Genomic DNA, 72,089 nt, shown 5'->3' with positions numbered 1-72,089 from the left:
TAACAATAAAGACACATTATCTCATCATTTATTTTGCAACAGAGTAGGTACTTAGAAGTAAGAAAGCAAGAACAATTTATCTGTTACATAGGCATGCATGGGATCGAAAACATCATTTGTGTTGCGGATCGCCGGCCGGGGTGGCCGAGCGGTTCTAGGCGCTACAGTGTGGAACCGCGCGACCGCTACGGTCGCAGGTTCGAATCCTGCCTCGGGCATGGATGTGTGTGATGTCCTTAAGCTAGTTAGGTTTAATTAGTTCTAAGTTCTAGGGGACTGATGACCTCAGCAGTTAAGTCCCATAGTGCTCAGAGCCATTTGAACATTTTTTTTTGTTGCGGATCACCTGCTTACCTTAATGACTGGTGTCTTACCTGACGGAGATGTCGTCTCTCAGCATTATACACTGAAGAGCCAAAGAAACTGGTACATCTGCCTAATTTCGTGTAGCGCCTCCGCGAGCACGCAGAAGTGCCGCAATACGAAATGGTATGGACTCGACTAATGTCTGAAGTAGAGGTGGACGGAACTGACACCATGAATCCTGCAGGGCTGTCCATAAATCTGTAAGAGTACGAGGGAGTGGAGATTTCTGAACAGCACGTTGCAAGGAATCCCAGATATGCTCAATAAGATTTGTATCTGGGAAGTTACGTGACCAGCGGAAATGTTTAAACTCAGATGAGTGTTCCTGGAGCCACTCTGTAGCAATTCTCGACGTGTGGGGTGTCCTACTGGAATGCACAATGGATATGAATGGATGCAGGAGATCAGACAGGATGCTTACGTATGTGTGACATGTCAGAGTCGTATCTAGACGTATCAGGGGTCCCATATCATTCCAAATGCACACGCCCCACACAATTACAGAGCCTCCACCAACTTGGACAGTCCCCTGCTGACATGTAGAGTCCATGGATTCATGAGATTGTCTCCATATCCGTACACGTCCATTCGCTCGATACAATTTGAAACGAGACTCATCCGACTAGGGAACATGTTTCCTGTTGTCAGCAGTCTACTGTCGGTGTTGACGGGCCCACGCTTTGTGTCGCGCAGTCATCAATGGTACACGAGTGGTCCTTCGACAGCAGTTTGCGGAAGGGCTGCACTTCTGTCACGCTGAACGATTCTCTTCAGTCGTCGTTGCAGACGGAGATTTGATGTTTTAGTGGACTCGCGGTACACTCGTAATATGGTCGTACCTGGAGGTGCTGTGTCCCATCGCTCGTGCACGGACTATAACACCACGTTCAAACTCACTTAAATCTTGATAACCTGCCCCTGCAGCAGCAGTAACCGATCTAACAACTGTGCCAAACACTTGTCTTATTTAGGCGTTGGCGACCGCAGCGCCGTAGTCTCTCTTTTTACATATCTCTGTATTTGAATACATATGCCTATATCGGTTTCTTTGGCGCTTCGGTGTAGTTGTCCGTGTCTCGAAGCCAGAATTCTGTTACAGTGGTTTGGAGAGCATGATAGTGAAATCACGTTGACGTCTTGACCACCAAATTTGCCTGGTGTGAGTCCGATGGAACCCTTCTGTGTCGCTACCGGGCTCTGTGACCACGTACACAAATCAGCGGCCCGTTATTTACGAGAATTACATGACTTGTGCGTAGACATCTGATGTCACATATCTCCACAAACCCACCAATAAGTTGTAGAATCGATGGTACGTAGAATCGGTGCTGTATTGAGTTCCAGATATGGACCAATAAAATATTAATCAGGTGATCATAATGTACTTTTCCTTAGATGGAGTTCCAGATATGGACCAATAAAATATTAATCAGGTGATCATAATGTACTTTTCCTTAGATGGAGCAATTTTCTAATCATAAACTAAATTTCAAGGAACGTATACATATTTTTAAACTACCATTTTGGTGTTACAAAAGGATAAAATAAGTTATTTAAATTAATTTCAAATTTATAATCGAAGTTTCTGCAATTCGAAAATTTCTTTCGTAAAGAACAATTTTAAAAGAAATATTTTTTGATTAAAATTTACTCTTCCTTAACTAGATAACAAGATGTTCCCATTGAAGTATGAGACAATTATTGCAAATGACTTTCGTTTTTCGTAAAGATTTAATGCAATCTGTACTTTGTTTCCGTTGTGATTTTATGATATTTTCTTTGAACAACACATTTTCGACGACTCGTGGTTCAAATGGCTCTGAGCACTATGGGACTTAACTTCTGAGGTCATCAGTCCCCTAGAACTTAAAACTACTTAAACCTAACTAACCTAAGGACATCACACACGTCCATGCCCCAGGCAGGATTCGAACATGCGAACGTAGCGGTCACGCCGTTCCAAACTGAAGCGCTTAGAACCGCAAGGCCACACCGGCCGGCTCGACGACTCTGATTACATTCTTTCAGACAGCTAACAGATACATAAATTCTGAATAATAGGATTCACTGCAAATGATCTTTTATAAAATATTTATACCTTTGGAAATTTGTATGCACATCATTACGAATTCGGTTGGTAACGGTTGCGTCCGTCGCGCGGTGCACGTTTGAAACCGCCGTTCGCCATGTGACGGCGTTTGTGGAGACGGTCATCGACCTGGTGTAGCAAGAAACATGATTCATCCGAAGAGCTGACACGTTTCCATTGATCCTCTCTCAAATGCCGATGGTCCCATGCCCACTGCAGTGGTAATTGTCGATGTCGTTGGCTCAACGAGGGAGCACGTAGGAGTCGCCTGCTGCGGAGCTCCATCTTCAACAAAGTACGATGAACGGTGTGCTCCGAAACACTTGTGCGTGACCAGCATTGAGCTCTTTCGGCAGAGATACCTCGTCTACTTTAGAGAGCAGATAAGGCTCCGAGCCCTTCGTTCTGTGAAGAGTCCTGGACGTCTAACCGCTTCGCGCCTAGTGATAGTTTCACAGTCCTTCTACCTTTCTCCGTAGATGCTCACGACAGTAGCACGTGAGCATTCGGCCAGCTTCGACGTTTGCGGACAATACAATGGAAATCCAGCCACTAGGCAACGAGATGTGATCAACCAGCTAATGATATTCAAGAGAGCCAGGAAAGTTAAATAAAAAAAAAATCTCTGAATATTTGTGATTATTTCTTTCCTTTTATATCTGATGTAGTCCACTCCTTTGGCTGAGTGGTCAGCGCTTCCGACTGCCATGCAGTGACCCCGGGTTCGATTACCGACCGGGTTGGAGATTTTCTCCGCTCGGGGACAGGGTGTTGTGTTGTTCTCATCTTCATTTCATCATTATCAACACAACAAGTCACCCAGTGTGGCGTCAACTTAAAAGACTACTACTTGGCGGCCGAACGTACGCAGGTGAGGACTTCCGGCCATCAATTTCATACGATCATATTTTATGTGTTGCAGCATTAGTTTTAAGTTTCTCTAACAATGCGCTTACAATGATTATTGGTCAAAATCATGGTTATCAGAATGTGGGAAAGACACATTACAAATTTGTTTGCTCGCCTGGGGTTATTACATGTGTGTTGCTAACCTGATAGAAATATGTTACAAACTCCACTCCAGAATCTCATGGAAATTAAGTATAAGGAGCGATCAAAAAGTTTCCGTTTGAGGGTGTTACTCCAGCGTATGCGCAATGTAGCGCGACTCCGATGCTGGTATACAAGCATCGACATGCAGGCAAGGGATTTGTGTGGCACTCGTGTCTGCCTGACGTGCTTGCGGTAATTGCGAAAAACGTGAGCTATGGCGACGTTAGTACCAAATACGTCCAGACAGGACCAACGTGCTGTCTTTCTTTTCTTGGCTATCGAAACACAAACACCCGTAGACATCCACAGGAGAATGAAGAATGTGTGTGTGTGTGTGTGTGTGTGTGTGTGTGTGTGTTACGCCAGCTCAAATGAGAGACATTCGAGCACCCGCCCTAAAGTACTGATCCCTCCCCATGCGAATATCACTGCGATATACCTCTCGTTTTATTCCTAACCTAACATTAGGAATTAATAGTTTTCATCTTCGGAAACGGAGGTATTAGTTTAAAATCTTTGATCCCTATAAAATTTTACAGTACCATGTATTTATCTCGTTATTTGATAATGGCTGAACAGCAAAAAACCGATTTGTAAAAAAACATTGTAGGATATTACACTAGTGTCGTGTGCGTTTTCATTCATTATATATATATATATATATATATATATATATATATATATATATATATATTCTACCAAGAATCGACGGAAAAAAAATATATATATGCATGCTAGAAGCTAGCAAACTACGGTTACTAATGAGCGATGAGAAAACAAAGTATACGGTATTCTATCGTCGACAAAATGATATGGACGCCATTAGTACTCACAATTTTGAAAGGAGTGCGACCGGGTTTATTGTATGGTTGTGTGACATGGGCGAGTACACAGCCAATGGAAGAGCGCATCCGTCCATTAAAAAGAGAGATTTTAAGGAAAATTTATGGTCCAGTATACAACGCAGAAACTGGTAGATGGGAAAGGAGGCACAATGAAGATCCATATCGGCACTTTAAGAAGCTGACATTGGGAGTACGTTTGCAAGAACAGTCTACTTATATAATTGTTTATGGAACCCCCACAGCGAGAGTCCTACTCGCTCTCGGCCCTTACATATATAAGGGATGTGCTTGGTTTATAAGCTTTTGCAGTGACTGACTTTGTCCTCAAAAGCCATGCCAAGCTTGCAGGAAGGACAGAATTTACGTGCACCACAGGTATGTTCACTCAGAATTTTAACACTATGCCGTCCGGCGACACCACAGTGGCGTCGTGTGCGAAATAGTGGTCAACGACCGTCGACACCACAGTGGTGTCGTCTGCATAGTATCACTCAGTGGCCGGCGACACCACAGTGGGGTCTTCTGCATAGTATCGCTCAGTGGCCAGCGACACCACAGTGGTGTCGCGAGCATAGTATCGCGCAGTGGTGGGCGACAGCACGTTAGTATCTTTTGCATTCTGTTGGTGTTTAGGTAACAACAAGTTACACACGTCGACAAGTGTTTTATTTTTACAAGTACTTGTGCCCTTTCATCATGGCGGACGAAAGAGACAATAGGATTTTTCAGAATGAGATTTTCACTCTGCAGCGGAGTGTGCGCTGATATGAAACTTCCTGGCAGATTAAAACTGTGTGCCCGACCGAGACTCGAACTCGGGACCCTTGCCTTTCGCGGGCAAGTGCTCTACCATCTGAGCTACCGAAGCACGACTCACGCCCGGTACTCACAGCTTTACTTCTGCCAGTATCTCGTCTCCTACCTTCCAAACTTTACAGAAGGATTATTTACGATGAATGGGTGGACGTCTTGTCTGACGTTCCGGAAGACTTGGCCGATTGGAAAGAAGACATAGCAGGAAGACAGTGAAACGCTTCCAAGAAGAATTCGGCGAACGCTACTGTTGCAAACTGATTCGGCTGAATCAGACGAAGAAGACAGTGCACAGTGGTCAGACTTAGATTTACCGAGGACCAATCATAAATTTGAAGGATCCCTGGGTCCAAACATATTTCCCAAAGATACACGGAGCGTCAAGGATATCGTACAATTATATATTGGGAACGATCTATTGAATGTATTAGCAACGAAACCAACAAGTACTACAGTCAAAATTGCAATAGAAGGAAACTGGATTAAAACAATGCCAAATTTGTCGACGTTACGGGACCCGAAGTTAGAAAATGGTTTGGGCTCGCTGTCCTTATGGGAATTGTAAGAAAAGCAAGGATCAATGATTATTGGTCTACGAATCCGTTGATAGACACGCCGATATTTCGCCCAACGGTGTCCCGCAGCCGATTCAGACAAATATTATCATTTTTACATTTTTCCGACAGCAACAATGAAGTGGGTAATGCCGACCGACTTGTCAAAGTGCAATTCGTAATTGATTATTTTTCCAAAAAGTTTAAAGAAACCTTCAATCTAGGTCCCAACATCTCAGTTGATGAAGGAATGATACCGTGGCGTGGACGGTTAAATTTTAAAGTTTACAATCTGTCGAAAATTACGAAATACAGCATACTCATTCGGATGCTGTGTGATTCGAGTATGGGATACATTTCCTCAGTCAAGATACATTCCGGCGCTGGACAGCCTTTAGCGAAAACAGTGATGGAACTACTGACACTTTCTGGTGGAAAGTGGCATCACCTCTGCATGGATAATTATTATAACAGTGTAGAACTTGCAGAGAAGTTACTTGAAAAGAAAATTCGAATAGAGGATTTCTGGAAAATTAAAGCGCGCAAAAGTCAATGTGTTTGAAGCTTGTCATCAACGGAAAGGTGACAAGCGGCCGGCGATAAGCCAAGTAATCCGACTTAGCGCTGCCGGCGCCAAACGAAAAAAATTGTACGAGACATGCGGACGGCAAAGTTTTAACAGGGGTATAGTCCCTTGATAAAGTATCTTATACGATGATGGTAGAATGAGGGATACAATTTTCATGACTAAGTATTAATGAACATTACTGCAATGATTTCCTAGGAAGAAGACTTATCTATGCCGAATAACTGTGTTATTCTGTCTCCATTATGCCAATACAGTATTGGTTCCCATTTTCTATAACAGGCCCCAACCAGAAGATTTCCTTGTACGGATTTGGAAGCTATCAACTGGGACCAGAAGATTTCATGTTCAGCCACATCTCTCCGACTGACTACTTAAGGATGGGCAGCGACCCCGAAAGTAGTCGCTATTAACGGAAGACAAACAAATAAAATAAAAACAAAATGTAGCTGTGGAACGTAATTTCCAAAACAAATAAGACCTCATAGTTTTTGTTTCTACTATTCCCGCAAAAAAATACGTTTTCAGAGTTGTAACATAAGATATCCCAGCAGCCCTTGTGAGGTTACTCTGTTCGGTATTGTAGTCGTCTCGACCAGTTTCGGGTCCCCTTGCTCTTGTTAGGTCTGAAGATGATGGGTCCGTCTTTCCCTAGTCCCTTTACACCGGTGGCTGTCGAAGCCGACTACACTGTGTTAACGGCGAGTAAATTCCACATGGCGGCTAGTGTTTCCCGACACCTGTTCCATAAAAAGTTCTGAAAGTCCTGCCACAAAGCAGCACATTATAGCAGCTCTATTAGGGGGAGCAAGAAATGATAAGTGGAAATGCCTACATTCTCTCCTGATTGTGACTGGTGGAAGGCTTTACGTTAAATGATATAATGTAGTGATTTGAAACTCAGCGAAATAGACCCATCAGCCTTGTGGTTTCTGTAGTGTGTGTACTTCTAAAGCGGGAGTAGGTGGTCCTTCGTGACTAGCCAAGTTACTTATTGCAGTATGGAAGACCGAGAAAATAGGAAGTGCGTTCCCAGGCATGCACGTAGAACTCTCCTTGGGTAATTTCGTGTTGTGCTTGGCGAGGGTTACCGATTAATGAGGATGGACTCGTTCGGTAAAACGAGAGACCACAGAGCTGAGCGAGGAGTCACTAGCTATCTGGAAGTGGCGTTGGATGAAAGTAACGGGCTTAGACAGATTTAATTCATGCCAATAAATTTAATTTGTTTTCGAGTAAATTTGAAAGTGGTGTTTTTCTGTTATCGTTTCCCTATTGGCCTTGGATTGTGTTGTTGTTTTATTGTTGTGATTGCTATTGACCAGTTGGAGGCAATGTATGACATGTTAGAAGTCTACATATTTTAGGCCATTGATCGGATTTTGGAATCTTTCTAAAGTAGTTGTAGTGTTACAATGCTTTGATTCTTGATACTGAAATATTGAGAATCTCAGCACCATCTCGAGGGTCAAAGCGATGCTTCTGACCCTTATTTAGAATGATTTTACGTGTTTAGTAGTGCAGAGATGTAATCCAGGTTCGCCAATAAACGTTTCTGGTTAAATTTATGAAGCACTGCGTCGCGTAATTTGTCTCGCGCGCCCCGCTTTCCCAAAAGTCCTTGTACTGTGGCCACAGTCGGGAGTGTGATTTCGTGTGTCGCCACGGAAGCTCTGACCCACGGACAAAAGGAACATTTCAGTGTGATTCATTGATGTGACCTCTCTGGTTTTCTCGACATGATTGATTGATGACGTATTTATTCGTATTCAACCGAGTTGTTTCTCATTCCCGCTTTAGTCCTCATAGCCTCATGAAGTTCCGAAAGGCGTGGCACAATGTGTAGCCTTCAAAATTGCGTCTGTGACGGAGATGCGTTCCAAGTAGAGAGCTATCGTTGACTTTCTTTCGGTGGAGAACCAGAGCATCGCAGATACTCATAGGCACTTGCAGAATGTCTACGGAGAGCTGGCAGAGAACGAAAGCGCGATGAGTCGTTGGGCAGGGCATCTGCCATTATCGCAACAAGGTCGTGCAAACCTGTCCGACCTCCCGTCTGCTGGCCAGCCCCACAAAACTGTGACTACTTCAGTGTTGGAACGTGCGGACACTCTCATTCGAGATGTACTCCTCAGAATGCAGCACGTGAGTGATGGAGATGTTATTGATGCAGCAGAACTTCGGTTTCAACGTCGACCAGTAGGGTGATACCATTCGGCATATAGGCTCTGTCATTAATGTGGCGCAAGGCTGTGTCATTGAACAAAGATTGAAAAATATGATTTTGTAGTCAAAAGAGAGGGGAATATGTTGTACCGCAATTCTGAATAAAGCCAACCTGATTTTTCGCTTTTTTTTTTTTTTTTTTTTTAGACCAGTACGCAAGCTGGCTATACATTTAACTTAAAGGATAGTACTATGAGCACAAGCATTTTATGCTGTAGAATGATGCATAATCATGGAGAAAGATATGCAGTCCACTATCTATAGGAAGACAACAGACCTCTTTGGAACTTACATGGCAAGCCAATACTATACAAGAAGAGAAGGGTGGCTTGGTTGGTTTGTGGGATTGAAGGGACCAGACTATTAGGGCCTTTGGTCCCTTTTTCCATGAACTTGAAACACCCACAAGGAATAAAAACAAACAAGGGAGATGACAAGAGACGACACAGGACAAGAAAGAGACAGACAGAGACCAGACAAAAGGAATTAAAATCACATCGAGTGTGACAGTGGTTGGCCGACCATAGAAACAAAGGAAAAGCCAAACACCAAGAAACGCACTAAAAACCCCAACACAAAAAGTGGACAAACACTTGGATCAAGTGATAAAAACCCCCTACACGAATAAAACTCAAAATTAAATCTACCATCGCAACGTCATCTGATAAAAGTGCAGGAAGCGTATCAGGCAGCACAAACGTCTGCCTGAGCGGAGTTAAAAGCGGGCAGTCCAACAAGGTGTGCACCACAGTCAAAGATGACCCACAGCGACATAAAGGTGGGTCCTCACGGCGCAATAAATAGCTGTGCGTCATCCAGGTGTGGCCAATGCGCAGCCAGCAGAGGACAACAGAGTCCTTGCGAGAGACCCGCAAGGAGGAGTGCCACCGGTAGTCTCCATGGCCCAATGTTGTCGTTCATAATGATCTGCTAGAGTAAGAGCATAACCGACACAACCAGCAACCATCGAACCGTCAGTATAGATAACGTCAGAGCCTTGAAACGCGGCAAGGATGGAAAGAAAGCGGAAGCAGAGGGCCTCAGGAGGGACTGAGTCCTTCGAGCCCTGTGCCAAATCGAGCTGAAGGCATGGGTGGGGCACACACCATGGGGGTATACGCAGAGAGGCCCGGAAAAGAGGTGTAAGACCGAAAACCTTAAGCCCAGAGAGAAGAGCTCTGACGCGAACCGCGATCGTACACCAAGACTGGGGCTGCCGTTCCGGAAGATGGACGCCTGACTGAGGGAACAGGAGACGATAATTGAGATGCACGAGCAAGCTACAAACGTGTGTAGCATAAGCGGCCAGTAATAGTCGGCACTGGAACCGCAATGGAGGGACACCTGCCTCTACAAGTATGCTGTTGATAGGGCTTGTCCGGCCAACTCCAGTGGGGAGTCAGATCCCGCTGTGAAGGATGGGGTCCAGCAACCGCAATGCGCAAGGGGATGCCGAACCGTAGGCCAGACTCCCATAATCTAGATGGGACTGAATTAACGCCTGGTACAGCTGTAGAAGGGTAGACCGATTGGCACCCCAGCTGGTGTGACTCAAGCAACGAAAAACGTTAAGATGCTGCAAGCATGTTTGCTTAAGCTGCCGAATATGAGGCAGCCAACTCAACTGGGTATCGAAAACCAATCCCAAAAACCGTTGCGCCTCCACCACAGGAAGAGGTACGCCGTCAAGATAAAGCCATGGCTCAGGATGAGCAGTGCTGTTCAGCAGCTGCAATGCCAGTGGAGCTATAGTATAGGAAGAAGTCGCCAGCATACAAGGAAGCTGAGACAGACGTTCCCACCTGGCGACCAGATGCTGATGACAGGCAATGGCCGTACGAATGGTAGACTCCAGGCACACCAGATTATCGGCAGCAGAGCGGCCCTTACAGAACCCACCCTGAGACAGAGCCAGAAGGCCCCGAGACTCAAATAACCAACTCGACCTCTGGCTCACCATGCCTTTGAGCAACTTGCAAAGAACATCGGTGAGGCTAATGGGGCGGTAGCTGTCCACCTCCAGTGGGTTCTTGCCAGGTTTCAACATGGGGATTATGACGCTTTCCCGCCATTGCGACGGGAACTCACCCTCAACCCAGACACGGTTGAAAAGGTCTATGAGGTATCGCTGGCAGTCCACTGAGAGGTGTTTGAGCATCTGACAGTGGATGCGATCTGGCCCGGGAGCCATATCAGGGCAAGTGGCTAGGGCACTTTGGAATTCCCACTCACTGAATGGAGCATTGTACGATTCAGGGTGGCGCGTGTCTAATGAAAGTTCCAATCACTCTTTCAGGGAGTGGAAGACCAGTGGGTAATTTGCAGAAGCAGAACTCTGAGCTAAATTTTCTGCTAGGCAGTTTGCAATTGTACCGGAGTCACTACAGACTGCTCCATTCAGTGAAAGCGCAGGTACACTGACGGGGGTCCGATAGCCACAGAGTCAAATAATCTTGGCCCAAACCTGTGATGGAGAGGTATGGAGGCCAATGGTGGAGACCTACCTTTCCCAGCACTCCTGCTTGCATTGGCAAATGAGGCGGCAGGCTCACGCACAGAGCCGTTTGAAGGTGATGAGGTGTTCCAATGAGGAATGCCGCTTGTGACACTGGAATGCCTGCCTGCAATCTTTAATTGCCTCAGTGATCTCGGGCGACCACCAAGGCACAGTCCTCCGCCGAGGGAACCCATAAGAACAGGGAATGACGGATTCTGCGGCAGTAACGATGCTGGTGGTGACCGAGTGAACCACCACATCAATGGCATCATTGGAAAGAGGCTCAATAGCGGCAATGGAGGTGAACAAGTCCCAGTCAGCCTTATTCATAGCGCATCTGCAGGGGCGCCCAGAAGAGAGACGCTGTGGAAGTGCCAAAGATCGGAAAGTCGTCATGCACACTCCATTGGACAGATGGTAATAGGCAAGGGCTGCAGATCGAAAGGTCGATGGCTCAGTACGTGCCATGCGCCACACTGAAATGTGTGAAGGCACCATTATTTAAAAGAGAAAGGTCGAGCTCTGCCAATACTTGCTCAACGATGTTGCCTCGGCCTGTTGCCACTGATCCACCACACAGAAGTCACCCAGTAACAGAAAAGGTGGTGGAAATTGGGCTATCAGCGCAGCCAGGACATGCTGCAGGACATCACCATCCACACCCAAACAGCGATAGCTTCTAAAGGTGTTTGTAGAGGGACAGACTCGCTGTAAAGGGAGTGAAGGACATAGATGCAGACGCCACCAGAGACCCCTCATAAGCTGCCTGATTCTTATAATAACCCCGATAGCCACGGAGGGCGGGGGTTCGCATAGCTGGAAACCAAGTTTCATGAAGAGCAATGCAGAGGAAAGGGTGAAGGCTGAGAAGTTGTCGGAGCTCAGCAAGATGGTGGAAAAAACCGCTGCAATTCCACTGGAGGATGACATTGTCTATGGCCGAGAAAGGCATGACGGGACCGAGGAGGCAGATTACGCCGCTGGAACACCTGCTGCCACCGATTGAGTACCTGTGCGAGTGACATCCGTTGTGTCTGAGAGTCTGGCGAGATCTAGGTCCTCAGCAGATGCCAGAATCCCTACCTCACCCTCAGACGCAGAGCTTGTAGGTTGCGGTGGGGTGGGTGCCACCGCAAGTTCCTTCGTCTTAGAGGTCTTCTTTTTGGACTTTTCTCACTGCTCCTTGGGTTTCACTGGTTGGGAGGGCTTCACTGATTCAGTCTCCGGGACAGAGGAGAATCGCGTAGACCTACCACCAGCTGCTTGTGGGCACTTATGCCACTGCTGGGAGTCATCCTTCCCACTTGTGGAAACCTGGGAAGAGAGGGACCCAAGGGACCCCTTGCGAGTGTGAGGAGCCGAAGAAGTTGAACACTTCTCTGGCTTAGAAGCGGGGATCGATGTCCCCGATGGGTGGGGGGTGTTGCTCCTGAGATAGGTGGCGCAGGAGCAACAGGGTGGGTAGTGCCCCCCATGGGCATGGGGGCATGTGGAGTTGTACGGCTCGGTGAGCTGACTGGAATTCGCTGAACTGATGGGGCTGTCACGGTTGTTGTAGCGGCAGCATATGAAGAAGTCATTCGTACAGGATGGAGTCGTTCATATTTCCTCTTAGCCTCAATATAGGTCATTCGGTCCAGGGTCTTACATTCCATGATTTTCCACTCTGTCTGTAAGATCCTGCAGTCTGGCGAGCGTTGAATGATGCTCTCCACGGTTGACACAGATGGGGCACATGGAGTATTGGGATATGGTGGGCGTCCACAATCTCGACATGTGAGGCTGGAAGTACAGCGGGAAGACGTATGGCCGAACTTCCAGTACTGAAAGCACTGCATCGGGGGAGGGATATATGGCTTTACATCACAGTGGTAGGCCATCACCTTGACCTTCTCCGGTAATGTATCACCGACGAAGGCCAATATGAAGGCACCAGTAGCAATCTGATTATCCTTCGGACCCCGATGAACGTGCCAGACGAAATGAACACCTCGACACTCTAAACTGGCGCGCAGCTCGTCATCAGACTGCAAAAGAAGGTCCCTATAGAAAATAGTACCCTGGACCATATTAAACTCTTATGGGGGTGTGATGGTGACTGAAACATTTCCCAACTTGTCACAGGTAAGTTACCTTCGTTACTGGGCAGAGGATGCCGTTTTTATCAATACTGATCCAGAGCGCATTTTTGGACAAGCCCTCCACCTCCCCAAACTTGTCCTCTAAATGCTCTATGAATAATTGAGGCTTCGTTGGCATGAAAGAGTCCGATCAGCTCTCGCAGAAACTAGGAACTGGGGCAAATAAGTGTCATCGCCATCCTGAGCCTTACACTCCTCCCACGGTGTGGCCAGGGAGGAGAACGATTTGGGATCATATTTCTGAGCGTTGAACTGAGTCCGAGAACGCTTAGAGACTGCTGGCGCTGGCCAGATGATGTACCACACTTCATTGCAGGTCATCCGCTCTGATGCCACCCACTCTGACCAAGGGCCCTCCCCACTGACGTCACCCAGCCTCAGCAAGGCCCACCTGGCAGGATGGCCATTGCCGGGAGTCCCGATGCCCCAGGCATATAGGCATCTACTCCTTGGCATTCGTGGGGAGTTAATGGTACAGGCACCAGCAGGGCGATCCCTGTGTCGTCAGGGGGCTACAACCAACAGTGTACATGGCGGCCCCACCACAACGGACTGGCTACCGTGCTGGATATTAGGTGCAAGGAAGTCCATGGTCGTCGTCTTCGTAAAAAGCAACACTGCACAGTGCTTGGTGGAAATCGCACCCAGAAATGTATCCTCGCCCAAGAGATGGAGAACGAGCGGGACGGCAATGCGACGACGAGAAAGCTTGCTAAATGTCTCAATGCACGATGTAGACAATGCACCATGTAAGGTGCCCTTCCCCAATTGGCTCACTCTTCGGAAGAATTTGGAAATATGGAGGTCAGACCCGAGAGGGGACCATCACATATAGGCCGAAACGTTTGAGACTCCTTTTATTCGCCTCTTACGACAGGCAGGAATATCGCGGGCCTATTCTAACCCCCAAACCCGCAGGGAGAAAAGGCTGGCTGCTGGAAGGAATATTTACAAGGGATACACAAAGAAAATGATCTTGATGACTATATTATTGAAAGGGAAGATGAATCAGATGAAAATGACATTGGAAATATGATACTGTGAGAAGCATTTGACGAAGTATTGAAAGACCTACTGTAGGCACATAGACACAGGCAACAGAGCATGCACAATGTCGGCACTAGTACAGTGTATATCCACCTTTCGCAGCAATGCAGGCTGCTATTCTCCCATGGAGACGATCGTAGAGATGCTGGATGTAGTCCTGTGGAACGGCTTGCCATGCCATTTCCACCTGGCGCCTCAGTTGGACCAGCGTTCGTGCTGGACGTACAGACCGCGTGAGAAGACGCTTCATCCAGTCCCAAACATGCTCAATGGGGGACAGATCCGGAGATCTTGCTGGCCAGGGTAGTTGACTTACACCTTCTAGAGCACGTTGGGTGGCACGGGATACATGCGGACGTGCATTGTCCTGTTGGAACAGCAAGTTCCCTTGCCGGTCTAGGAATGGTAGAACGATGGGTTCGATGACGGTTTGGATGTACCGTGCACTGTTCAGTGTCCCCTCGACGATGACCAGTGGTGTACGGCCAGTGTAGGAGATCGCTCCCCACACCATGATGCCGGGTGTTGGCCCTGTGTGCCTCGGTCGTATGCAGTCCTGATTGTGGCGCTCACCTGCACGGCGCCAAACACGCATACGACCATCATTGGCACGAAGGCAGAAGCGACTCTCATCGCTGAAGACGACACGTCTCCATTCGTCCCTCCATTCACGCCTGTCGCGACACCACTGGAGGCGGGCTGCACGATGTTGGGGCGTGAGCGGAAGACGGCCTAACGGTGTGCGGGACCGTAGCCCAGCTTCATGGAGACGGTTGCGAATGGTCCTCGCCGATACCCCAGGAGCAACAGTGTCCCTAATTTGCTGGGAAGTGGCGGTGCGGTCCCCTACGGCACTGCGTAGGATCCTACGGTCTTGGCGTGCATCCGTGCGTCGCTGCGGTCCGGTCCCAGGTCGACGGGCACGTGCACCTTCCGCCGACCACTGGCGACAACATCGATGTACTGTGGAGACCTCACGCCCCACGTGTTGAGCAATTCGGCGGTACGTCCACCCGGCCTCCCGCATGCCCACTATACGCCCTCGCTCAAAGTCCGTCAACTGCACATACGGTTCACGTCCACGCTGTCGCGGCATGCTACCAGTGTTAAAGACTGCGATGGAGCTCCGTACGCCACGGCAAACTGGCTGACACTGACGGCGGCGGTGCACAAATGCTGCGCAGCTAGCGCCATTCGACGGCCAACACCGCGGTTCCTGGTGTGTCCGCTGTGCCGTGCGTGTGATCATTGCTTGTACAGCCCTCTCGCAGTGTCCGGAGCAAGTATGGTGGGTCTGACACACCAGTGTCAATGTGTTCTTTTTTCCATTTCCAGGAGTGTAGCTAGAATGAGGGTAGGCACTTGTTACAAAACACACAACAACTCCACTTAAAATTAACCAAGTAAAAATGTATTCGCTATGCTTAATGTTCGTAAATAACATGAGTGCTGCATACCTTACTTCTGCACTGGCAGAAATTGGAAGACTTTAGGTTGTTAATGCTTTGTGTCTGGCCACAGCCACCAATAATAACAATAATAATGTGTACTGCATTATAGTAGCCCTTATGTAGTTACTCCTGTGTCATGCTGTCACTTTCTCGAAGCGAGTAATGAAACAATTTCTGGAATACTGCAGTACTATCCACAACTTCAAGAAGACGTTTCCTTGATGTAGTTAGCATTTGTCACGTATGTGTCTTACTTTTATCATCAACGATGTACGGCACGGCGCGCAACATATGTGTGTACTGTATGGACTGTCTGAGGAATCTGTAACCTCTACCGCATTAATACTACCAATTGAGAAAAGTAATTACTGATAACTTATATAGTTAATATTAGTCTTACAAAATTGTGATAACAGTAATGACCTTTTGAAAATAACTTAGTTTTGTGACTGTAATAGAATCTAATCGTTTTGTTTTTACCCCTCAGAAAATTCCATTTCATCTCTGAGGGCTAATTACCCATTGGTTGGAAAGCACAGGTCTAGCTCATGATGCGTCATTGCTGTCTACCGGTGCCAGAGAACTTTAATTGAAAGTGATTTGTTATCGGTAACAGTACAATGCGTTTGCTAGTAGCTAGTTGCGTAATGGAAAAAAATAAAAGTTATTCATATGATGCAGGTTGTAAATTGAAAGTGACAGCACATGCAGAAGAACATGGAAACAGAGCAGCTGAGCGGCATTTCGGCCCCTCCGTCAGCGGGCTAGTAAAGAAGAACGAAAAAAATGAGGAAAACTAAATATGCAATCAACGGACTGAATGCAAAATTGCCAAAGCTAGAAGATGACATATTGAAAGGGATTCAAGGACACCGTTAGAATGGCACCGGGATCAATACAAAATCGATTCAAATACAAGCTCGTAAGCTAGCACTACAGTAGAACGTAAAAGACATTAAGTGTGGAGTTGGTTGGTGCTACAGGTTTATGAAGCGTCATGAACTTAGCATGCGAGCCGAAACCAAAATATCTCAGAAAATGCCACAAGTGTGTGAAGAGAAAATAACATCTTTCCATCGCTTTGTTATCCAACATCGAAAGAAAACCAGTGTGGAACTAAGCGAAAAAGCGAATTTGGTCGAAACTCCTCTGACATTTGATGTGCCGAGTAAGAGAATTGTTGCCATGAAAAGTCCTGATACTGTAACTATAAAGAAAAGTGACAATTAAAAAATGCACGACACTGTTGTCCTTTCATGTTGTGCTGACGGTACTTTTGTGCGCAAGACAATGTCAAAACCTTCTGAAATACCGCACATACCGTTGTTCACGTGCATACGAGGCTTGGATGGAAGAGGCTGGTATGAAACCGTGGATTAACAGAGTGCAGGAGAAAAGGAAAGGTGCTTTATTGAAGAAAAGTTCTCTTCTTGTGCTGGATCAGTTTAGAAGTCATTTGAAAAATTCTTTGAAATAGAAACTGAGACAGGGAAATACAGATCTTGCTGTTATTCCCCGCGAACTAATTTCATAATTGCGACCTCGTGATGTCTCGATAAATAAACCACTTAAAGTCTACCTGAGAGCGGAATAGAACACTCCGAAGAAGCGTTAAAACGACCTACAATCAAACAGGTGTGTCAGCAGATAAAATAGTCATGGTCTATAGTGAGAGAGGACATTATTGTTAAATCTTTCAAGAAGTTGCGCGCTCGATGGCAGTGAAGACCACCTTTTGTATGAAGAAGACAACGATGATGACGGAGAGGAGGAAGAACAAGAAGAATGTTCAGATGATGATTTTCAGGAATTTTAAAGGTAACTTCGGTATTATAAAATGAGAATTTCGTTTTTAGTCTGGCTTTGCAATCTAATAATAAAATCCGTAAAAATGTTTTTTAAATAGTAACTGCTTAAACATTAAGGTGCGTCCTATAGTCCGTAAGTGGAAGCGAGGCCCCAGGAATAGACAGCATTCCCACAGTAGCACTGAGGTCCTTGGGAGAGCCACCATGGCAGAACTATTATATCTGGTGCACAAGATACGAGGGATGGAACTTTAATAGTGGCAGCTATTTATTTACAGCTCGTAGAAAACAGATACGTGTTTCAAAGTTTTACTGGCCTTCAAAATAGTCACCAGCATTGTGTATAAACAGTTACCAGTGATGTGGAAGTCGTAGGATATTCTTACAAGGGAACCTCCCCAGTGGATAGGCCTTGAGAAACTGAACACAGATCAATCGAGAAAACAGGAAGAAGCTGTGTGGAACTATGAAAAAAATAAGCAAAATATACAAACTGAGTAGTCCATGCGTAAGATAGGCAACATCAAGTATATTATGGGGTTAGTAGCGCCGTGGTCCCGTGGTTAGCGTGAGCAGCTGCGGAATGGAAAGTTCTTGGTTCAAGTCTTCCGCCGAGTGAAAAGTTTAATTTTTTATTTTGAGACAATTATCAAAGTTCAGGTACTCACACATAATCAACTTCGCTCTCCAAAATTCCAGTTCATGTTCAGATTTGCTTGGACATATGCAGGATTTGACGGTCTACACACGGAAGAATTTGAAAACGTTAAAAACATATGTTTTGACAGAGTACAGGGAAAACTATGCGACTGTGAAATTGTTGCATTTATTTGTTGAAGTTTATGTGACATACTCTTAGGTTTTCATCACTTTTTGGGAGTGATTATGACATCCACAAGAAAACCTAAATCGGGCGAGGTAGAAGAATCTTTTCACCCATTCGCCAAGTGTACAAGTTAGGTGGGTCGACAACATATTCCTGTCATGTGACGCACATGCCGTCACCAGTGTCGTATAGAATATACCAGAGGTGTTTTCCTGTGGAAGAATCAGTTGACCTATGACCTTGCGATCAAATGTTTTCGGTTCCCATTGGAGACGCACGTCCTTTCGTCTACTAATCGCACGGTTTTGCGGTGCGGTCGCAAAAACACGGACACTAAACTTATTACAGTGAACAGAGACGTCAATGAACGAACGGACAGATCATAACTTTGCGAAAATAAAGAAGGTAAAATTCTCACTCATGGGAAGACTTGAACCGAGGACTTCTCGTTTCGCAGCTGCTCACGCTAACCACGGGACCACGGCGCAATTGAGCCCACGACCTACTTGATGTTGCCTATCTTGAGCATGGACTACTCAGTTTGTATATTTTGCTTATTTTTTTCATTGTTCCACACAACTTCTTCCTGTTTTCTCGATTGATCTGTGTTCAGTTTTTCAAGGCCTATCCACTGTGCCAACTTATAACTAAATCTCAGGGGGGTGCGATGGGGAGGTTCCCTTGTTAGCAGTGCCAGTTGTGTTGAAAGATCGAGCGGCGCGGTCTATTGCCCGACGAATTGTAACAGTTCTGAAGCGAATGCCGTGAAATGTTTCCTTCAGTTTAGATATCGAACTTACGAGGGCTTAAGTCAGGGGAGTGCAGTTGGTGGTGTAGCACTTAGCAGCCCCATCAGTCAAACAAATCAGTAACATCTTGCACTGTACGTGCTTGAGCATTGTCCTGCAAAATGATGGTTAAGTCCCGTAGAAAGTGTCGTACTTCTGTCTCTAAGCTGGTGGTAGGTTGTGTTCCAAAAATGAACAGCATAGAGACAGAAGTGATGACACTTCTGCAGGACCTGACCATCATTTTGCAGGACAATCTTAAGCACGTACACTGCAAGCTGTTTGGCTGTTTGATAAGTGTTAAGAAGTGTGTTCTGAATGTATCCGTATAAAGTACTACAGCCTTGAGCAGAAGGGGAAGGTGGGCGATAAAGATTACACCAGAAGAGATAGAAGCTTTTGAAATGTTTTCTGCAGAATAGTACCGAAGATAAGATGGTGTGCCAGCTGTAAGAGACTGTTCGTAATACTTCGTCTTACGGGATTGTTATTTGACTCCATTTATTGTCGCTTTAAAATAACAAAAATAATAAAATTTACTCTGATGTACTAATCAGATTTAAAATAACATTAGGTTGATCGTAGCTGCAGCAAATCGAAATAATGTACCCCAAATACAGGCGGTTAAGTTTAACAAATAAAGTTTATTCTTCGTAATGTCACCTAAAATTTCGTAGGTTGGTGGTAAGCTCTATGTAATTAAGTGAATTCAAATTTAGGTCGAACCCCAATATAGTGAGTGGCAAACACTCTGTATAAGTAAAATAAGTAAAATAGCTGGAAAACAGAGGCGGTGATCATAGCTAAAATTAATCGAAGTCCAACCCTAAACTAGCACAAATAAATGGTAGTCTTATCGATAAACGTTGTAATGATCTTTAGGGCCAATCAGTGACGATAACAACCAACGTCCCCACTGGCAAACTGAGCTAAAATCGGACTCGTTACTAATAACTTGTCTTCAGTCGCAAAAATACAAATTCTCCTGAACAACTGATAGAAATAAGAACTGACTACTGCAGACGTGAATTACAGTGTAAGACAAAAACACGAAGCACCCAGAAGGAATTATCCGAATGGGACGGAAGTCGATAGGTATGACGCACATGTACAGCGGGACAAATGATAACAATTTCAGAAAAATTGGATCATTCATTGAAGAGAAACAGCTTCACAAATTGAGCAACTCAATAACGCATTGGTGCACCTCTCATCCTTATGCAAACAGCTATACGGCTTGGCATTGACTGATAGAATTTTGTTGGATATCTTCCTGGGGGAAGTCGTGTCAAATTCTATCTAATTGGCGCGTTAGATCGTGAAAATCACAGGTTGGTTTGAGGGCTTTGTTCACAATGTTACAAACGTTTTAAACTAGGGAAAGATCCGGTGACCTTGCTGGCCAAGGTAGGGTTTGGCAAGCACGAAGACGAGCAGCAGAAACTATCGCCGTGTGTGAGCGGGCATTATCTTGTTGAAATGTAAGCCCAGGACAGCTTGAAAAGATGGGTAACAAAACCGGACGTACAATGTCGTCGACGTCGCTGTACAGTAAGGGTTCCCCAAATGACAACCAAAGGGATTCTGCTATGATATGAACTGGCACCCTAAACCATAACTCCTGAATGTCGGGCTGTATGGTGGACTATCTGGAGCGTCTCCAGACACGACTGGTCACCAGGGCCCATTTCGAAGTGGGACTCATCACCGAAGAAAATTCTACTCCAGACAATGAGATTCCAGGCCAAGAAGTGTCTGGACACGCCCTGGACAGCGGTGAGAACGAATCCGCGGATTAACGACGAGGGCTGGTGAGCTGCCCAGTCTGGCTGTAGTTTTTAAGTGGTTTATCACAACCCGCCAGATGAATACCGGACTAGTACTCAGGCCCCGCCTCAGATAGACGCTACGCAAACGTTCAGAAGATGTCCTCACATTTGAACACTGGTTTACTCTCTGCGCAGACAGATGGCATACACAATATTTCGTACTTGGTGGGGTGGGAGGGGGGGGGGGAGAAGTACCGTCAGGAAGGACATCCGGCCAGAACTGCTATTAACATTGCCAAAGCCCGTATAACAATGCCGAACGCACTGAAGAAAAGAGGAGGAGGAGGAGGAGAAGAAGAAGAAGAGGAGGAGGAAAGGCATCGTTCGTTGACACTTCATGGAGGGGATTTTGGTGGGAAAGGACTAATGTTACTGATCAACATCACCTGGCGGTGTGTGGCGGAGGATATTTTTGCTACCACCACTTTTCTCCCATTTCCTGTTCCATTCACGAATACCACGTGGGAAGGACGGTGTCAGTAAAGCTGTGGTGTCACATAGAACTTCTTTGGTATTATCGCCGTTAACGATATGTGAGATGCAATGGGAAGGAAGTAATATGTTGTCTGAATTTTCATTGAACGTACGCTCTCTCAGTTTCAACAGTAAATCTTACTGTGATACGCAATGCCCCTCTTATAGTGTCTGCCACTGGACATATCCGCAACGTTCTCGTGCCAAGTGGACGATCCCGTGGCGAACTTCTCTATCTCTTCTATTAATCGTACTTGTTAAGCGTGGCCGGCCGCGGTGGTCTAGCGGTTCTAATCCTGCCTCGGGCGTGGATGTGTGTGATGTCCTTAGGTTAGTTAGGTTTAAGTAGTTATAAGTTCTAGGGGACTGATGACCACAGATGTTAAGTCCCGTAGTGCTCAGAGCCATTTGAACCATTTTTTTAAGCGTGCCACGCTGATAAATAAAACTCAACAACCGATCGATCGCTTAGCAAGCAATTTCCTTCGTGGATAAATTACATTTCCTTAAGGCTTCTAATGAATCTCACTCACGGAGCCCGCACCGTTAACCATTACATCATTAACTGTGTAAACAGAAGCGCCGTTGTAGCACGCCCTCAGGGTAGTCCTGATATTACCTTTACATCTGTCAGTTTCGGTCCGTAGTGTGTGACGTTGTCAGTTGCAGAGAAGTCCTGTAATCAATCACAAATATCGGTAAGCTCGTCTTTTGTTCACTAAATGACAGGTTAATCGATATTACTTGTATATGACTAGTAATGCAATGGACATTATGGAAAAGAATTTACCATTGACGCTTGACTTTGGCCTTGGCATCGCCTGCCCCTTCCCTCTCCCCCTCCACATATACCATGCGTCCCTCCCTCCTCCACCCATTCTCTTTCGCCTACCGCCAATCCTAAGCCATGCCTTTTTCTCCTTCCCCTTATCTCGGAAAAAGGTCAATCAAATAATTTCTCAGGCAGTAGTGTTACATAAGCCGTCCCAGTCACATCTCGGTGTTTTACTGCTATATCAGCTCGTCCAATCTATCATCTTCTTAAGCCATGCACATTTCTTGGAAATAGATGAATCAGAGAGCTTCTAAGCCAACAAAGATGCTTAGCTCTCCCAATAACAGCTCAATATTTTGTTATTTTAAGAGAGGAATAGCCAACTGCATATTCAGCTTCTTCCTAAACAAGGCCGCTTTCTAGGAAATGGGTTGATCCGAGACCTTCCACCGAGTGCAGTGCCACTGTGGTTTGCATACTGGACTCTTATTCGGCAGAACGACTGACCATTCAGATTAGTGTTTTTCGTGATTTCCCTAAATCGCCACAGGGAACTTCTGGGATGGTACCTTTGAAAAGAGCACAGCCGACTTCTTTCCCCTTCTTTCGTAATACGAGCATGTGTTCCGTCTCTAATGAGCGCGCTGTCGACGAGATGTGAAAACTCTAGCCTTCCTCCCTTCTTTCAGTGAGCTTATAAGTCAACTGCGTTAGACATATTTTCCCAAAACACGTTACTGACGTACGTACACTGTCCATTCATATAAATGTGACCCTCTAACAAAAGCCCGAGTAACGAACGACCTCTGTAGTGTGTACCACTGCAAGACGTGCAGGAAGAGAGTTACTGAGGTTGTGGAAGACACCGATAGGGATGTGGAGCCATGTCGACTCCAGTGCCTTGGACAGCTGCAATAGGTTTCTAGGTTGATGATCCATGGCGTCAACAGTCCGATCAAGGTCATTCCACAAATTCTCAACTGCGTTTAAATCCGGGGAGTTTGGTGGCCAGGGAAGTGTAGTAAACTCATTCTGGCGCTCTTTGAGCCACGATCATATACTTCGAACTGAGTGACATGTTGCATTGCCTACCTGGTAGATGCCATCGTGCCGCGATAAAGAAACTTCATGCAAGTGTGTACTGTAGTGTAACGACGCAAGTTTGTATAAATGATTTTCTTTTGACATATGACCATGTACAGACTTCGTCACCTACGTCAGTTACAACACACTTCAAAATTATTTAAATTCTTTTTAAATTGTCTCTGAATGGTTCTTGAACGACACTGTAAAACATCATCATTTGAGTCGTATGCGCAGAATTACGTCACTCAGTCCAATTTGCTAGTGGAAACCTTTTTCCAATTTAGATGTCGTTTGTTTCTTCTCAGAAATTATATTAATGCAAGTTATCTGATTTAACAAATATTTCCAGATTCAAACTCGCGATGAACGTTGTCACAATTAATAATCCTCTCAAATAAATTAATAATTCATTCACATAATTCTTCATAAATAAATTCTCGGAACACGTATTTGAACTTTAGCAGTATCCACTAGTTTATTACCTTCTTACATATAGACGTGAACCTGAGCCTTGACAAGATAGGACTGACCATTTACAACATGATTAAACTTTCTATGACATCATTGTTGTAGAAACATTACAAATTCTTATTTTTCCAGTTCTTAGAAGCACGACGCAACAACCCGGTTTCAGGATCTTCTGTTGCTCTCTGGCTGTCGACCCGCGACGTATAGTGGCCAGCAATTTTCTCTCTGGCCCCGGCAGTGAAGATGCTGTCTCCGTTCGTTGCGCCGCCCTCTCCGTACATGAAACATAAAAAATTAAATACAAAACTTTAGACAATTCACAACTATTAAAAATATTACAAAAATACATAAACAAAAACACTAAAATTAACTTATATTCACCTGCAAACTGGGCTGACACTGGTGGATGGGTGACGCTTCAATTTCGCGTCCCACTACAGTACATGGCCTTCAATGGTATATGCATACTTGTGTTGATCCATTGTGCCTTCCAAAATGACTACATTACCCAGGGAATGCCCACGGAATGCCACGAAAACGTTCCCCTGACTGTAACACTGCCTCCTCCGGCCTGGATCCTTCTGGCGATTGTTGCAGGGTGTTTGCTGTCAGACGTTTCATGCTGCAGACGAAAAGGGCCATCTGGTCGATAGAGCATAATATAACTTTAGTCTTCTGAAAAGACAATCTGTCGTTACTCAGTGAACGTTGCGATACGAGGTGCCAATTCTAGCCTTCGCCGCAATGAACAGAAGTCAGCATGAGTACATGAGCCAGGTGCCTGCTGCGGAGGCCCGTACACGGCAAAGTTCGCTGAACGGTCGTTGAGGAGACGCTGTTGGTAGTCCCTTGGTTCATCTGGCTGGTCAGCTGCTTAACAGTTGCACATCTGTTCGCCCGTACACATCTCCACAGCCGTCGTTCACCCCTTTTACGTATAAATGGAATGTGTCTGCAGTTGCGAATACGAAAAACCACCAGTAGCATAATGGAATGATGACAATGAAAATTTGTGCAGGACTGGCAACTGAACCCGGATTTCCTGCTTTAAGCGAGCGGTCGCCATAACCGTCTTTTCTATATTATTATCGGAATAACTTGGTACTATCACGACACTTCAGTAGATCGTAGTCAAATAATCATGTAATGTAACAGAGGTTGAAAATACCGCTTCAGTTGTAAATTTCTTTGTTTTCACACGACCGGTTTCCGACTGTTATAAGCCCATCTTCAGGTTTCGTAGCTGTGCTATGGTCCCCGAACGCGCCGTGTACCGGGCGCGGTGTGCTGCCTGTGAGCGCAGAACAGGGAGGTACAACTGAAGCGGTATTTTCAATTTCCGCTACAATGCTCAGTTGCGGATGTTCTTCCAGCAGGATTGTTTCATGTAATATAATTTGCAAATGGGAGAAAAAATTAATTATGATAACAGAATAATAAATAAAAGGAGAAAGGAAAAAAAAACCGAGAACGTAGTTGACAAACCACCACCAAGCGCGCACATGATACGTATCAACAATTATTTTTATATGGTTTTTTAGTAATTTTTAGTAATTTTTTTATTATTTTGTGTTTTATATATTTTTATAGTTTGTAATAGAATCTAAAAGAAGAAGGAAAAACGAAACTATATTACACTCGAAATAGCAAAGTAATAAAAATTCCAATTTGATTGCAAGGATTGTATACGCTCATATGTATCTATACTTCATCTATACACATTTTACAATAGAACTAGAGCGATGCTCAGTCAAAACACACACACACACACACACACACACACACACACACACACAAAACAAAAACAAAAAAAACGAATAGGGAAACCAGGAGAGGACAAGCCGAAGCAATCTGATGGGAACATACATAACAAAGAAAAACACTTATCATCAGAAAAATTAAATTAACCAACACCTTGCCGACGGAAAACAAGATGCAACATGTTGGCGAAGAGGTCTCGATATCGAGGCATTCGCAAGAATGTCCAACAGGCAGTGGTGATGTACAGCATGAAGTTCACGTGGTCTTCCCCCTCGCTCTGTACAACATAATGACCGAGGTGTCCCAGCAACCACGTAACAGTATGGGTTTTCGCCAGTGGAAAGAAAGAAGAATCTGGATGCAATATGATGTCCGTAGTGTACGCAGTCTCAGAAGATCGAGTAAGGAAGGCCAATTGTGTCCTGATCTAACACCAGTCTGCCATATGACAAGTAAAGCGATGTCGTATCTTATCTGGAGACGTACAACGACTACATAAATCCGTGTCACTAAGTCCAATACGGAAAAGTCGCTCGTTCGTTGGAATCAAGTTATTTACTGCCTTACACCACGAGGACGCTACGCGCAGCGGCAAAGCCGGAAGACTGGTATTGAACCAAACTGTCGCCCAGGTTGTTTGTGGCGGTTCTCTTCCACCGAGGTTCGGACAAGTGACTGCTTCCCGACTAGTCTTTAGGAATTTCATGGTGAGGGCAGGTCTCCATAACATGTCAGCCCCCTAAATAGCTCACCGCAATATAGAAGTCACGAATGTGTTGTAATTTATGCGACCAACATCAATAGTAGGTTCAAGACTAGCAGGACGGACTTAGAGAAATAAATGAAACGTGAACGTATGAGTTTATTGAGTCGTCGTCAAAACACTAAGACTCACATTTAGCATCTGCACGTCTACAACTTCCTTTCGTATATCAGTGAGGTCCAGCCTCCCAAAGGAACGAGGCTTCGTGATCACCTCGTACCGCCAGTGAAATACATGTCTTTTCCTTAAGAAACGACCAGACAATTGTTGCGGTTTCTTCGCCATCATCGAGGGAAGCGGATAAACTTGGGCATAAGACATACGTATCCAGTATCTGGAGCAGAGTAAGAGAACGCCTTTCATGATCTAGTATCGCTCCCTGAATGTTTTCCGTAACAGTCTTCCAGTTAAGCGCCGACATTTTGAGTGGACAACGATCAGTGATGACACCGAGAGACGTATGGCGATCCACCGCAGTAGCCCAAGGAACAACCGCGTCATGAAAACCTCGCAAGGGAAGAAGCTTGCATTTACCTTCGTCAAGTTTTGCACCTGAACGCCGACAAAAATCATCGATTACACCCTTCAGTTGAGGTACTTCAACAGGATTGCGAAGTACAACCATCACGTCATCCGCGTATGCACGAACAGCTATAGTCCTCGGAAAGCGTCCAACCTGTCAGCTGGGATGCTAGCATCCGAAGTAGGGGCTTCAGAGACAACACAAAGTCATTCACAGTGGTCTTCCTTGAGGCACTCCCCAACGGATATTTAGTGGGGGCGCCACTTGGCCATTGACAACCACGGAATCCGAAATACTCGTAAACAGATTTGAGAGCACTCGCCGTGTGTCAACAGTGAAACCAACTGCCTCCAGAATCCGAAGGAGAAAGTCGTGATTAACACTATCAAATACCTTAACGAAGTCTAGAAAAGCAAGGGCACAAGGGACGGACGTTACATCAGCAACCGAAACCACACCATGACACTCGACTATAGGGATAAGACCAGGTACGCAGTATTTTGCAACAATCATCAGAGTCGACACCCTGCCCTCGCTACAGTCTTATAATCAAAGTTTAACAAAGTAGGCGAAAGCTATCAGGCGCAGCCGGTCCAGTGGGTTTCGGCATTAAAACAATTTTGCCCACTTTGAACGAAGTCGGCACTACTCTACTCTGTAACACTTCATTCAAAAGGGAGATTAAGGTAGCACCCAAGAACGGCCAAAAGCGCATGTAAAATTCCTTGGGAAGTCCATCTAGACTCGTGGACAATTGAGAAGGTGATCCCACAATAAGTTTGTAAACTTCCTCAGGCTGAAAGGGAGCCAAGAGCGTTACATTATGTTCAGGTGTAATTGTCGTATCCAAGATGCTGACAAGCGGGTCGTAAAAGGTTTCAGTGGACTCATCGATGTCTTAGATATCTACATAGTACTGGTGTAAGATACGCACTATATCAGCTTACGCCATTACGACACGTCCACCATTTGTCGTGAGAGAATGAACACAAGCGCGTCGGTGACGGATCTGATGCCGAAGCAAATGATGTAAGGAAGTCAGTTCTTCCGTCACCAATGAACGCAGCTTCGATCGGATTTTCAAACCTTTTTAGTCTCTTCAAGATCAAAAATTTTGCCTTTACACGCCTAACATCCGCAATTCGCAGAGGGGCGTGATACGAAGCAGCATAAAATTCACGCAGGATGGAGTAGTAATATTCGTAACTTCTCCAAAAGTCTCGCGCTTTGGCAGCACAGAAAAATATCAAAGTTTGCCTGAGCCTCGGTTTTACTAGCTGTGTCCAACAGTCAAGGGTGGAAGAGTATTTCCCAGTGGACTGTAGAGTACGCTCCCAAACGACTGCATCACGTCGTGGAGAGAGGGGTCAGCTAGTTGAGCGACGTTTAACATCCACGGAAGGCGAAACAACTTGACTGGTTGCCGTTCAAGATTGAGAGTTGTGGCCACAGCAAAGTGATCCGTAAAGGAAGCTGGGATGACTTCAACATTAAGAATACTATCACTTACGCAGTCTGATAAGTAAAACCTATCTAACCTGCTACTAGAAGTCGCAGTAAAGTGGGTAAATTTAACTAACGTCGGGTGTTTACATATCCAGACGTGTTTTAGGTGTAAGGAGCGGACCAATTCATGTAATTCACTAGAGGAATTAAAATTTGGAGACTGATCTGCAGGACGCAACACACAGTTAAAATCACCACTCAACAGAATACCTGGTGGGCTCTTACGCAACAGATAAACAATGTCATCTTTATAAAAACGCGAACGATTCACTGTGTGACCATTTACAGAAGGGGCATATAAAAGAACCAAGGTGAGATTAAAAAGTTGACAACCTATGCCCCTGCCAGAATCTAACATTTCCACCTCAGCAAAAGGAATGCCTTCGCGAGAGAATAAGGCGGTTCCCGTAGAATATTCGGGTGCTACATTAAAGATCATATGAAAACCAGGTAAGGAGAAAGTACTAAATAAAACCTCCTGTAAGAATACTATGTCCACAAATGAATCGTAAATGAATTGATGCAGCGAAACCAATCGCAATTCTGATTCCTCACGATTAACATTTAAGGAAAGGAACATGTAGGCTTGGGTCATTGATCACAGCTATACAGGGATGTACGGAAGGTATTGAGCCGAATTAGGTAGACAGCTGAGCGTCAAGGTCCATTGCGGAGTCCACAGATGAATGAGACATCGGGAGACCAGAACCCCCATCATAACAACCTTTTTTCTTAGATTTCTTACGCGCCACTGCACCGTCAGGTTCTATACGCCCTTGCTGTCGGCTACGTGGCATGGCGGCCTCCGCAGACGGAGGTGTGGGAGGGGCTATGTACTGCAGGTCCAGTCACTAAGGCGGAAGCATACTGTGGAACTACCAATACCACAGGTGATACTTGGTCGCTAATTTTATTCTCCTAAGGAGTTGTTGTAGGCGGTAAAATCGGGAAACCGTCGGCGTCAGACGATGGAGCAGGAGGACGTGGCGTTGTATCAGACTGTAACGGAGGACACAAAGACGAAGGAGGAGAGTCCGCTCCGTCTCCACGCACAGGCAGCTCAGGAGGAGCAACTTCGCGAAAAGGAGGGATGCTGGAGATAACTTCTTCGCCACTCACCGTTCCACGAATGGGAAGGATCGTAGCAATAGAGAGTAGCAGGGGACACAATGGATGCGGAGGAGGTTGGGGCAGAAGGCACAGCCAAATCCTCACTCTGACCATCTTGAGTCCGACGTCGCTTGTTTGTCACTGTTACGGGTTCTATTCTGGGGGCAATAGGATTCTGAACCTGTAGCGGAGGTAAAGGCGGAAATTCAGTTACACGATTATCAGAACTGACTTTTTGTTCATTATGATCTCAAGCAGAAGTAGGTCCGACGTCGGGAGTGGAAGGAGCAAGATCAGCAAACGTCAATTTGCGACGCTGCATTAATGACGGATTTAATACAAAAACCCTCCGCGGGCAATTAGACCGAACGCGTCCACTTTCATTGCATAGGAAGCAGGTTCCCTCTTGAGCAGTATACATGACACGAACGCGATAACCACACACTAGTAAATGTGATGGAATATCGCGTTTGACATGCATTTCCATGGAATGAATTCCACTATAGCACTGTAATTTGTGTTGAGTAGACCAACGTTCACGACGGACGTTTCTGACGTTACCATAAGGAGTCAGTATGACCTTTAGAAAGTTGTCATCAACCTCCGGCGGGAGGTTGAACACTGGAACATTGGTATAGTCAATTTCAGCATCTGCGAGTGACACCATACTAACAGAATTGTCGCGATGCTTGAACGGGATTTGAGAATCATGTCGCGATAATAATCTTTCAACGTGAAGGGGATCCATAACTTTCAAGTAAAACACATACTCGTCTGTGTCAAAATAAGCAGTGTGCATGTGGTGTAACCGCCAGACACCACACTTGCTAGGTGGTAGCTCTTAAATCGGCCGCGGTCCGCTAGTACACGTCGGACCCGCGTGTCGCCACTATCAGTGATTGCAGACCGAGCGCCGCCACACGGCAGGTCTAGGGAGACTTACTAGCACTCGCCCCAGTTGTACAGCCGACGTTGATACGAAAGGTTCACTGAGAATTACGCTCTCATTTGCCGAGACGATAGTTAGCATAGCCTTCAGCTAAGTCAATTGCTACGACCTAGCAAGGCGCCATTTATCCTTTGCTATGTATCTAATGAAGCATGTACAGTAACAAGACCAATGTTCACCAATTGTGGATTAAAGTTAAGTGTTCCAGAAGCTACGTACTTTTCTTTATAGCATTCATTACGTATCCTGTTTCAGACCTCACGCCAGCCTGCGTGAGTTTAAACGCGTGCCTTTCGGTTACCCGTCAGTGTGGACTGGCTGTCTTGTCAGTCCACAACATTTTTGGCGACGAGTAAAAACAGGGTCTTGTTCTTTATACTTGCTTAGATTACTTGTGTCATGGCTTCGCCACAATCTCCAGATGTACTGTCCGAATTTTATCGCTTGCAGAATCAGCAGACGCAGGCCTTATTGGATGCCCTTGGACAGCTCGTCCAGGGTCAACGTGCAATGCAAAACGATGCGGCCGTCGCCGCTCCACCGCTACCGCACCCGCAACATGCAGTTGCACCACCGTTTCGACACTTCGATGCGGCGATGGAAACCTAGACGGAGTGGTCACGCCAATTTGGATTTCATCTCGCCGCCCACAGAATTCAAGGTAACGAGCGGCAGCCTCATTTATTGGCGTATGTAGGGGTGCAAACGTACCGTGTGATAGTGACATTGTTTCCCTGACGCGACGTAGCAACTCTGTCCTATGAAGAAATTTTGTCTGCTTTAGATGCCTATTTCAAGGAATCAATCAATGTAGTTGCAAAAAGGTATACGTTCTTTTGTACAAAACGTACGGCCGGTCAAACTAATCGGGAGTGGGTTGCAACTTTGCAAGGCCTTACGCGGGATTGTGCTTTTGAGTGTGAATGTGGACTCCCTTATTCAGATACTATGGTGCTTGATGCAATTGCACAGAACGTTTCTGATGTTCGTATACGGGAGCAAATTTTGAAACTAGTTAATCCCTCCCTTCAACAAGTGATAGACATATTGGATAGGCAAGACACACTTGACTTTGCTCAGGAATCATTTGCAACTTCGCCAGCTGTGTCACATTAACCGGCCCGCCGGGCGAGCTGCAAGGAACTGTAAACAGCCCTCGCGCACGTCCGCGCAGCCACGTGTCCCGCGCCAGCATGCAAATGCAGTACTAAAGTCATGCCCGCGGTGTGCTACTAGACATTCGCGTAAGAATTGCCCGTCACGCCAAGCTATTTGCTTTTTCTGTAATAAAAAAGGACATGTTCAGAGTGTTTGCCAGAAAAAGCTCAGATCGGACACTAAAAACCATTCCAGGCCCTTTGCTTCGCGCCGGAATCGAACCAAGAATACACAGGCTCGTGAACCTTCGCCCATGGACATTCATGTAGTTAATTCCACTCCGCCCAGTGCTAATCCTTCTAACAGTGACTGTGTTCGTCCCACAAAAAGTGTGTGTCGACATCGACAGAAATCACGTCAAGTCGCAAGTGATGCTGTACCAGTGTCTGTTCACGTTGCACGAGACAGTCGCTCTTGTCGTCAGCAGGACAATAAACTTTTTGTAGATTTGGACATTAATGGCAACGTGATCCTATTCCAGCTTGATACCGGAGCTGCAGTTTCATTGATCAATAAAGACACGTACACACAACTGGGCACACCTCCGTTGCATGCCGCAAATGTTAAGCTCAGTAGTTATTCAGGACAGCTTATCCCTGTGTTAGGACAGTGCAGCCTTCTTGCAACATACAAGGGACAAACGAAACTTGTGTCATTTTACGTACTTCGTTCTTCTTCTGCTGTGAACTTGTTTGGTTTAGATTTATTTCAATTGTTTAACTTGTCTATAGTCAATCAGGTCCTAACAGTGAACCAGACTGTGCCTTCAGCCAGAGTTTCTTGTCTATGTGAAGAATTTGCAGACATTTTTGCACCGGGCCTTGGTTGCGCTAAGAACTATAAAGCACATTTGGAACTGAAAGTAAACGCGCGACCAAAATTTTTCAGAGCGCGCAATGTTCCCCACGCATTGCGTGATGAGGTCGCAAGAACATTACACGATTTAGAATCACAAGGTGTAATTGAACGTGTGCAGGCTTCTCTCTGGGCATCACCCTTAGTAATTTTGCCAACACCTTCCGGTAAATTGAGACTTTGTGTGGACTTCAAGGCAACAGTGAATCCACAACTAGTGATTGCAACTTTTGCTTTACCCCGCCCGGAAGATCTTTTGACAAACTTTGCCCGGGTAATTATTTTTCGAAATTGGACCTAGCAGATGCGTACTTGCAAATACCAGTGGACGACGAATCCCAGCTCGTCTTGGTGGTTAACACGCATCTTGGTTTGTATCGATTCAAAAGACTGCCATTCGGGTGTGCATCCGCCCCTGCATTGTTCCAGCAATATTTACAAACCGTTTGTGCGTCGGTCCCTACTGCCTCCGAACATTATTTCAGGTCTTGCGACAACATGGTCTTCGCTTGCGGAAGGACAAATGTGTGTTTTTTGCTCGTGACTTACCATATTTGGGACATTTAATCAATGCCCAAGGCATACATCCGAGTCCAGAGCACCTCCATGCCATACAAGACTTGCCTTCGCCGCAGAATTTGAAGCAGCTGCAGAGTGTGCTGGGTAAAATAAATTACTATCATCGCTTTCTGCGCAATGCCTCTTCCATTTCAGCTCCGCTTCATCGCTTACGCCGTAAAGGTGTTCTGTTCGTCTGGTCGACGGAATGCGAATGCGCCTTTCGCCAGTTGAAGTCGGCGTTGCTTTCAAATACTTGCCTTACGCCATTCGATCCCCAGAAACCCCTTTTGTTGATGGTAGATGCATCGGATTTCGGGATCGGTGCTGTGCTTGCGCACAAAGATGGCTCGCATGATCGCCCTATTACCTTTGCGTCCAAATTGCTCTCGTCTGCGCAAAGAAATTATTCACAGATAGAAAAAGAAGCTTTGGCTCTCGTCTTTGGTGTTACTAAGTTCCATGATTTCTTGTATGGTCGTCGCTTTACCATCATCACAGACCACAAACCTTTGACATCGCTTTTTCATCCGAACAAGCCTGTACCTCCACGTACAGCACAGAAATTCATTCGCTGGTCTATTTTCCTCTCGCAGTACCGCTACGATATCTTGTATCGGTCCACTGCTAAGCACGGAAACGCCGATGCGTTGTCCCGTTTGCCTGTTGCTGAGGATAAAGCATTCGATTCTTCCGAACTTGCTTGCATGTTCATTGATTCGGAAACCGATGACGTGGTCGAATCGTTTCCGATTGATTTTCGTCGTGTAGCTACAGCCACAGCTGCTGACCCTGTCCTTGCTACCGTTTTGCGTTTTGTTGCTACGCAATGGCCCTTGTCAAAGTCACGGATCGAGGATCCGTTGGTTCGCAGATTTTTTGCTCACAAGGAGAGACTTTTTGTACGACGTGGTGTTTTGCTGTTGCGTTCTGATAATGATCAGTCCAGAGTCGTGGTCCCACGTTCGTTACAGTCCTCTGTCTTACGGCTTCTCCACCAAGGACATTGGGGTATGGTGCGAACGAAACAACTTGCTCGTCGGCACTGTACATGGTTCGGAATCGATGCTGCGATTACGAAAATGTGCTCTTCTTGCATGGCGTGTGCCGAACAACAATCCACACCGCCGCGGAAATTATTTGCATGGCCGAAAGCCACTTCCCCTTGGCAACGCTTACACATCGATTTTGCTGGTCCCTTCTGGAATGCTCGATGGTTGGTTGTTGTCGATTCCTTCAGTAATTTTCCTTTTGTTGTCCGGATGTCTTCCACGACGTCTTCTGCCACCATCCAAGCGTTGTCCGCTATCTTTTGCATTGAAGGTCTTCCACAGAGTATTGTTTCCGACAATGGCCCACAATTCATGTCCGCAGAATTTCAGTCATTCTGCAAGGCCAATGGTATTCAACATCTGACATCCCCGCCGTTTTCGCCTCAGTCAAACGGTGCCGCTGAACGATTGGTCCGGACTTTCAAGTCCCAGATGTTGAAGTTACAAGAGTCGCATTCTCGGGAGGACGCGTTATTGCTCTTTTTGTTCTCGTATCGCTCTCAGCCCCGAGATGGTCGTTCGCCGGCTGAGTTGCTCCACGGTCGTCCTCATCGAACCTTGATGTCTTTGTTGCATCCGCCACATCAGGTTCCTGTGCAGCGGCAGCCACCTGCTTTTGCTCCAGGCGACGTTGTATACTATCGCAACTATCGAGGTTCACGGCGTTGGCTCGCAGGGCGCATTCTTCGCTGCCTCGGCCGCGCTATGTATCTGGTTTTGGGGGCCTCTGGTGAGGTGCGTCGGCATCTCAATCAGCTGCGCCTCTGTCATTGCACGGGTTCTGCCGCTCCCCGTCTGCTTTCAGCGGCGGTGCCGTCCGGTCAGCGCCCTGGGGACCCATCTACTGGCTCGCCTCATCCCCAGGTGTTACCGACGATGCCTTCCATTTTGCCCCATGGCGTCGCGCCGCCGCCGCAGCCGCCGCCGGCGCCGCCCGCAGTGGACGCGTCGCTGCAACCGCCGGGCGCCTGCGTGGGTCGCGCGCCGCCGACCGCTTCCCGTGACCAGCTGTCCTCCGGCATGGAACTCTTGCTCGCTCCGGACCAGATGTCGTCTTCGCCAGTCGGGTGCTCCGACTCGATGGAGGTCGACCCGTCGGCCCCTCCTGACTATCTTAGGGCGCATACACCGCATGTTGGCGTGCACCCTGGACTAGGTTTTCAGGCGTTTCCTAGCTCCCCTCGGACCGAATGGCCGGGCGCGGGTGGCACAGCCTCGCCTGTTGTTAGGCTCCCCACCTCGTCGCATACGCCAACATGGGGTCCTCCCCACGGCGGGCGGAAGCCTTATAACACAACCGTACGCCGATTTGCGGGGGAGGAATGTGGTGTCACCGCCAGACACCACACTTGCTAGGTGGTAGCTTTTAAATCGGCCGCGGTCCGCTAGTATACGTCGGACCCGCGTGTCGCCACTATCAGTGATTGCAGACCGAGCGCCGCCACACGGCAGGTCTAGAGAGACTTACTAGCACTCGCCCCAGTTGTACAGCCGACGTTGATAGGAAAGGTTCACTGAGAATTACGCTCTCATTTGCCGAGACGATAGTTAGCATAGCCTTCAGCTAAGTCAATTGCTACGACCTAGCAAGGCGCCATTTATCCTTTGCTATGTATCTAATGAAGCATGTACAGTAACAAGACCAATGTTCACCAATTGTGGATTAAAGTTAAGTATTCCAGAAGCTACGTACTTTTCTTTATAGCATTCATTACGTATCCTGTTTCAGACCTCACGCCAGCCTGCGTGAGTTTAGACGCGTGCCTTTCGGTTACCCGTCACTGTGGACTGGCTGTCTTGTCAGTCCACAACAGTGCACATGAACAGAGTTCACATGAATTGTATCGACAAACCAATCGTAGATTTCTAGAGGCCCGGGCTGCATATGTCGCGTTGTTTTATCGAAAGTGAAGCTCACAATACCTTCTCGTCAAATACACGTGGGAACCATGGTAGCCATAGCGGAGCGACCGACGCCGCAGCAAGCAGACGATGGTGGTGGTGGTTAGTGTTTAACGTCTCGTCGACAACGAGGTCATTAGAGACGGAGCGCAAGCTCGGGTTAGGGAAGGATTGGGAAGGAAATCGGCCGTGCCCTTTCAAAGGAACCATCCCGGCATTTGCCTGAAACGATTTAGGGAAATCACCAAGCAGACGAACACAGACAGTAAGGCGGAGCGGAGGAGCTACGACTCACTCGGCAGACAAACAACACTAACGAGGAAAACTTCACACAAGCGACACTGCGGCAAGTGAAATAAACAAGAACATTCCCTCTCGGCGCTTGAAGCGGAACTGGTTTTGGCTACCCATGGATGACCCAAAGTCAGACTCAAACTTCCATATGTCTTCGTTCCTGCGTAAAAACCTACATTCGCACATAAATTCTGTAATTCCCGCGCAGGGGAAGACATTTGTTTAGTTTAAAGTCGCTGCCTGGTACTAGCGAACAAATGCTATATTTCGGTGCCTGTGAAAGCGGGTATTACAACACGATCCGCCGCGAATGGTACTGGTCTACCGCGACAGGCATCTGGCGGTAGAACGGGTGAAACTACGAAAATTAGCAGACCATTACCACGCTCTAGAATGGAGAGCAGTTCGAAACTGCCGTCAATCCGCTCATGTGGACATGCGCAGAAGGGGATACCGCAGTGCTTTCTGCTTATTTGCTTATTGTTCGATGGCTAGTAGCTAATTTCAGATTTTTGTGTTTGGGATTTTCCGCGTTTTTTATTTCCAGTAAGTAGAAAGTAGGGTTTCATAAATGCGGAAAAAACATTTTTTGTCAGTAGACTTTTTGATCCTAGCTGATTGTGAAAACATTCTTTTTTTTTATTACTTCGTATTATAGAAATGAAATGGAGCAAAGAGGCATTAAGCGTCTTAATTCAGGCATACATCGAGGAAATACGGTACGCTGGCAGTCTTTCTTTCTGAGTAATAAGCGTTTAACGTTACACGGTGATTTTCGATTTGTATCTTAATGCCCTAGCTTACGAAAGATCGTTTGATTTGATTGCATCTCTTTGTTTATTTCTGCATGCCAAAAAAGAAAAACTGGCAGTGATGGCGAGAAAGTCCGTGCAGTTTCGCCCAGTGCGACAGACGAGGACTTAACCATATAGCATTCCATTTTCCAAACTTGGAAAAATAACTCAAGTATACTTTAAGTAATTGTCCTTTAAAGTGTTGCAAATTGCGGTGTTGCAGCTTTTGAAATGGTGGGATGTGCTATTCTGTGGCTAAAAGCCAGATTCTTAAAAGATTTTCCAGTAGCCAGGAAACGTAATGTTACAACAGGGTATTTACCGGTATTTTATTCGTGATATAAACTGGTATGATCGCAAAACGTATAAACATGTGATTTAATTCTTACTTTCGAGAATGTGAGACATCCTCTCTCATGACTGTGATACACTCGTTAATTCCACTTTCCATCATAAACAGCAGCTTCTCGAAAAAGGCCATGTCCATCCACACGAAGTTCCGAAATTTTTGCGGTTCTTTCAGAAGCAATATAATGCCTTGCCTTCGTTCCTTCTTTTCGGCCTGGGTCGAACCCAACATGTCTGGCTTTTCGTTTTCGTCGTCGTTCTGTCCTAATCCGATTTACTGTCACTGCCAGGGCAATAGCTCCAAAAACAGTGGGTCCTCCATGCGGAAAATGTAAATTTAGATATACGTGTACCTGTGTAACCAAGTGTAGTAATATAAAACTAACTATTGAGAGTCCGCAGCTTGAGGTCGTGCGGTAGCGTTCTCGCTTCCCGCGCCCGGGTTCTCGGGTTCGATTCCCGGCGGGGTCAGGGATTTTCTCTGCCTCGTGATGACTGGGTGTTGTGTGATGTCGTTAGGTTAGTTAGGTTTAAGTAGTTCTAAGTTCTAGGGGACTGATGACCATAGATGTTAAGTCCCATAGTGCTCAGAGCCATTTTAACTGTTGAGTCTGTAATTCCGGACAGTAGTAACCTACATAATAGAATAACAATTACTTAATAAATAATGATAAAAATTTTTTTTATTAAATAGGAACCTTGAGCTCACACAAATACTTTGAACGAAAGACGTTCCAATATGTCACACGGTCATCCTTGTGTTTCGCGCAGTAGAACCAATGACTTTACGAGATATAAGACGGTTCTATTTGCATTTCGAGCGTTATTACCTTCTACTGCGCATGTGCGCCAGGCGTATCCCGCGTGGATGATGTAATAGGTCTACGTGAACCAGCCTATAGCTACAGAATGCACGTTTGGGGTACTGGTGCATAGGCGTGCTGTTTAGGCGCATCGTGTAACAGGGGCTTGAACGATGCGATGTACCTTCAGACATACATGCATGTCAGAAGGAACGTAGCATCGTTCATCTCAACAATACAAGCACTGCAACATCGTATCGTACCTTTTATCTACGGCCCGTGTTTGGACAGCGCCGTTTTGCTATGCATGGTACACTTTAAACGCGGCGGCACTCGAACAGTTTACAGATTTAGTCCTTTCGGAAATGTTTCCACCCTTGGCCGGAAAGCCAATGATGACACCATTTTGGGCGTCAGATTAATCGCTTCGTTTCCGCATTACGACAATGACTGCAACTTTTTTTGTGTCCTGCCCGACACGCTTTATGTATCTTCCTCTTAGGTAGGGCTGACACCTTCCGTCTGTGAGCGGTTATTGCATGTTGACTTCGAACACAAGCGGTAGTCACTTAAATGTGACTGTACCGTGCATGTCTCTGAGCATTACTATGTATATATGCTTTCATCAGATATGGATTGCATGAACTTCGTTAAATGTAGGAAAAGCAGCAACGAATGCAATATCATACTGATTACAAAGGTATTGCTCATGTAAATATCAGGGACATAGCTGCATACTGTATACGAGTAGGAAAGTGAAAGGTATTCTGGACCAAATTTGACTTTTGACCACTGATGTTTGACTCCTCTGCGCCCTTAACTCCCCTCATCCTCCTTCTCCCCCCTCCACCGTCCCCTCTACCCCTCTGCCTTTCCCATCTCCCCTCAATCCACTCATAAACAATACCCCTTTGTTGGAAATAGGCAAATGAGAGGGCTTCTCAGACCATTTTATTACACACATGTAGACCAACCAATCATAGCTCAGTACTTTACAAGCTGTCAGACAGATGTGTTTGGCAAGAGTGGGTGAAGTGACATGACATCATTCTCATCCAGTGGTGATGATAAATTTGTAATTGTCCGCCTCGCAGGTTATAACAGGCACATAATTCACTTTTCTGTCTTTGATGCAGTTTCAAACAGGGATAATAGGTGTGCGTGGTAAGAAAAACATTGAAACAGACAGGCCATAAGATATTATGTAAGTGTTTCGTTATAGCACAACAATCAGATGTGTCCTACATCTATAACCAGTGTGCTACAGTTACATTTTCATGATTCATGTACAACCAGTGTGTTACGTTTTGGCTATCATAATGCATCTATAACGTATAGGTACAATTTCAGTTACTGCTACCCTCACATATAGCTTAAACATATAGGTCACACTTTCAACATAATATATTACCAATCAGCTTACGACTTTTCTGTGTAATCAACACATAGATTAAAATTACAGTACATTATATTCACGATCAGTTTCTTGCTGCTAAATCAGCTTCAAATCGTCTCCTGTTACTCACACAGCTGCTGACTAGCATTACGTTTCGCTGAAAACGCCAATATACGAGGGCAGTTCAATAAGTAATGCAACACATTTTTTTTCTGAAACAGGGGTTGTTTTATTCAGCATTGAAATACACCAGGTTATTCCCCAATATTTTAGCTACACAACACTATTTTTCAACGTAATCTCCATTCAATGCTACGGCCTTACGCCACCTTGAAATGAGGGCCTGTATGCCTGCACGGTACCATTCCACTGGTTGATGTCAGAGCCAACGTCGTACTGCATCAATAACTTCATGATCCGCGTAGTGCCTCCCACGGATTGCGTTCTCCATTGGGCCAAACATATGGAAATCCGACGGTGCGAGATCGGGGCTGTAGGGTGCATGAGGAAGAACAGTCCACTGAAGTTTTGTGAGCTCCTCTCGGGTGCGAAGACTTGTGTGAGGTCTTGTGTTGTCATGAAGAAGGAGAAGTTCGTTCAGATTTTTGGGCCTACGAACACGCTGTAGTCGTTTCTTCAATTTCTGAAGAGTAGCACAATACACTTCAGAGTTGATCGTTTGACCATGGGGAAGGACATAGAACAGAATAACCTCTTCAGAGTCCCAGAAGACTGTAACCATGACTTTACCGGCTGAGGGTATGGCTTTAAACTTTTTCTTGGTAGGGGAGTGGGTGTGGCGCCACTCCATTGATTGCCGTTTTGTTTCAGGTTCGAAGTGATGAACCCATGTTTCATCGCCTGTAACAATCTTTGACAAGAAATTGTCACCCTCAGCCACACGACGAGCAAGCAATTCCGCAGAGATGGTTCTCCTTTGCTCTTTATGGTGTTCGGTTAGACAACGAGGGACCCAGCGGGAACAAACCTTTGAATATCCCAACTGGTGAACAATTGTGACAGCACTACCAACAGAGATGTCAAGTTGAGCACTGAGTCGTTTGATGGTGATCCGTCGACCATCTCGAACGAGTGTGTTCGCACGCTCCGCCATTGCAGGAGTCACAGCTGTGCACGGCCGGCCCGCACGCGGGAGATCAGACAGTCTTGCTTGACCTTGCGGCGATGATGACACACGCTTTGCCCAACGACTCACCGTGCTTTTGTCCACTGCCAGATCACCGTAGACATTCTGCAAGCGCCTATGAATATCTGAGATGCCCTGGTTTTCCGCCAAAAGAAACTCGATCACTGCCCGTTGTTTGCAACGCACATCCATTACAGACGCCATTTTAACAGCTCCGTACAGCGCTGCCACCTGTAGGAAGTCAATGAAACTATACGAGACGAAGCGAGAATGTTTGAAAATATTCCACAAGAAATTTCCGGTTTTTTCAACCAAAATTGGCCGAGAAAAAAAATGTGTTGCATTACTTATTGAACTGCCCTCGTACAATGCTTTATAGTGGAAAATTATGTAGCTTGGATCGAGTTAGATACTGAAAATCAGATTTGTTATCATTTAATACACATTCTCAGTAAAAATCAATGCTTAAATCGTTTCCTGAAAAGTGTTTCACATTTTTGCTCTCAGTCCTATGAATTCTGTAATAGTATCCCCTATAATACATCGTTCATTAAACTCGCTTTCTTTTTATTGACGCATGATTCATGAGGGATATTATAAATGTAATTATAAGGGCGACATGAAATGTCCAATAACCAATTCATATCAGTTTTGCCTTAATTGACTGTTTCGTTGTACATTAAGAACGAAAAAACTCACGACAATGGTGTAATGTTCTGCAGTATTTATTTTTTTATAAACTGGTTTTCGGCAGTTGCGTCAGGTACAAGGATAAATATGAGAGGCTGTGAAATTTATGAGATATCAAAGATTTTAAACGTGGTGCATCTACAAAGTATCTCAGTTGGTTTACAAAATGGTTGATCTTTGATTTAGCACGAATACTAGGGGCATTCTTTCAGTAAAATACGATGGAGAGATGTCTAATTACTCTGGGTAGCGAATTAGCGAGTTAATGACAATTAGACTCGATGATCGCACTGGGAATTTAAACGGTGGATATATCAGTGATTGCAATGGCACTGTTGACTCTCTGTGCTTTTTGTTGTCTGATTCGATTTCCTGCCGGCTGTATTACTCGTATACTGAGTTGGACATAGGGCCAATTGGGGTGAGCATGCGCCCAAGGAACGATGCCGAACGCACCGCGGGGTGGCCTCAGAGTACACAGAAAGTGGCTTCCTTTTAGACCGGAGAGTGCCGGATAGGGACCAGAAGGACGGGGTGCCGAGCAGTGGCGTCTCCAGAACCACCGGTCAATATGCGGAGACTCCATACTGTGTCAGAAAGCAGCTCCCCCACTTTTCGCCCAGTCTGACGTGCTGGCCGTAGCACGTGCCCACAGGGTGGCGTGAAAAAATGTTCCTGGTGGAGGGACAGAGTTTCTAGAAATTTTGTAGGTGTCTCTGAGTTTGAGAAAGCAGAGGCTTCACCTGCAGATACATCTTTACAAAGCATACCTAAACACCAACAGAAGAACGATCAGTGATAACGGAGAGGTTTTTCTTTGGGTTGTGCACTACACATCTAGAACATGTAGCTGATTGTGTTGGCTGTGGATTTTGGATAACTGAAGCTGGTTGTGTACATGGCACTGACACAGATGATCCGTAATCCACATTATTCGACAGGAAGGCCGGCTTGAGTCTGTTGATCCAGAAGGTCTTCTGACCATGAGGTATTTCAATAACAAATCGTTTTTTCATTGTATGAATGTGCCAAATATGGTGCATCATAGGTTGTAGAGATTTTCTCTGTGCATCATGTGTGATGAATAGATGTGAAGAGGTCATGATTTCAGGATGGATGAAGACAAACGTTGTAGCATGATGTCGAACATTAACTGGTTTAGCTGACGCCATGTGTTGTTTCATGATGAACGTGAAGGTTGGAATGTCACACTCTCCTGGTCTAGGATCAAAGAAATGATTTGGACGGATAGTTATTGTGCTATAAGTCATTTTACAGCAGTGACGTTATATTTTGGAATCACATACGTACAGAGACTCTTTAAATTGTTGGTTAGTTGTCAGCCAGTAATCTGAAAGGTGGGCTTTTAATGCTCTCTTGATATTGTGACACCACTGCTCAACTTTTCCGTTCGACTTTGGATGGTAAGCAGTGGTTTTGATGTGGTATTTGAACAATTGACACTCAAGCTGCTATCCTCTGTCAGTGGTGACGATTTCTGGGATTCCAAAGCGTGCGATCCGTGATAGTAAGATACTGGCAACACTTTCTGCATGGGTGTCCTTCAGTGGAACTGCCTCTGGCCAGCTTGTAAACCCGTCGAGTGTTTTTATTACTTTGGTGAGATCTTGAGAGTAACATGTATATGCAAGAAGGATTGTCCATTTCACTGAAAGCTCCACAATCACTGGTCGCATGTTTCGAAATTTTTGCTCGTTGACAACAGACATGTGTTTCTGTCCACACCTTCATACTTCCTTCAATGAGGGCCCAATCAAGCGCTGTGGAATCAAGTCTATTATGCCTTTGATTCCGGGGTGACCCAAGGCATGCAGTATATGGAAGACTTGTCGTTGGTAGGCTGGGTGAACGTATGGCGTGAGTTTACCTGTAGAATTATCATGAAGTAGCTGTTATCCATCAGGTAACAATATTGTTATAAACGCTAAGGACCAGGAGTCTGAATTCTTCACTTTGGCAGTCTCTGGGTCACTTCTTTGTGCATTTGCAATGTCTTCGTGTGAAATACTGGCCGGTAACATGGTGTCCACACTGTGGAACATGTATCAGCAGGAATTTTCTCTCCTCCAGGAAGTACTGAATATGTGTTGTGAACTCTCTGAGAAATTCCAGACGGTGCAGTTGCCGGGGTGTTGCCTTTTTTCTGGGTACCGTTTAAACGCAAATGTTAGTTAGTGGCTTGTGGTCTATGAGTATTGTAAATTCTCTTCTTTCCAAAAGATAACGAAAATGTGTGACTGCCGAATATGCTGTCAACAATTCACGGTTGTCTGTACCATAGTTACGTTGTGTATCGGTGAGAGACATGTAGAAAAATGCAAGTGATTCAAATGTTCCTTTCTCTTGGCCTTCTTGTTCAAGGTAAAGAAAGGTTGTTGGACTTCCGCAGTATGTGGTACTGCTACTGGTATAGCCTGATGCAAGTCCTTGATTATTTTCATATTTTCTTCCAATAGCGAAGTTCCTTGATTTGACACCGCAGCACAAGAATTATATCTCTTTCTTTTTCCCACGTTAACGTTAAGATGATATTTATTCAGCCATTGAAGAAGCTGTTGTAGATGCATTATCTGTTCTTCATCTCATGTTAAAGCAACAAGAATGTCATGTAAATAGGATTACACAAAAGACAAATCATTCAATATGCTACAAATAAATTGCTGCATTTTTTGTGCTGCGTAATGTTGACCGAATGGCATCTTAAAGAATTCGAAAAGTCCAAATGGTGCGGTAACAGATGGTTTAGGCACATCTTCTGTTGCCACAAGAATGTGGTAATAGAATCGAATAAGATAAATTTTAGAGAATATCTTTCTGCAGGAGAGTTGATAGCCGAAATCTTGTAATCCTGTAAATGCGGCAATGGGTAGCGGTATGGAATTGTGACAGCATTTAAAACTCGAAAATCTCCAAAGGGGCTCCAAGTTGTTTCTTTGGAAATATATAGAGAGGACTAGACCAGCAGCTTTCAGAAGGACGATATATGCCAATGCTGATGATCTCCTGAAATTTAAGTTTTGCTTGCGCATATTTTTCTGGTGACAAGCGTTCGGGTCGTGCACGCACGGAGGTCCTGCTATTGTCATAATGTGTGGGACATTAACTTCAGGAAAATCGTAATTAAGTTTCTCCGAGACAATGTTAGGATATCTCTTTAGAATTTCTCGAAATTTATGCTGTGGGTGAATCAGAAATACTAACCTGTCAGGCACTTCTACGTAGCCTATATTAGCGACTAAAGTTTCTCGGTCGAATAACTTTTTTGGCTTAGTATCGGGCAACAGACCATCATGGTTCAAAAAATGGGCACCAATAACTGGCTGGTGAACATTTGCAAGAAGCCATGGTCAAGGAAACCTTTGTCAGATGCTTGTTTCGAGATTCAGTAGTCTTACACCATAAGTGTGTATTACGGAACCATTTCCAGCGCAGAGTTGAAGTTTATCAAAGTTTTTGTGATGTAATATTGTTGCTGACAGTATAGAAACGTCTGCTACGGAATTGACTGGAAAGCGATGTGTGTTGCAATCCGTTATGAACAGGCAGCATGACGACTTACAAGGCACACCTTTTGTGCGAGGTCACAAGTTCAGTCTTAGTAAGGATCACTTGATAGTGTTGTGTTAACAGTTATGACACCGAAAAATATTAGCTGCTGATGACGGAGGGCGACAGAAAATGAGTGCCAGGGAGGTGCAGAGGTCAACTTTCAATGGGATGCACCTCTTACACTTCACAAAATTGACACTATCGGCATTCAAGAAGTGTACAAAACGAACCATTAATTTTTACCATGAACACCGAGGGAAATATGGCGCGCGACGGTGATCACTAAGGTTTGCACCATCAAGACCGAAGATGAATTCCATGGAAGTTACAAACGGTGCTGGACGTTTAGCTAGATATCCATTCTTAAAGGATGTATATAGAACCATACTGAGGTAACAGGATGATCAGAAATGATGGAATGTGTTGACTTGAAACCGAATGCGAAACAGTCTCTTGTGGAGCTTATCGTGAAACTGGCTATCCTTTAAGGAGTAGCTGCAGATAGCGCCATAACATGTTTTACAGGCACGGAAAAAACAAACATCCAGAAGCTGAATTTGTCCAGTGGTTCCAGGTGATACGAACTGTAATGTCACACACATTCTGGAATGGACAGTTTGCTCTAAAGGAGTATGGTTTTTATACGCAGTCCACGAATCAAATAAAAGCAAGCTATTTTGTCCAGCTATTAGCCAAAAACAATGCTCATACCATAGCTGTAGTTATCTTACTCCCATTTTCCCACTCTTGCTTGCCGTGACGTAAACATTCCCTACCGCCCTTGAAAGATCAAGCGCAAGAGAAAGAATTGTTGGGAGTAGAGCACCTGCAGCTACTCGCAGCACAATAAATAACTTTGCAGCCAATTTGCCATCCACATGTAACAGTTGATATAATTTTATACGAATGAATTAAGGCAGCTTAGTTGGTCTTGATACAACTCCCCTGGTACCTTAGTTTCCAGGGATCCTTTTATATGCATTTCCTCTCAAAATCCCACTTGGCTGGAGTTGAAAACAATTCCATATTGAACGATGAGATAAGTTTGTTACTCACAAATTTTCGGGTCGATTCCGCAGTTTGCAGTGCATCGTCAAGTTGACGCTTTGTTTGAAATTTCGTTATCTTACGTCTTCCAGTCCTGTAGCACTGTTTGAGAGTAGGCTTCCCTAGAAATCAATGTAATGTACGTCGCTCGCAATTTGATGTGCTTAACGTCGTAGGTCAGTGCGATGCACATTCTGTAAATTTTATCGAGCATCCTTGAAAGGCGTAAACATCAGTTTTTGTGACAAGTGCGCCTTGTTCCCCCACGAATATCCGTAGCTTTTCTTATTCACTGCACGGTCACACTGCTGCGGACTTACTCGAAATCTGTTCATAATTGTTTTTTACTATGCTGTCGATGATCCTCCATATATATAATTAGGTTTAGTTCTCGCTCCTTGGGCGACGATTGTCCTTTACTATTTTTCACTTGAGACGGGATTTGTGGCTTCCCGTTCGACAAGCATGATGAACTACATGGCTCGGCACCTGTTTTAGTATCAATTCCACTTCTCAAGCTCATATCGTCACCATTGTACTCCTTATGTGCATTGTCCGCACAGTCGAGCGTATACGACACCACACATTCCAATGACTCATCTTGCAGAAACGCTAATCATCAATCTGCCACTTCTTTCTCACTCTGTGAAATTCCTTTGGCTCCTTTTTGACGAAATTTCTCCCTCGGCAACTGTCGTTACAGATATAATGCGGTGTTTGCTTTCTTTATCGTTAGCATGCTCTCCTTTGTATCAACACCACTAGAACTACAGCACTGTCTGTGAGTTACTCGTCGCCTAAGTGGTTGAACTACGCTCCGTAGCCTCGTGCTGTGCTCACCTTTGCATACCTCCAGTGGCGCCCCTGTTACCATTATCAGCCAATATTTTGGTGGCATGGTAGACAATCTTGCACTCAAGGGGTTCCATGTTAGAATATTTTACTCTTTCGTTTCCTTAATAATTAGTTGCGTGACAATACAATATAATAGGAAGACGCGGCTAGTAGTAAGAAACAATGCGGCTCCAGCACAGTTAATGTACACTGAAGTGACAAAATTCATGAGATACCTTCTAATACCGTTTTGGACCTCCTTTTTTCCCAGCGTAGTGCAGCAAGTAGTCGTGGAATGGACTCCACAAGTCGTTGTAAGTCTCCTGCAGAAATATTGAGCCATGCAGCCACTATAGCCGTCCGTAAGAGCGAAAGGGTTGCCGGTACAGGATAATGTGCACGAACGGACCTTTCGATTATGTCCCATAAATGGTCGATACGATTCATGTCGGGCGATGTGGGTGGCCAAATTATTCGCTTGAACTGTCCAGAACGTTCTTCAAATTAATCAGGAACAATGGTGACCTGGTGATATGGATGCAAATGGTCTCCAAGTAGCCGTAAATGACGATTTCCAGTCAATGGTCGGTTCAGTTGGACCAGAGGACCCAGTCCACGTCTACGTGAACACAGCCCACACCATTATGGAGCCACCACCAGTTTGCACAGTGTCGTGTTGACGTATGCGTGGCTTATTGGGGTCTGCGCCACTCTAGAACCCTACCATCAGCTCTTATCAACTGAAATCGGCACTCATCTGACCAGGCCACGGTTTTCCAGGGTCCTACCGTTATGGTCACGAACCCAGGGGAGAGGCTGCAGGTGACATCGTGCTGTTAGCAAAGGCACTCGAGTCGGTCGTCTGCTGACATAGCCCGTTAACGCCAAATTTCGCCGCACTGTTCTGATACGTTCGTCGTACTTCCCACATTGATTTCTGTGGTTATTTCACGCAGTGTTGGTGGTCTCTTAGCAGCGACAACTCTGTGCAAATGCCGCTGCTCTCTGTCATTAAGTGAAGGCAGTCGACCAATGCGTTATCCGCGTTGAGAGGTAATGCCTGAAATCTGGTTTTCTGGCACACTCTTGTTACCAAGGCCCTCGAATATTGAACTACCTAAGGATTTACGAAATGTAATGTCCCATGCGTCTAGCTCCAACTACTATTCCGCGTCCAAAGTCCCGTCGTGTGGCCATAATCACACCGGAAACCTTTTCACATGAATCACCTGAGTGCAAAAGACAGCTCCGTCAATGTGCTGCTTTGTGTGCCTTGTGTACGCTACACTACCGCCATATGTATTTGTGCATATCACTATTCCATGACTTCTGTCCTATCAGTGTAGTTTGCAGAACATTAGGAAATGTTTTTTATATGTATAATGCTATTATGTTCTGCCAGGTGCCAAGAAAATTCAGTTAACCTTCGTAAATTTCTGTGCATTCAGCAACCATATACTGCTTTTTGCAAGAGCATTCCACACAGTCAGCTCCTCGGTACAGGGGAAACTCTGAACATTCCTCAGATAACTACAATGCATGTAGAAAGCAATATTACATGGTTTGTGAATGTCGTCACTTTAACAACCTGTTGTAGCTTGCCTTTAATGTTTTCTTATATGACAAACGATAGCTTTAACTGCTTGCTACATTCGTTGAATCTTATCTACTGAAATTTTAATGTATATGTTGAGAAGATTTAATGGTACGTGCAAAGTCAGTGTCTTAGCTTGGAGACTTATTTTCAATTGAAAAGAGACGCAGCACGACATTTAAAAGAATTCCTTAACATGTGCACTTGCAACAGCAAAACCTGTCGACCATAATCTGAATACCTATTTTTAGCAAGGTTAGAAAGAGCAGACAGCTACGTTATGGTAGATATTGCAGGATGGTGAAAGTAAAAACTTTTACGACATATTGTGTGCAGACTGTGTTGTGATGGAGACTGCATGAAACTGAATTGCAGCTCGACAATAAAGAAGTATGATAGCTCTTTTTAGACGTTGAAACAGTGATATAAAATACATAAATTATTTAAAGGATAATAGCGCACGCCCATCTTGATCTGTCACCGAAGAAAATCTGTGCTATATACCCCTCACATGTTCAGCACCTATCGCTGAGGATATGAAACAAAAAGGATAGAATGGAAGAAATGTACACACAGCATGACAAATGTTTCGTATCATTCATTACGTTTATCTGGAATTTCTGCTAAAGTTACAGTTCCAATTACCTACAAGTTATTTACTTTAACGAGTTTATGACCAAAAAAGTTGTGTATGAACACAACATAGCATTATCAACAGCAGTGAGCTGTAGTATACGAGGTGTGGCTAGAAAAAAACCGGACTAGTACTGGTGAAACAATAAAACGAATGCAATAAGGCTGAAAGTCGCGTGGCCTGTCACGTGACTCTCGCTCCGCCTACTGCTCGAGTTTCATCTGCCTCCTGCACTCAGTCTGCCCGTGGCGTGTGTTTTAAGTAGTTGACGTTTTGTCTGTGCGTCGGAAAATGTTGAGTGTACAGAAAGAACAGCGTGTTAACATCAAATTTTGTTTCAAACTAGGAAAATCTGCAAGTGAAACGTTTGTAATGTTACAACAAGTGTACGGCGATGATTGTTTATCGCGAACACAAGTGTTTGAGTGGTTTAAACGATTTAAAGATGGCCGCGAAGACGCCAGTGATGACACTCGCACCGGCAGACCATTGTCAGCAAAAACTGATGCAAACATTGAAAAAATCGGTAAACTTGTTCGACAAGATCGCCGTTTAACAATCAGAGCAGTGTCTGAGTTAACAGGAGTTGACAAGAAAAGTGTTAGGCAGATTCTTCATGAAAGTTTCAACATGAACAAAATGTGTTCAAAAATGGTTCCAAAGTGTCTCACAATTGAACAGAAGGAACGCCGAAGAATGATTTGTTCTGACATCCTGGAAAACATTGAAAGTGATCCCACCTTCTTACAAAATGTTATTACTTGCGATGAATCGTGGTTTTTTACTTACGATCCCGAAACTAAACGCCAATCGATGCATTGGAAAACTCCTGGTTCTCCACGACAAAAAAAAGCCCGAATGTCAAAATCGAAATTCAAGGCAATGATGATTGTTTTTTTTTACATCAAAGGGATTGTTCACATTGATTGGGTACCAGAGGGACAAACAGTGAATCAGCATTACTACATTAGCGTCCTGGCTACCCTACGTGAGCGAGTACGGAGAAAACGGAACGATTTGTGGAGAAAAAAGTCATGGATCCTTCACCAAGACAATGCCCCAGCTCACAGTGCGTTGTCAGTGAAGACGTTTTTGGCAAAACACAACATTCCCATCTTATATCATCCACCCTACTCACCTGATTTGGCCCCCTGTGACTTTTTTCTTTTCCCTAAAGTCAAGTCAGCTTTGAAAGGAACTAGATTTGAGACTGTTGAAGCAGTAAAAGAAAAAGCGACGGAAGTAATGTATGGACTTACCGAAAATGATCTGTAGCATTGCTATGAACAGTGGAAAATTCGTATGGAGCGGTGTAGAGACCGAGGAGGAGAGTACATTGAAGGAGATAACATGAAATTGTAAATAATTGTAAATAAATGTTTTTTCCAGCATCAGTCCGGTTTTTTTCTAGCCGCACCTCGTTGTTCTGAACCGAATTCCGCATTGTATTTTGTTTGATATGCGTTCTCTGATTGTTCAGACATGCTGTATAGAGAGGGATACAGAAGCACTTGTGTAAAGCCTTATGCTTGATGAAACTTTGAACTAGTAGATCGTTTTTCCAATTATGAATTACAGAGAGAATGACTAATCATACGTATTTGTAGTCATGATACCGCAACATTTGGAAAATGCTAATATGAATGTAGTCAATGTAGTCCACATGTAACGATAATATTAGCTATACATGTTAATGTTATTACTAAATTAATTTTCTTCACACACCTACGAGCAGACTTAGACTTACGTGAACACTACATTTCACTCCAACACACATTCGAATTGTAAGCCAAGCTCGAATTTTAAACTCTTTGGTATTTTTTTCGCGCTTACGCCAAACACATCTGTAAAGAGACGTACATCGGTGTAGATGTTTGACCTTGAAAACTCAAATTTAAGATCTTAAGTTGCTAACATATTTGCTACACACGTTTATGTTACTCATGAAGTCTCTGTTTCGCCTGTCTCATATACCGTTCATATTAGATTGAAAATTTAAGTCAGGGTTCTCCTAAGAACCGTAATCAGCTACATCAATACTCCAGAAGCCACGACGCAGTGTGTGGCGGAGGGCTTTTCCGGTACCATCAACTGATCTCCCCTCCCCTGTTCCACTCGCGAATGGTGCATCGAAAGAACAACTGTCGGGAGTCCCCCATATGAGCTCTAATCTCGAGGATTTTCGCGTCGTTATCATTTCACGAGACCGATGTGGGAGGACGTAATATGTCGCAAGACTCTTCCTGAGATGTAGAATGTCGGAATTTCAATAGTAAACCTCTCTAAGATGCATAGCGCCTCTCTTGCCGCATCTGCCGTTAAAGTGTGTTAAGCAGTCCGTAGTGCTCTCACAGTGACCAAACAATGCCGTGAAGAAACGAGCCACTCTTTGTTGCTTTGTTGGATCATCTCCATTTCCTCTATTACTCGACTTAGTAAGGAGACTAGATGAATAAAAAAATACTCAAGAATTTACCCTACAACTGTTTTGTAAGCTACTTCTTTCGTGGATAAGGTACATTTTCGTAAGATGCTCTCAGTGAATCTCAGCTTCGAACCTGCTTTTCCACTGCTAAGGGACTATCGTATACTCCAGATGGTTTGTTTTGAATTATTCCCTAGGGTGTCACAGATGACTGACGGTTTGTTATAACGCGTTCGCTATCTCGATGTCAGACGCAACTAGCATGAGAGCGAGAGGTGTCTTAGCTAAGATTGAACCAGTAGCGTCGATTCTGCAGTAACAGCCTGCACGTTTCTGAAGGTATTTTCCACTACACTAATCCACTGCAAGATGTCCCTTGGCTTTTTGAAACCTCTGAGAAACGCGTCGAATGGAGTGAACAAAGGAGCATACTTTATAATGAACTTCCTGTAAACGTTCTTCAAGCCCACAAATCGTCTTACCTCAGTATAATAATTTATTTATTTATTTATTTATTTATTTAACCTGGCAAGATTAGGGCCATCAGGCCCTCTCTTACATCTAACCAGGCATTCTACTTATTTTACATTCATATGTTTTAGTAGACATGTCAAACTACATCTAGTACAAAAAGTGAAATAAACAATTAGAAAGGTACACCTGGAAAAATATACATATAGAGTTTATATTCGTAGATCATAAGTACTGTTATAATTAGACGTTATTGAAGCGACAAATTTTAGATAGGAGTGCTGGCAGCAGGGAGTATGAGGGAGACTCATGGTGAAGGGAGGAGAATAATAGAGTAATGGACCATGGAAATGAAGGGGTAGCTTTCAGCCTCTCTTGTGGTGGCCTAATCCCTTGTGTAGTAGTTAGATGACCGAGAAACTGCTCTTCCATCGCCCCAAAGACACACTTTGATGGATTGAAAGTGGACAGTGATCTTGTAGTCGAAATATCTGGTGTCGGAGTGCAAGGTAATTAGCTTTGTCAGATCTCAGATATACATCTAGCAGGTACAGGTCAGGAATTGTCTCGACCATAAAACAATGTAACGTTTAAGCAGCGCTGCATTGTTGAAATGTCATTCTGCTCAACTCGATCAGCACTATCTCAGTGCAGACTATATAATTATAGTGTTTGCTGCATTACTTGGAGGAACAGGAATGTTGAATAAGATCCATTGTAAATGAAACTTTGCTGCAGATATTGTTGGCAAAGCCTTTGATATGCGAACAGGATAGCGGTCGGGTACTGTTCGCTCATTAAGATGTATACAGTCGCCACAAGGACTGCAGTCGCCGTTCCTTTTTTGACATGGCGAGCAATGGAGATAGCCGGTCTCTACCCGAACAGGCGATTGATGCCTTTTCTAAACAGAACAGAAGGTTGCTGCTTGGCGACCTGTTCCTTCAGCAGTGTCTATGCGTAAATCGATGACCTTGGCGTTGTGACGATGTGGTGCGCAAAAGAACGTTTTATTGCTGTTGAAGTAGGCGAGTTATGAGTGATCTCTAGGAAATGATGGAGCAGGCGAGAGCACGGAGATTTACCAGCGATCATTGGAATCTACATCCACACAGTTACTCTACAAATCACATTTGTGTGTCTGGCAGAGGGTTCATCGAACCACCTTCACAATTCTCAATTATTCCAATCTCGTATAGCGCGTGGAAAGAATGAATACCTATATCTTTCCGTACGAGCTCTGATATCCCTTATTTTATCATGGTGATCGTTTATCCCTATGTAGGTCGGCGTTAGCAAAATATTTTCGCATTCGGAGGAGAAAGTTGGTAATTGCAATTTCGTGAGAAAAGCGCCTTTGTTTTAATGATGTCCATCTCAAATCCTGTGTCATTTCAGTGAACACTCTCTCCTATTTCGCGGTATTACAAAACGTGCTGCCCTTCTTTGAACTTATCGATGCACTCCGTCAATCCTATCTTGTAAGGATCCCACACCGTGTAGCAGTATTCTAAAAGAGGACCGGCAAGCATAGTGTGGGCAGTCTCCTTACTAGATCTGTTGCATTTTCTAAGTGTCCTGCCAATAAAGCGCAGTTTTTGGTTAACGTTCCCCACAACATTTTCTATGTGTACCTTCCAATTTAAAATTTAAGTTGTTCTTAATCGTAATTCCTAGACATTTAGGTGAATTTCCGGCCTTTAGACTTGACTGATTTATCGTGTAACCGAAGTTCAACGGATTCATTTTAGCACTCATGTGAATGATCTCATATTTTTCGTTATTTTGGGTCAATTCCCAATTTCTCACCATACAGATATCTTTTCTAAATCGTTTTATATTTTGTTTTGATCTTCTGATAACTTTAAGAGTCGATAAACGATAGCGTTATCTGTAAACAACCTAAGACGACTGCTCAGATTGCCTCCCAAATCGTTCATAAGGAACAGCAATGGGCCTATAACACAACCTTGGAGAACGCCAGAAATCACTTCTGTTTTACTCGATACTTTCCGTCAATTACTACCAATTGTGACATATCTGACAGGAAATCACAAAACAAAAAAACAAAAAAAAATCTGAGACGATATTCCCTAAGCACGCAATTTCACTACAAGTCGCTTGTGTGGTACAGTGTCAAAAGCCTTCCGGAAATCCAGAAATACGGAATCAATTTGAAATTCCTTGTCAATAGCACTCAACACTTCATGCGATCAAAGAGCTAGTTGTGTTTCAGAAGAAAGATGTTTTCTAAATCCGCGTTGACTGTGTGTCAATAGACCATTTTCTTCAAGGTAATTCATAATGGTCGAACACAATATATGCTCAAATGCGAGGGTTCTCGACATGGCTCAATCCTGGGTAACCGTATCAGAGTTTTTAGTGTGGCATAGTTTTTGACGAAACTGCTTTTTTTGTCACCTGTACAAAGTGTGGTACATATTTCTATATGTAACACATTTAATGAGGTTTTTCCCATTATGAAATGACAAAAAATTACGAAACGTTTGTTCTTTACGTTTTATGTTGAACGAATGGTGACCGAAGCACCACAGCTTCATATGCTTTGTTGAGAGAAGATCATCGGTGCGCCGGACACATTTAGCCGTTTGCTAAAAAAAGAGACACGAAAAAGCTGTTTGACTTTAATGTTCTTAATAAGCAGTTTTATCTCGAATCTCGTTCTAGAGGGATGGCTACATATGATTTATTGGTAAATCTTTTAACATTGATCATGACAGCACTGAATTTTGTTTTGTAAATTTATACAATATAAAGTGTGAAAATAAACAGGTATTTTATTGATGTGTACAAATTAACTACGCTATCTGAAGAATTTACGTTGACATCTTTTGCTTGTTGTATTGGAAGCTTTAAACTACGGATGGACAGCAAAAACTATTTTTTACAGTTACGGGTACGAAATATTCAAACATAATCTATTGCTCACCTTTTAATATCGAAAAATCTGTCGTGTAAAAGACTTGCAAGGTTTCAAATATCAATAAGTTTACTTAAAAGAAAGCAAGAAAAGATATGCAATATGCAAGCATCGAATATTGTAAGTAGGCTGTTTAGGTTTTTGTAGGCTGTTTAGGTTTTTTTTATTGTATGAAAATCACTGGCTGTGCTGTGTGCAGTCTGTGGCTGCTTTGCATTGTTGTAATACTCGCCATTGTAGTGTTAGGCAGCTGGCTGTGAACAGCGCGTAGCGTTGCGCAGTTGGAGGTGAGCCGCCAGCAGTGGTGGATGTGGGGAGAGAGATGGCGGAGTTTTGAAATTTGTCATGAACTGCTATATTTATATATGATGATACCAAGGTAAATACGTTGTTTGTTCTCTATTAATATCTTTCATTTGCTAACTATCCCTATCAGTAGTTAGTGCCTTCCATAGTTTGAATCTTTTATTTAGCTGGCAGTAGTGGCGCTCGCTGTATTGCAGTAGCTTGAGCAGTGAAGATTTTTGTGAGGTAAGTGATTTGTGAAAGGTATAGTTTAATGTTAGTCAGGGCCATTCTTTTGTAGGGAATTTTGAAAGTCAGATTGCGTTGCGCTAACAAAATATTGTGTGTCAGTTTAAGCACAGTCATGTATAATTGTTCAAAAGGGGACGTTTCATATGTCGACCCTTAGCCGAGGATACCTCACTGGAATCTTCTGATTTTTTTCTTGTAGTTTGTGTAATTAGTGTAGATTTTGTTTATTGCTAGCGCGTAATTATAGAGAGAATTTCCTTTGTAGTTGTAGTTTTTCATTGTTGTACAGTAAAACAGTTGTGGCATGCATGTAGATTTGCAGCAAGTTTTTCGCAGCTGCGCTTGCAATTAACTAAATATTATTTTCAGTGCTATGTTAATGTGTTCTCTTATTTTTGCTCTTCAAATTGTGCTTTTCTGTGTTGTCGTGTGAAATATTGTGACAATAATGGCGTGTGAAAAACGTAATACTAGGCTCCAAAGTAAACTGAGAAATGACAGTGAAGACGAAAGCAGTGTGATAGCGCCGCAGAGTAATGAATTAACAGACATTCAAAGTAGTAATTTGGTAACTGTGCATAGGGAAATGGAGCAGGCGGCAAACAATGGCGTGGACAGTGAAACAATTAGTGAAGAGGGACGCATTATCGATCGATCGGTCGGCAACAGCTTGCCTCAGGAATTGGGAATGACAGGACACAATTTTGCAGATACTGTAGACTCAGGTTTTGGGTTCTCACCGTTTTCTCAAATGAGTCAAGCCACATTTTCTGCTTGTCAAAATGTGAATGTTGCCGGTGCAACTTCACTGCCGAAAAGCACTGAGGAACATGTTTCAGACACCAGTGCATTGTTATTACAATTAATGCAACAAATGGGACAAAAGCTTGAAAAGTTAGACACAATGGAACAACACCAGAGACAAACACAGCAACAGTTAGACACAGTGGAACAAAATCTCAAAAAGTTAGACACAGTGGAACAAAATCTCAAAAAGTTAGACACTACACTCGAACAAACACGTGAAGATTTAACCACTGAGTTACATAACATCGAATCGAAATGTCAAAAGGTCTGTAATGACGTAAAAACACAAATTTGTGAGTATTTCCAACCTATTTTTTCGCGTCATGAAAATGTATTACAGAATCACGAAGCAGCCATAAAAGAACTGCAGACTATTGTTCATGAAAATCATGAGACCTTGCAAGCTAAAATTGACTCAGTTGCATCTACCGATTTGGTTACGCAACTTGCAAGAACTCAGGAAAACTTAAAGGACACAGTAGATACCCTGAAAATTGGTTCAGAAAGACACATGGAGGAAATAAGTACACTATCGGAGAAAGTAGCCGAACTTTCGGATCAGGTCACTAATTTATCTACAAAGGTAGATGATAATCTGAATGACACAAGACCCGTAGCCTTCACTGACACAGAAGAGTATGAACAAATAAGAAAATTCAAACAAAATCAAAATCAAATCAATACACAGTACAAAAGAGAAATCCGGGAAGTACAAGATCAGTTGACGCAGGTAATACAAGAATTACGGATCTCAGAGGACACTCGCGCTCCAATACGGGAAGAGGGACATAGAAATACGGAACAAACACAAAATAATAACACAGGACACTTCGGAAATTATGAAAGAAATTGGCAAGGCGCATTGGATTTTGAGATGGAACCGCCGAAACGAAGTAACAATGACCGACATGCGACTCGCCGACATGACGATTTTGACTATAAGCTGTTCATTACTACACGTAAATTCAAAACATTTAAGAATTCTGGCAACGACATTCATCCACAAGCATGGCTCCATCAATTCTCTCATTGTTTTCCTCCCAACTGGTCGTTAGAACACAGATTAGAATTTATGTGTGGCTACTTAGAGAATGAACCAGCTGTAAGAATGCGATCGGTCATTCACGATTGCCACAGTGAAGGAGAATTTTACCATGCCTTCCTCTCAGCATATTGGTCTCAAGCCACACAAGACCGAGTAAAACATGGCATCATAATGATGAAACATTTCGAACAATCTGAATTTTCCAGTCTTGTGAAATATTTTGAAGACATGTTGCATAAGAATCAGTATCTTTCAAACCCATACAGCCCCTCAGAACTCATCCGCATTTGCTTACTCAAATTGCCTGAACATTTACGACATATTATTTTAGCAGGACGTTGCAAAGAAGACATTGAGGCTTTTCAGGGACTGTTACAAGAACTGGAAATTGACACAGACAGTCGCGGGATGCGAAAACAGGAAAACAATCACTACAGGTCACATCCGTCACAATTCCGTGACGACAGAAACAATAACTGGACACGACAGGTCTATTCTTACAACGCAAATCGTGACCAAAATAGACACCACCCGTACGACAACCGTTGGCAGAGTAGTAATAATTACAGGGAAAGATCACCTCTCCGCGGTAGTGACTATCACAGAGACAATCAGAGAAACAGACAATATGGGAACCAAAATAATTATTATTACGGGAGACAGAATAACTTTAGATGCAACGGTCCAGCGCGCAGTTACGATTCAGGGAGAAATTCTCCACCACTTAACCGACAAGAAAGAAACTACAGGAACTACCGACATGACAACAGACGATGTGATCGTAACGACAGACCTGAATTGCATCAGAACTGGCGGGATTCAAACAGAGCAGGGCCTTCTCGTCACCGTGAATTTGTAGAAGTTAGGTCTCCAAACCCCAATAACGATGCGCGCCAACAAAGAGACCATAGGCAATGACTCACACCGCTGGCTGCCACAAAACGTACTTATGAAACTGACGACGCAGCTGCCGTAGCTAGTAATTACGTAAAAATGGAAGACATTAGGGACATCTTACTCCAAGAACACGACGTAAAACATAACATTGCATATCCTGTGATTCACATTACAGTAAATGACGTAAAATTTACGGCAGTACTTGACTCTGGCAGTCCCATTTCAGTAATCAGTGAAACAGCCTTTAGCAAATGCAACAAATCGAACGATTGCCCCACACTTCCGTTACGTAAGATTAAATTACAAGGTGCAATCTTTGGAAAACGTGTAGATGTACGCCAACAAACCAACTTAGAATTCTTTTGTCAAAGCCACAGCTTCTCTATGAACTTTCTTATTGTTCCATTATTGTCGACGGAAATTATACTGGGAGTAGACTTTTTGAATGAATACAAAGCAATCTTAAACTTTCACGATGCTGAAATAACTTTAGAAAAAGAAGGTAAGTCAGTAGCTTTGAAATTTGAAGATTGGCTCTCAAACCATGACGAAGAAATTAATCGGCTTTACCTCCTGTTAGACAACAGTTCGGAATTTTCGACGGAACTTGACGCTAACAATCATTCTGCAAGTACTGACAGGGATGATATCGACGGCGCATTTGACACTAGTAAGTTAATTCAGAATAAAATTCAAACAATTGAGAATTGTAATGACACTGATAGGCAGGACCTTTTTGAGATTTTACAAGCACATTCCACAGTTTTTACTCACAAAACAGGAACAATCAAGGGATTTCAATACCAATTTCGTGTTCGTGAGCATACTAAATTTTGTGTTAGACAATACGTAATTCCAGCACATTATAGGGACCGTGTTAGAACAGAAATACAATCTATGCTTGACGAGGGCATTATTGAGCCTGCAGTAAGCTCATACAACAACCCATTACATGTTGTTGAGAAGAAAAATGGATCGATCAGGCTTGTCTTTGATTCGAGACAAATGAATACTATCATTATTCCTGAAACAGACAGGCCGCAGACGATGGAAGAACTTCTTCAAAATTTTAATGGTGTAAAAGTGTTGTCTTCCATTGATCTCAGATCCAGCTTTTATCAGATCGAACTTCATCCAGAATGTAGAAAATACACAGCTTTCCTTTGTTTCGGCGTTTGTTATCAGTTTCGGAAACTTCCTTTTGGTTTGAACATTTCTTCAGCAGCATTCATTCGCGGGCTAAATTCCATATTACCTGAATTCTTAAAACGTCACATCACCTTATATGTAGACGATATTCTGATAGCAGAAGCCTCATGGGAACAAAACAATCGCATCCTCAACAGCGTGTTACATATTTTTGCAGAATCTGGAATTACAGTTAACTTGGAAAAGTCTGAATTCGGTAGGACAAAAGTGAAGTTTTTGGGACATATTATTTCTTCTGAAGGCATTCAGCCGGATCCTGAAAAGTTAGAAGCAATCAGAGCCATTCCAGTTCCATCTACAAAAAGACAAGTCCGCAGTTTTCTAGGTCTCGTAAATTTTTACCGTCGTTTTCTGAATATGCAAATTCTTGTTACACCAAAACTTTGTTCTCTCACTGGAAAAAATACTATTTGGAACTGGGACGAACAAGCACAGTTGGAATTCAATTCTTTGAAAGAATCGCTACTTAACGCGCCAATACTAGCTCATCCAGATCTGTCACAAGATTTCTGCCTTAGCATGGATTCTTCTAAAGTCGGTCTTGGTGCCCATTTATTTCAAGAAGCCATAGAAAATGACACTACCGTTCAGAAAACCATTGCTTTTGCTAGCCGAGTGCTAACAAAATCTGAAAAAAATTATTCCGTTACTGAATTAGAAGCTTTGGCTATCGTTTGGGCATTTAACAAATTCCGTTTCTTTCTTTCTGGTAAGCACGTAAAAGTATACAGTGATCATCGTGCATTACAATTTCTTATGTCTTCAAAATTAAATCATGACAGGTTAAAACGTTGGGCATTGTTTCTGCAAGAATTCCGCTTCACAATAGTCTACATTCCCGGCAAGGAGAACATTGTTGCGGACGCACTGTCACGCGCACCGGCTGGGCTTGAGAAAAGTAACACAGAAGGCAACCTCGAGAAAAATTTCAGTATTCTTTACATTCAGAAAGTCGCCTTTGAAAACTTCATCACCACATCTTTAAAGGACATTGCTCATGAACAAGATAAAGATCCGATTTGGAAAGACATCAAGAGCAAATGGCATGAAAAGACACACACACAGAATCGGCATTATTACCTGGTTAGAAACAACATACTGTTCAAACGCTGCACTGTTGATGACAAGCTATGGGTACTTTGCATTCCAGACGATTTTGTTAATAAGCTCATTTGGTACATTCATTTCAGCTACGCACATTTTGGTCCACGAAAATGTTATCATATTCTTCGAACGACTTGTTATTTTAACAATATGGAAAAGAGAATTCGAAGAGTCTTGTCTATTTGTAAACTTTGTCAAAAGGCGAAACCATCTACTGTCTCACATCGTGCTCCGTTATTTCCTATTATTCCTTCTAAATTAAAAGAATTTGCTGCTTTTGATCTCTTGGGACCGCTTGTCAGAACATCTAATGGATTTTCGTACGTTTTAGTCGCTGTTGAACTTACTTCAAAATTTGTTTCTTTCACTCCGTTACGTAAAGCCACTGGACGATCTGTATCCAACGCCTTTGTTAAAAATTTCTTACGTGAAGTTGGACACGTTAGCAAAGTCATTTCAGATAACGGACCTCAATTCAGATCTGCTGTTTGGTCACGCATGCTTCGGAATCATAAAATCAAACCAGTTTTTATTTCATTGTACTCACCACATTGTAACCCGTCTGAACGGATTATGAAAGAAATCAACAAGCTTTGCAGACTTTACTGTCACAGAAAGCATCAGCATTGGGACAGATATTTACACTTATTTCAAAATGTGCTGAATGAAATGCCTCATGATTCCACTGCTTTACCACCTACTCTTGTACTAAAGAATGAAGAACCACCGAACAGAATCAGAGAGCTTGTACCTTTCCCAAATACACGTAAACTTCGACACAAAGACACAATTGATTTGGCTCTTAAAAATATAAAATCTGCGGCAGACAAAAGGAGAAAACTACACGGTAAAGCAAATGCAAAGAAACTGTATATTGGTCAGAAAGTTCTCATTAAAGCTCATTCATTGTCACATAAGAAGAAACACTTGAGTCACAAATTCTTTCTAGTTTACAATGGACCTTACAGAATCCGACGTATACCACATGATAATTGCGTTGAAGTTGAAACTCTGCGTACTAGGAAGAGTAAAGGTTTACACCACATTTCACATGTAAAACCGTTTATTGAAAGATAATCTGCTTTTTAACTTTGTCTTTGCCATATAACTTTTCACTTTACATTACTAGTATGCTTTGTCAGACTTAGAATCTGTTAATATGCAACAATGTTTGAAGTTAAATATCCAGTCAAGAACCAAGAGAACTTATTTAAACAGAAATTAAGAATGCATTGTTATAGTGAACTGACGACACATCGTTATTGTGTGTGTACATTCTTGTTTGTTGGTGGCACGATTACGTAACGACCATAAGGCTCACATACTTAAAACATATACTGGTACTGCTAATGAGATTTTAATGCAACATTTTGGTTTACTTCAAAATATATTCTGGATTTAAAGTACTTTCTGTGAGATACCAGATGACACAGTGGTTAGTTTATGTGACAGCTACACGATTTTATCACGACGCTACTAATGAGTGACAATATACAATGTTGCTTTTGCGGTGTTTCTGTTTTATATCTGCACAGTTTTTCTGTTTTATTCTGGAAAGTAAAACATGTTTTAGTAGTAACTTTTGTAGTATAGATACAATGAGACAGGGTTTTCCGTAGCACAACAATACGTTACAGCACAGTACGTTCTTTACCACAACAATAAGCGTAATAACTAAGATATCTATACGCAAAGCATTTCACTTTCGTTTATCATGAGGTAAGCACATTGTCTTCTGCAGAACTTAGCTTTCGGAGGACGATAACTACGACACTTCCACAGAAATTATCTTACAGCAAGACACATATTTAGCGCTACAAGACACGTATTTGAGTGATTAATTTTGTACTTAAAACATTTATTTTTAAAAATTTTTGAATTACAAAGAAAGTTTTCCGTGATACATTTCATTCCATTGCTGTAATCTGTAACACCTGAGGGTATAATTACAATAATCCTCAGGGGTGTACACGCTTACTTTGTGTACCATGTGTTTGGTAAGCACAAAGAGCCCTAGCTAATATGGTATTTGCTTATACAACTTTACACTTCGGTACCATATTTCTCTAACACACAAATTACACAGCTATCTGATCATTTAACTGAGAGATAAACATTTTTTTACTACATCAGTGTCACATGTTTACGCAATACACAGTTGGGTAACTTCACACTTATGAAACTGTATTTTGTCTGTACTTTGTAAACTGTTCATATTTTTTCGGAATCATTGTAATACTATGAGAGGTTTGAATGATGTATTTGGTAAGGGAGCATGATTTTAAAGTACGTTTGAGGTAGATGACACTATTGAAATGAGCAGAGAATTTTTTTTAGGTTTTGAAATTATTACAGAAAGCTACGACGTTTTTGAGATTTGACTGAGGTGTTATGATGTTATTATTACGACGACGATGTGTACTATGCTGTTGAGATATGTTTATGATCAATAAGATGAGGCTACCGTATATGAGGAATAAGAAGTATGTTGGAAACCAAGAATCGTGCTTTAAGAGTTATGAAATGTGCGTAAATGTGTGACTGTATCACAATGCTGACGAATATTTTATTTGGACACTTATATTTATAGAATTTTCTTTCTACAGATTTGCAACGCTAATTCTTGACCTGTGAAATATTTTTATGTAAGACTGTCACTGTAGCGGAAACTGCTGTCGTAAATATTTCCGTAAGAAAGTTAAGTGACCACCTGCACGTAATGCGTCGCGGGCACCCACCTGGGCGACAGCCGCCCGAAAAAAAGCCATTAGCCTTTCAGCGGCACAGGTAGAAAAAAAAGGGGAGGCCATTATACTCACTATTGACATTTCCTTGTTGAAAGCATACTGTGGAGCTCGTAATTTATGATATTTACTGAAATGCCTAATGAAATGACGAGAAATATTTTTACATCTGCACACCTGATTACGACAAGCGTCTTTCTACGAGAGTTGAGAGAATTTCTACTAACTTATGAAATGTCACATGACTATTGAATGATATTTTTATGCTTTGGTTTGCGTAATTGCTTATTTCATTTGATACCTGTTTTCCAGCTGTGTTACAGAATTAGTTTTATAAAATAAACTTAGATGCATTTGATAATGTGAACACTTTCTGTCAACAGATCTATTAAATGATAATTTTGTAATCCACATTCTTTAAAAAAAGGAGCACTTGGAAAGGAAAGAACAATAAGAAGGGACTAGTAACAGTAACTGGGCACATAATTTTCTTTTCAAGTTCATGGTAATATTTTTTTTTATAATAAGTTGTTGTGGTGCACCGCTTTAATTTACATAGACATTAAGATGTGAATATACACTTCCCTTATCTGCATTGTTGTTTTTACTGTAATATCTTTTCTGCTTGAGCTTTGTCATGTATAGATATGTTTTATATTTTTTATATTTTTTATATTTGCTGCTGCTGTTTGCCAGGCATAGTGCTACTGAATTTTAAATTGTGTTACTCTGTTAAGCTAGTTTTACTACTGACTTATTTTTCTTGCTACTGTACATTGGCTCATATTAGTTGTAATGTTGCATTGCTTGGTAATTTGTATTTACTGTAGCTTGCTTTGCAATTTTCCATTTTTTTTGCATTGCTGTTTGTGTTAATTTGTTATGTGCTGCTGCATTGCCTCGTCCCTTAGTTTAGTATCTGAGCTCAGTAGATTTAAGTTAGCTTAAGAGGAGACTATATAAGAAACTAACTATCATAAATTTATAAGAAATGCATTGAGAAGCTATCAGAAAATGGTCTGGCAAAATAAAAAGGATACTGTACAGTGGAGAAAAACTATTATTGACAGAGGATGTGAACAGAATACAGAAAGCAGAGAGAAAAACTATTTTTGACAGAGGATATGAACAAAATACAGAAGGCAGGCTTAGATAGGACTTTTGGGAATAATGATGAATGAAGGGAGATCTCCAAGAAGCAAAGAAAGTTTTGTTTGCAAAATACTGCAATGAAACAAACCCTGTCCTTTCCTTTTGTGTTATCCCACTATGTGTTTGGGTACCCTTGTGTATATATGTTCTTCCTGTCTTTATATGTTTACCTCATCAGACTTTCGTTGTAGAATTTTTCTCATACTCAGCTACATGAACTATGATGAGGAATACTGTTATCCTCAAATATAATTTGCATTAATAATATGTTATTTACTTTGTAAAGATGTTAGACATTATTGATTCTGTTTTGTTTTAATGCTCATGTGTAAAGTTGATGTTTCAAAAGTTATTCTGATCTTTTATGTATTTACTTATGTCATAATTCCTGTAACACTGATGTATATGTTTATTTCTATTCTTTTGTAAAGCCCCTATTACTACAAATGTTATCTGTATTATTATGTTTTTAATGATGTGTTTTGTACCTTTGTTATTGTATTCTTATGTTATAAAATTGTAATTGTCACCAGTTCATGATATTATTAACTTGTTAGTTACATTTCACTGCACACGCTTCTGTTGGTCATAGTATATGGACAATATGTGAGAAGTAGGGACTGATAGTGTTTGCACGTGTGTTAATGATTCAGCAAGGGACTGGATAACAGCATTGCTGGTTCTAAGGACAATTTCAAAAACTTTGTGAGTGCACAAGTGGTGGTTTATGGACTTGCTATATTGTCCGCAAGACTCTTCAGTGGTGATTGTGCACCTGCACAGTCACAACAGATGGCTGCTGGCCATCTCTTCAAGGACTACAGTGGGTCTACATCTTTGATGATCCATCAATACCATTATTTCTACAAGGACTGCAGTGGGTCTGCACCTCTGGTGGCCCACCAATACCGTAATCTCTACCAGGACTACAGTGGGTCTGCTCTGTGATGACCTACCTACCAATATTCTTCAAAACTTCGAATGACTCTGCTGTGGGTTTGCTCTGTTGTGACCCATTACTTGTCTGCATGTCGAGAGTCAGCACTGTCTTTCCGTTGGAAGGACAACACTACTTCTTCAAGACTGCATGGAAATCCACTACTTCCGTGTGCATTTTCTTCTACTGCTCAGACTTTGAGAAAAACACTACTATTTTACCGTAATGAACGATCAGGACTGTCTTTGTGGACTGTGAGAAAATTTGAGCTTTTGACCAACATTGTATCAATAAGTGTGTGCATTTGATTTCTTTGTTATTGTAATTATGAAAAATTTTTTCAAATCTGTATTGGCCACTGCCCAAGCCAATTTGTAAAATTTTTTTGTGGGGAGCATGGGGGCTATGTAAGTAGGCTGTTTAGGTTTTTGTAGGCTGTTTAGGTTTTTTTATTGGTAACGCCACCTCTGTATGAAAATCACTGGCTGTGCTGTGCGCAGTCTGTGGCTGCTTTGCATTGTTGTAATACTCGCCATTGTAGTGTTAGGCAGCTGGCTGAGAACAGCGCATAGCGTTGCGCAGTTGGAGGTGAGCCGCCAGCAGTGGTGGATGTGGGGAGAGAGATGGCAGAGTTTTGAAATTTGTCATGAACTGCTATATTTATATATGATGATATCAAGATAAATACATTGTTTGTTCTCTATTAATATCGTTCATTTGCTAACTATCCCTATCAGTAGTTAGTGCCTTCCATAGTTTGAATCTTTTATTTAGCTGGCAGTAGTGGCGCTCGCTGTATTGCAGTAGCTTGAGCAGCGAAGATTTTTGTGAGGTAAGTGATTTGTGAAAGGTATAGTTTAATGTTAGTGAGGGCCATTCTTTTGTAGGGAATTTTGAAAGTCAGATTGCGTTGCGCTAACAAAATATTGTGTGTCAGTTTAAGCACAGTCATGTATAATTGTTCAAAAGGGGACGTTTCAATATATCTAAGATTACGAAAAACACTTTAATGAAAGTCTAAATTCAACAGTATGTCAAGCATGGCTTAAGCGTCGAGTAGCAAAGTTCTTCTCTGGTTGTTTATATACCAACGAAAAAAACAACTAACCCAAAACAAATAACATACATCGCCGAGGAAATTAGCATAATATCTGGATGTTGGTAACAAATAATTCCGTCAGAGAAAGTACATATAATATGTCTGTATATTTAGAGATAGAGTTCCCGGTGCGCAAACACGCAGTCACATAACAACACGGCGGATTACTGCAGATTCAGTAAGCTTTGGGGGCGAAAATCTACTAGGAGTCTACTTCTACACTTATATCCATACTCCGCAGCCCACCATGCGGCGTGTGACGGAGTGTGCTTCGCGCACCACTGCCACCTCCCCCCTTCCCTGTTCCAGCCGTGAATGGTTCTGAGGAAGAACGATCGCCGGTAAGCCTCTGTGTGGACTCGTATCTCTCTGGTTTTATCGTCATGGTCTTTTCGTGAGATATATGTACAGGCGGATGCAACATATTTGTTGACTCTTCTAGGAACGAACACTGTCGGAACTTCAGCAATAAGCCGCACCGTGATGCAGAATGCCTCTCTTGCAGCGTCTGCCACTGGGTTTTATTTGATCATCTTCGTGATTTCTTGATTTCGAAGTGAACTAGAAACGAAACGCATATTACGCCTCGTCGGATCTTCTCTATTTCCCCTGTATATTCTACCTGGTATTCCGTACTGTATTGGTAGAATGAGCGTCTTGCAAAATGTACAGTCTCTAAAATGATAGGAAGTCCGGTGACCAGGAAGAGCACGTCAGAAAACGTGAACGACAGTACAGATTTGCTCTGAAAATAAAAATCATCTGGTGACGTGTGGGACTGACTTAATAATCGGCCCACTTGCCGAGGACAGCTAGCTATCGCCAATCTTGCTCTATGGCGGAACGAAAGAAATGCTAAGTCGATACGTTACATCCTGCATTTAGCAGACACTGCAGTTGCGAACATTAGGGGAATGTTTTTTCTACTCATCTGCATTAACTTATATTTTTCTACATTTAGAGCTAGGTGCCATTCATCACTCCAACCAGAAATTTTGTCTAATTCATTCTTGTATCATTCTACAAGCTTCGACACCTTCCCGTATCAAAGCGTCGTCAGCAAACAGCCACAGACTGCTGCTCTCGCTGTCTGGAAGATCATTTGTGTATATAGAAGATAACAGTGGCCCTATCATATTTTCTTGAGCACTCCTTATCTCTGATGAACACTAGCCGTCGAGAACAATGTAATGGATTCTATTACTTAAAAAGTCTCTGAGCCACTTACGTATCTGGGAAGCTACACCGTATGCTCGCATCTTCGCGAAAGATCTGTAACGGGGCACCGCGACCGTATCAAACGCTTTCTGAAAATCTAGAAATATGGAATCTCCCTGTTGCTCTTCATCCATGGTTCGTAGGATATCATGTGAGAAAAGGACAAGCTGAATTTTGCACGAGCGTTGCTTTCTAAATCCGTGCTTTCCCGTCGTAAGAAAATTTCTTATGTTTGAACTGAGAATCCTGCAGGAAACCGATGTTATGGGTATTGGTCTGTCATTTTGCGGGTCCGTTCTTTTACCCTTCTTATATACAGGAGTTACTTGCATTTTTTTCCAGTCGCTTGGGACTCTGTGCTGTGCTAGAGTTTCACGATAAATGCAAGCCACTTAAGGGACCAACGCCATGTAATACCAAACTGGAACTCCATCCAGGAGGTATATTTGTACGATCCTCCTGCGTGAACGATTTCTCAAACGCGAATTTTAAAAGCTTCGGCTTTTCTTTTGCTGTCTTGCCTCAGGTATGCCCAAAATTTTCTCGGGTTCTCGGCAGGATCTATTAACAAGGTATGAATCTATTACTAAGGTATGATGGTGGTAGTTGTAAGCTTCGCGCATCGGTCTTCTTACAGACGCACGGGTCTTTACTAACTCTTTTCTAACATGCAACAGTCTTTGCTTTCTCACGATATTCCGAATTTTGTCATTAAACCACTTCTTTTTCCATCCTTAATCCACTTACTCGACACATGATTGTCCAGAGCGCGATTTATAGTCCATTTAAACTTCCTCCATAATTCCTCTACGTGTATCATATTGGAACTAAATAATGACCATTTTTTATCCTAGTGGGATATCAACAAATGCTTACCTGCTCTTTCTAGCAAAAGTACTCCCCTAGTCTTTTTGAGCGATTTATTAATTTAATAACCATCGCCTCTGTGATGACATCCTTCATCACTACAGACACCGTCAAGGTCAGACCTGTTCGTAGCTACAACGTCTAAAATATTTCCATTGCATGCGGGTTGTATAGTTACCTGTTCAAGACAGTTTTCTGAAAATATGTGCAAAAGTATTTTACAAGACTGCCTGTCCGTACCCGCTGCGGTGCATGCTCGGACATCCCAGTCTATACTCGGTAGACGAAAGTTACCTCCAACTAATGTTGAATGATTTTGATGTTTCCGCGCTTCTGAGCGTAGACTTTCTTTGAATGACTCTAAACCTGACACTACGGAATCAGGTGGCCATGGTACTTCGACCTTCCATGCATCAGACTTTCGTTGAACCAACTTCTCGAGATTGAACGCTGTAATACTGACAAGAGGTTCTCGTAAAATGTTTCAGGTAGTTTGTTGTCGCTTTTGCAACGAACAGGAGAGATTTTTGACCACATAATTGCAATTTCTACACATAATGAAATCTTTTTCTTCGTAGACTAATTGTCAAATTACGTACACAGACAGTTATTGATACAATGTTTCAGCCTTTTTCATTTTTTTTTAACACCGCTAAGCATTTTGATGGTCATGCTATCAAAAGTAGGTGCATTAGGATACTTTTACATTGTTGCATTTGTTAGTGATATACACATGTGTTGTCTACTTGACAGGCGGTACTGTGGCATGGAGATCGTACGTCATCCTGCTCTGGTGGAGAGCAGCATTAAAATGATTTATACGATTTTCTTTGTGTATGTAGAAACAGCACTTACTGTATATCTGGGCGAATGTACAAGTATTTGCTGCTATAGCAACATCCATGTGCGTCTCAGTTATCAGTCTTACAATTTAAAAGCTGTACAATTCAAAGAAGTTAGTTTTCACAAAGACTCTGGACATAAGATAAAAGTTGCTTCGAGGGTATGAAGGTATATTAATGTTATGTATTCTTAGTACAGTTATGTGAAATTACTTATTGTAACTCACGAAAATGAAACTGTGATAAAGATTGGTAATTTGGATCTGTTGAATTTTCAACTTTATTTTGTTGCATCGTGTAGTTAATCTATATACGAATCTTGTTTCGTGTAAATTAGAAATAGAAATGGACTATGTAGCTAAGTCTTGTTTACACGTTACTGGTTTCACACTAATAGATTCGAGGAACTTCAAAAGAGATTGTCTGAGTTGAATTTGTTTTCTTATTTAATAACGCAGTGCTGAAAATTTTGTCGTGACAAACGCCCGGAGTTTGCTATAGCAGCATACAGCGTATATATTCGCCCAGCTTCCAAATATATGTAGAAAAGTGTGTAAATCGTTTCAGTGCTGTAACAGTTGTTACGTTTCTCCCCTAGAAAAAGACGACACGTAACCCCACTGCCACAGCGCTGTCTGCCAAATAGTCAGCACATGTGTATATCACAAACAAATTCGACCTGATGATGGAGACATGAACAACGAAATCAGTAGTGATGTTGAAATAAGTGACTGAAGCAGTGTCCTAAAAATTTTTCTCTATCTAATCAGTCGCAGCCCTTAACAAGCCGTCCATTATAGACAAAATATTTGTTTTTCATTAAGTAGCATAAATAATATACACGAATATACGCATGGATGAAATGCCTTCAGGGACAAGTAATGACGCATCCGTCCAACGATCGCATAGCGATGCGTGCGACTACACAGTCATTGACTGTCATTCCACGCTATTGTTCCGTCGACGCCTGGGCTTTACCGAGGTCTGTTGCCCTCTGTTCGCTGCCTTTAAAAGTAAGTCCATTTGCTGGCCGGTTTTTCCTCTCACAGGGCCCTATTGTACGGAAATTGAGCGTTATCCACAATGATTCAGTGTTCGCACGAAAAAGTCTTCTTTTTTGTTGTGGCAGATGGACAGCACGAATAGGAACGTGCTTAGTGGGGGAAGTACAAGTTCAAGGCGGACGCCATTGTGAGCTCGGGCGGCTGATCGAAGCGATAAAAACTTCAGGGTGACGAGGAAGAGGGGGCGTGGCGGAGAGGGGCAGGACGCGCATAGTGGGCGCGGCAGATGACGCCGCAGTCTATGTGTGCGCCAGCCGTTGTAATGCCACTTTTCTGCGATATTCGCAAGGTTAGGTCAATGGACGACAGGTTAAACATGGTTTCCCAGATCTTAGGCAGTGGATAGTCCAAGCACTCAAGTGGAAAATAAAGTAATCAACACACTGTTCAGTGGTCACACATGCATTTAGTCCGACGCACAAATATTAAAAGAGCTGAGAACAGTGTCAGCACCAAAGTTGACCACCTTGAAGTGTCACGATACTTTCAAAAAGTGTTTGTATCGTTTATCCAGGAAAACATGCTAAAAATAGAATTGCATGGGAGTACAATAATTTCCCAAATTCGAAAAGTTTCCAGGTTACACAAAACACACTAGGCTACACAAAATTTATTAATTAGCATGCACAGAAGTATAAATTTGTCTTTATGCCTGTATTTACCCACATTTACTCTTCTACAGTAGAGTTCGCTAACGATACATTGTACAACAGGCCACTAGACTATTACTCTGATACATAATATGGAATGTCTGATTTTTTTACTGTAGCTTTAAATTCGTGCATTTTTGTAGACTCATGTTATTCCTGTGTTTTATGCTTCACTTTTTTCGCCATATATGATGTAGAGAAACCTGCTTGAATTTCCTGTTCAAAGTTGTTTTTCTACGCAATTTTTTGCATTATACAGTTGTCGCAACAGAGTGAGAGAATTTTTGCGTACTGCCACCTGCATAACGTATCATTTATGTGTGCAATAGATTTACAGGTGTATAATTTTTTCTACGGACATCATTTTGCTCCTGTTCTTCTTCCCTTGTTTCCTCATCATCTCCTATATTGCGGAGTACTATAAGATCAGTAGCCACGTCGAATGTAATCATCCGGATTATATAACATCTTTTGCATTTGAGATAATTCAGCAACTGCTGCTGGATTTTCTTGATCTTCAAAATTGTTCAAATGGCTCTGAGCACTATGGGACTTAACATCTCAGGTCACCAGTCCCCTAGAACTTAAAACTACTTAAACCTAACTAACCTAATGACATAACACACATCCATGCCAGAGGCAGGATTCGAACCTACATCCGTACGTAGCAGCAGCGCGGTTCCGGACTGAAGCGCCTAGAACCGCTCGGACACCGCTGTCGGCCCGTTTCTTGATCTTCGATGAGTACGTAAGTGTCTTGATCATCTCCACCACACCCCGTTTTCTTGAAGCACTTGGTGACAGTTTTGGGGTTTATTTCCCTTACCGCCAAGCCAATCTTCATTTCCCTTACTGCTAAGCCAATCCAATTTACTGTATCTAAGACAGCAACTGAACGTGCAATGGCAAATTCACTTTGGGTTTCATCGACACTAATAATAAGAGACTGTGTAAGTGCTGGTGTATAATGGGATTGATGTGTTGATAACTCCCTGAACCATGGGTTGTGTGGGGCTCGTTGAGCTCGGCGGGAACCAAGCCAGTTTCACGTTTGATAACGACCTTCGAGT

The sequence above is a fragment of the Schistocerca americana genome, chromosome 3 (assembly GCF_021461395.2).
Source record: "Schistocerca americana isolate TAMUIC-IGC-003095 chromosome 3, iqSchAmer2.1, whole genome shotgun sequence".
Lineage (NCBI taxonomy): Eukaryota > Metazoa > Arthropoda > Insecta > Orthoptera > Acrididae > Schistocerca > Schistocerca americana.
The sequence above is the reverse complement of the archived record's forward strand: the minus strand, read 5'-3'. Positions refer to the sequence as shown.